The 72,089-nt window shown below is 39.3% G+C and overlaps 2 protein-coding genes across 2 annotated transcripts; one reads left to right on the top strand and one right to left on the bottom strand.

The window, feature by feature from the left end:
- Positions 1-5,398: 5,398 nt before the first annotated feature.
- Positions 5,399-18,402, bottom strand: LOC137260467 (uncharacterized). Its single transcript, XM_067798132.1, has 4 exons — positions 17,063-18,402; positions 6,908-6,973; positions 6,454-6,540; positions 5,399-6,139 (listed from the first exon to the last, which is right to left on the bottom strand). Exons 1-4 carry the CDS (start codon positions 18,276-18,278, stop codon positions 5,538-5,540), a joined length of 1,971 nt encoding a protein of 656 aa, XP_067654233.1. The 5' UTR covers positions 18,279-18,402; the 3' UTR covers positions 5,399-5,537.
- A 33,383-nt stretch (positions 18,403-51,785) lies between these two features.
- Positions 51,786-58,162, top strand: LOC137259378 (A disintegrin and metalloproteinase with thrombospondin motifs 9-like). Its single transcript, XM_067797051.1, has 5 exons — positions 51,786-51,790; positions 52,369-52,610; positions 53,698-53,981; positions 55,713-55,877; positions 56,388-58,162. Exons 1-5 carry the CDS (start codon positions 51,786-51,788, stop codon positions 56,511-56,513), a joined length of 822 nt encoding a protein of 273 aa, XP_067653152.1. The 3' UTR covers positions 56,514-58,162.
- The last annotated feature ends 13,927 nt before the right edge of the window (positions 58,163-72,089 follow it).

Genomic DNA, 72,089 nt, shown 5'->3' with positions numbered 1-72,089 from the left:
TATTTAACGTAGGCAGCTTAACTGTCCTATATATCTAGGCCCACCGCCTTTATCCATTATCTAACTTATTGATGAGTCATCGAGGTCAAAACAGAAAGATCTCGCTGAGAAACACAAGATAAGCAAACAAAGTGTATCAGATATTCTGAAGCGAAAACACCATTACCGTGAGCTTTTCGAGAACCCAATTTTTAGTCTGTTTACAACTACTAGTTCGAACTATTCCACATTGATGATTTTTGTTATATTTATTATTAATGTATCGTTATTTCTGTAAATGTTTCAGGATAAATTAACGACCAATAAACACTACGCTGGCAATACCTCACAATTCAAACAATTTCAATTAAAAAAATAAAGATAATCAGAAAATCTCCATGTGTGCTCTTTACCCAATAGACTGGTTCTCAGAAAAAAATAGTTCAACATGTATCTTTTGAAAAAGTGTATTGCGATATACCCTATACCAGTAGTGCCGGGCAGTGATTGTGTAGTCCTTGTGAACACAAGGTCCAAAGTCCACAGCCTAGATTTTCGAAGCCCTCTTAGCGCTAAGATATAAAGTCCCCAGCACTAAGATATATAGTTGTGAGAGCCACACATGAACTTTAAATTACGACTATCCCAGGACTAAGATATATAGTCGTAAGAGCCACACATGACCTTTAAATTACGACTATCCCAGCACTAAGATATATAGTCGTGAGAGTCACACATGAACTTTAAATTATGACTATCCCATCGCTAAGATATAAAGTCGTAAGAGCCACACATGAACTTTAAATTACGACTATCCCATCACTAAGATATATAGTCGTGAGAGCCACACATGAACTTTAAATTACGACTATCCCAGCACTAAGATATATAGTCGTAAGAGCCACACATGAACTTTAAATCACGACTATCCCAGCACTAAGATATATAGTCGTAAGAGCCACACATGAACTTTAAATTACGACTATCCCATCGCTAAGATATATAGTCGTGAGAGTCACACATGAACTTTAAATTACGACTATCCCATCGCTAAGATATATAATCGTAAGAGCCACACACGACCTTTAAATTACGACTATCCCAGCACTAAGACAAAGTCGTGAGAGCCACACATGAACTTTAAATTACGACTATCCCAGCGCTAGGAGAGCTTCGAAGATCTAGGCCCTGGTATTGGCGTCAACGCCTGTGTAGTTCGCTTGAAGGCTATGATGGTATGTCTAAGTTCTGAAGAATCAAGAGACGAGAATAGTGGTGACAAACCTGATCAAATTGTACAGGAACTATGCTTGTTGTGGAATGAATATTGCTCTATAGACGAAAACATCTGAAGACAGCTGAGATGAGGTGAAAAGGGATTTGACTTAACTTTATATGTAAGAACATTTCGCTCATATGACAGTGAGGGAAACAGTTTCTAAATGTGCTAGCCACTCGGTCTAGCCATGCCTACCCGTTACTAGCCCCAAATTATTCACTAGCCGAAAATTTGAATACAGAAACTAAATTAAACTAAACATTACAAAAAGAGATGTGAATAAGATATTGCCGGCATGACACGGGCTTCATCATTAAGCTACTAGTGTGATGAACATATATGATAGACTATAATCCTAGAAAGTGATGTAACAGTGTGTAACACCTTATCAAGTCGGAGAGAGTGATGTAGTAAAAATGACCCCATGAAAATTCACCAGCCATTTGGGACAAAGACTGTGAAGCTGTACTGGTCCGACTGGATTTCTAATTGCCACGGGCTAGCTGGCAAGTAGCTAGCTGCATGAGTGCATATGTGGCTGCTTGTACTCGCCCAGACTTAAGTGCAAGCCAACTGAGATACCATGCCACAGTGAATACACCACTCAGACACGTTATACTGACTCCGAGCTGACCAGTCCTTGTTGTACCCATCAATGCCGAACGCCAGGCAGGGACCAACAAGTACCATACATTAAACGTGTTTTGGTAGGACGTGGGCGTGGATCGTACCATCGACCTTCCGCTCTCCGACCGGCGCTCTATCCACTAAACCGTGGAGGCGATCTATATTTAAAGGGTGATACCAACAAATAGACGCAAGTCTGTCACAACAGTTAATCAATTTATGTCGTTGTATTTTTAAAATATGAGGAAATGAAATTCTTGTTTGTTTTGTGTTTAACGCCAAATTCAGCCACACTTTAGTTGTATGCCCGAGTTCAGTAAATAAACGAGCCTGGCACAGACAATTCTGTGTTCAACAGCATGAGCATCGATCTACGTAACTGGGATACCATCTCTCAACCAAGCCAGCAGGCCTGATCACCCGATCCTGCTAGTCGCTAAGACTTCCATATTTCAACTTAAGACTGACGGTCAGTGGTGGAGCAACGATCGCTTTGAGGAGTGGGACCCTGGAAGCTATTTTAACTTCACTTCGTAAATTCGTGATGTGTGAAAAATGCTTGCCATCAGATTTTCCAAGAACCCCCTGACAAATCAGTTTTGTACGTAAAAGTTGCTTTTCAGCTTTAACAAGCCCAATCTTACTATTGTCGATACGATATCAAAGACAACAGAACCGTTTTGTTATTCTATGTTTGTCAAACATGATAGATTGACTTCAGTTTCACATAAAAGTGGAATTTCTGCCACGACTATTTTCCAAGATGTTATTACTGCCGCTATGTAAATACGATACAAATGTATATAAAACTATTTAATTTTCTTCAGTCAGATAGCAGTGATTTAGAATAATTTGGATATGCAAACTTCGTACAGCAGTTCCAGTTCATTTTGATACTCTGAAATTACTACTTCATGACGTGATTTCCAAAAAGTAATATCCGTAGCATCGAACTCAGAACAAAATACACTAATCACTGAGTCAGATTTGCTTGTTTGGTTATTAAAGCCACACTCGTCTATATTCCAGCTATGGCAGCGGTCTGTGGCCTGGAACAGACAATCCAGTGATCAATAACATCAGAACTGATTTACGTTACTGGGACACGATGACATGTGTCAAGCAAGTCGGCGGACATGATCACTCGATCCCGTTAGTCGCCTTTTACACAAGCATGGGTTGCTGAAGACAGATTCTAAACCGGATCTTCACGGGTTCACGTACTGTATAAGAGCCACAACTGTCACCTGTTTCAAGTCTGCAAGGTACCTGCAGATATCGACGACGGCGGACAATAGAGAAGTACAAACGCCGATGTGAACTTTCGACAGATTGGATAGTGTTTACAAAGGCCTGTCATGAAACCGCCATAAAGTCATTCATGTGTTTTAGAATGCAATACCAAATGGTCCTTGTCAGCAATACCAAGTGTAGAGATGCTACCAAAGGAAATATACTTGATGTGAAAACGAACAATGTGCTGGTAAGGCTGCGCTTGTTTTGATATGCAAACACAGAAAAATCACGTTTTTACGTTTTCACACTGTGTAACATTTTCTCAAATTGTCAGACATTCACCGACTTACGAAATTGACAATGTTTCTGTCCACCGTCACGATGCAATGACAGCGGAATCACCGGCCTTTCTAATTTCTCTATGCTGCAATAAACACACAGTCTCTGATTACTTTACGTTACGTCTTTATGTACAAACTACCCCTGAATCAAAGCATGATTCCTCAATAAATCCTGGGTGCCGGTGGCAGAGTGTTTGTCATTTTATATAAGTCTGTCATGGGTAGCGATGTTGTATGTCAACATTGTTGTATATATAGTGGTAAAATTTGAGGCAACATCTGATTGAACGTGATGTAAATGAAACCATTCAAATGAATAACAATTTTCAGTGGCCTACATATTCGTCTCACCGGTTCAGAAAATATTAAGCACGTGCATGTTTTGCTCGTGCTTGCAGGTGAAATGGATGCATGTACATATTTACCAATACATTGTTTCAAGAGTAGTGCTGTGTGAGTTGACTATTCAGTAAAATGGCCCACAAAATGGCAGAATGAGAGGTGACATGTCTTTGCGACTGATTACAAGACAGCGTCAGCGAAACACCGCAGGACAGGTGAAGTCAAGGTTGTTGCTGGTCAAGGTGGATTCAAAGAGACCGATTTGATGGATGATAGACGGCTGCTACGATCCGGCTTTGATTCCCCACGTGGGTACAATGTGTGAAACCCATTTCTGGTGTCCCCCGCCAGGGTGTTGCTGGAATATTGCTAAAAGCGGCGTAAATCTAAACTTACTCACTCACTCACACTATCAAATGCACATGTATAACGTAAAGTACACTTCGACGTCTCTGTTTGATTGCCACCGAGACGATTTAAAGGCTTATCACATGTTTATGGGTGGGATTTCAGCATAATCATTGGCATGACACTGATCACTATTTGGCTGTTTTCAAAACAAAGTTTTTCAAAGTTCGACCCGTGAAGGTCCCGGGGTAGAATAGGCATTTAGCAACCCATGCTTGCCATAAAAGGTGACTATGCCTGTCGTAAGAGGCGAGTAACGGGGTCGGGTGGTCAGGCTCCATGACTTTGCTGACACATGTCATCGGTTCCCAATTGTGCAGATCGATGGTCATGTTGTTGATCACTGGATTGTCTGGTCCAGTCTCGATTATTTACAGACTGCCATCATATAGCTGAAATATTGCTGAGTGCAAAACGAAACTCACTCATTCTCTCAAAATTGAGTTCAATGGATAAATACCCAATGAATATTTACATTTACATGCATACATACAGTAAACGATGGATGTCAAATTCGTCACATGTCAAAAGGGCGAGATTTAAGACGTACATAATTAATGCCAGTCATTTCAGCAATGATTGTATTTCACCTGAAACCAGTACGTTAGATTGAGAAGCAGAGATATATATGTCCTTCTGGCATCGAGGAATAAATAAATAAAACTGAGATGTTTCGGGTGGTGATTGTTTTCAGTTTAATTTTGTATATTGTGAGTTTAGTCACTGCAGAATGGGTGCATGTATCACCGAACTGGTTAAATCCTGCAGTAATCATCTACAGATTTCCAGTCTCCCTTTGTTAAGTAACAATATTTGAGTAACACTGCTTGTGTTGTGTGGCAGTGCGAGGCTATTGCTGGCTGAGAAGACTGCCGAGCACCTCTGTATGTCTGTGACGTCACCAGCAGTGTGACGTCACTGTCAATGTACAAATGGCGCCAAGTCAGTTGGGTGAACCTCGGCTCAGTCTGAGGTCACAGAGTGCAGCGACATGTAAACAAACGGTTTTTTGTTGTCTGTTTTATGATTCGCGATATTCTAAGAACAGAATTATTAAAATTAACACAGAATTACGTTAAGACGGGCGACATTTATGTACAATCACTCACCGATTATGTTTACACTCACTTTACAATTTTCCTACCTGATCATGCGAGGTTCCAAACACAAAACATGACAAAATGTCTGACAATTCATTCAACAACTTTTATTTACATTCACAAAGAAAAAGGGGAAATCACCTGAATCGTGACCTACGACTACGTGAACGGCACACACCACACCGCGTCAGTAACGACATGTGCTCCGTCCACACCGACACTGACTCAGTGTGCACCACGTGACACCAGGAGATCCAACATTCGCTGATGTCCCAAGTCTCTCGCCCAGTCGGCCGCTGTCTTCCCGTCGTTGTTCCTGGCGTTGATGTCCACCACGTTCATGGACAGTATCAGCTTCACCGTCTCCAGGTCGCCACCTCTACAGGCCAAGTGAAGGACGTTGTCACCGTCCCTGTCCACCAGTGACACATCAGCCCCTCTACCCACCAGGAACTCCACCACGTCCCTGCGTCTATGCCATGCTGCCGCCATCACCGGTGTCTTGCTGTACCATCCTCTACTGTTGATGTCCACCACGTTCATGGACAGTATCAGCTTCACCGTCTCCAGGTCGCCACCTCTACAGGCCAAGTGAAGGACGTTGTCACCGTCCCTGTCCACCAGTGACACATCAGCCCCTCTACCCACCAGGAACTCCACCACGTCCCTGTGTCCCCTCCATGCTGCCCACATCACCGGTGTCCTGCTGTACCATCCTCTATAGTTGATGTCCACGTCACCCTCGGCCAGGATCCGCTTCACTGTCTCCAGGTCACCGCGCCAGCTGGCGTAGTAGAGGTGGCGGCTTGCTGCTGGTGATGGAGTCGCTGTAACACAAAGTAAACTATGTACACCAGACATCTTTGTCACACGTCTACAATGTTTACATCATGATGATACGTGACTCGTACATTGCTACGTCATTTAAACAATTCCATCATGGCTGACAACAATGCAACATGACGGGAATGTCAACATGTGGTTTCTGGAATTAACGACGGTGTGTTTAAAACATAATAATAAGTTTCTGTTAGAGTCAGATGTTGTAGCTTTATTTTGTGACTTGAAAGTGTTGATGTTTGTTGAACTTTACAAGGTGATAGTGCCAGTACAACTGTTGCTGCTGGGTTTTCCAACCTACCGTGTGTGTCAGAGTCTTGTGTCGTCACTGGCGGCGGTGGAACCGTCTTGCTGGGTGTCAGATCCTCACTCGCGTCAGTCGTGGAGACTGAAACAGGGAACATGATGTTCAGAACACTATACATCGCACATAAGCATTTCTACTGCTGGCCTGTTTTCGCCTTTCCTGATATGGTTTGCCTTTCACTATTATGTATGATTAAATTCTAAATACATATCTTATGGGAAAAAGTATTAATCAAATATCGTTCTAACTGACTGAGATAATTCTTACTAGCAAGAAAAACTTATACTTCCCAATATTATTTTTGACAGTTCTGTGATTGACAACGTCGATCGGTACCGTGGTGAGATCCATCCCTCAAGTCAATATCACCACGGGCATATACATCAGTGTGGTAAATGCAGGGAGAAATAACAACTGCACTTCCTGCCTGCTGGGTTTTCCCACCTACCCTGTAGGTCTTGTGTCGTTACTGGCGCTGGTGGAAACGTGCTGTTTGGGCTCGGGTCAGCCGCAGCTGAAACAGGGAATATTTTCATCAGAAAACTATACATGTACAAAAAATAGTTATATGACAACTGGCCTCAGGTTCTGCTTTCCATAAATGTTTTGCCTTTCAGTATTATGTATGGATAAAGTCCAAATATATCTGTTATAACAGATGGTTTAGTTTGAAGGATATTTCATTTCCTCAATATGTTTTCGCAGCTTGATTTAGTAAATTTAATAAGCTGTCCATTTCGCATTGACTGTTTGATAACAGTTGAGATCCTCTTTGTTGAAACGTTTGAATTGTCTTTTTTTTTTTTTAAAAAAAAAATATATATATAAACATGAACGGTGTAAACAAAACAGTCAGTTCACCCTCATGGCTATGGTAGGTTAGGGATGCACATTCTACAGGGACTTCATATATAAGCATATGTTATTTTCACATTGTTGTTGATAGATAAACACACAATTGCATCAGTACTTTTAATTCCTCTTTATGGAATGACTACCGTTTTAGTTTGAATTCAGTAACCATGGCTGGAATATTAAAAAGAAACGCCTTTCCTTGATGTCCTAACCCTACCCTCTCTGTTTAGTTACCTGGTATTTTAGGCAACTCCGTAAATTCTAAAGTGAAGCACATTAACACTAGTGTTTATCAAACAGTGTGAAGGACAATAGGGCAACTTGGCTCGGTGATTGTGCAACACAGTTGTAATTTGTGGCAGGCAAACTCCGTGAAACTCTCACAAAATATCAGAATATCGAGTTACAGTGGCAGACAGAGCAATTCTCAAACAACTGCTAACCCAGGCGGACACTGCAGCTGACACAACCATACTTGTCGATGGAAGCAATGTTGACAAGGGTGCAAACACATGGCAGTGTGTGGTGGTAAAGATCGAAATTTTGGTTGTCCGACATTCTTCGTTTGTTTCAATACTAGAAATATCGAAAATACAGCATGATTCCCCTTCCATAATCTACCTTCCATTGAAGTTTTGATAAAATGTTGCAGACATGCACAAGGATATGTTTGGCCGTGTGCTACAGCGGGGATGTATTTCAATGCAATGCAGCAGTCCCGAGTAAAAAACACAATGCATTTGAAATGAAATATTGGACTGGACAGCTTTAGGATACTCTCATGAAATCTCCTATGTGGATGTAAATGCCATCAGGTCAAGGATAACGGTAAAAGAGAGTACATAATTTGATTAAATATAACAATTAGGTGAAACGCTGCGTTGTTATGCTTCCCCAGACCTTCCATCGTCCCCAATCGGTGACAGGCTAAACATAGGTCTGGGTGTAAACATTGTGTGAAGCAAACACTTGGTTCCTACAACATTCATGCTGATTACAGCAGTCATACTATATACATTTCATCTAATTCTATAAATCAATTTAAAATCATAAACTGAGAACTTACCCACCAATAACACGAGAGATACATCTCACTGCTACTGGAGAAATGCTTTGACTGGCGACGCCACGAAGCACAGCTGCCAGCTATGACGTCATTGTGACGTGTTAGGTTAGGAGCACGACAACGTTTGGCGCTCGCCTGCTTGGACTAAACACCATCTCTATAGGGAAATATTTCCAATCGCCCCATGTTTGCTCTCTAGTTTTGTTTTCGTTTTATGATACAGTTTGCATTACCTGTGGCATGACGTGGACAATTGTATATTAGCATATCGGCTACTTCCCTAAATAGTTGTAATTCACCGACTGTTTGTATTGCTTCATTCTTAATTTATTTGTTTAAAAAATATAAAGGTTCACTTTCAAAATAGGTCATATGTGGATATTAGTAGACCTGAAAGACTTCGGTGTAAATAGCTGTGATCACTCTGTCAAACGAGGACATTGAGGTACTTGAATTGAGCTTATACTCCTAAGTATAACCTTGAAAGACTAACTGTGGTTTTCTGAACCTGATGCGCTCAGTATAGACGCTTTTCCACAACCCAGTCTAGGTGTGAAACAGAGATACCTAGATATAGTGCATGCTGGTTATAATGTGTGTTGTGCTACGTGTAGACAGACATTCCCCAGCTCAGTCTAGCCCCCTGGATGTCACAGGGACATATATGTCCTTCCACTTCAATCCTCACTTTGAATTTCAATAAAATTCTAAATATATCAAGCGCACAAATATAACCAACAGTTGTGAATTCTGTGGGTAATTTCCTGTTTTGTGATACCATTCAATATTATCTCAGACAAAGCTAAAGTAAGATTACCTTTCAAAGTAGGCTTCATTGTAAATATGGTCCTTTTACACAGTACAAAATCGCGATTCGCAGCTTTATTTGCTCTGTTGTGAAATATCAAAACACGTTAACTACCGTTAATAGCATAATAATGATCACTGACATCAGGTTTTCATGAAATCACTACTGCCGTTGTCGACGAACCCAGATATTTACAGAAATACGCTATCTTGGATTTGGCGAAGGCCGATATTGAGATACATGATGTATATTTCATTGTCAGCTGCTACAAATGCATCAATGAATGGGCGACCTTTTTGTAGCAAGGGTTATATAAGAAAAATTACAAGGAAAATCAAACAAACGAAATCGGGTGATTGTGGCGGGTGAATGTAATTATCGAACTGTCAAGAAACGAATACGGGTTAGGCTTCTTATCTGCTTGAAATTCGAAAGTCACATAATTACTTTCTGACAACAACTCTCCTTTTGAAATGAAATAAGCGACGGTCCAATTTCTCGCTTCTGGTCTGGTTACCGACTCAATGTGCGCTGCGACAACCTGCTACATGTACAGACAGAACCACGTTTACGCGTTGCCTTGGCCACCTTCACTGAACAAAAAACCCTACCGTTTTCGACGAAAATCCAGTAACTGACACATGTTTTGCTTTGACTTTTACTTGAGAAAAGCATCGTTTGCTTAATTCCAAGTGCAGTGCGAATTGACACGATATAAATAAAGACTGAAAACGCCATGAAAAATCGGTTATATTGTCTCGGTATTTCCTACGACAGAACCCGAGGGAGTGCTAGTTCAACTTACTGCAAGTCCAAGCAGCTATGAAAATTCTTTGTATATGTTATCAATCCTTCAGTTATTTGCAACGGTAATTCTTTAAACATTGCCGCATTAAAATCTTGAAAATAGTTCCCATCCTAATACCGATCTCAATGTAAGCAAAAATCGGAGATACAACTCCAACCAACTAGAACTGAATCGATCCCTGGAAGGTCTTCATCGTCAATTTGTGATTGTTACACATCCCTGACAATTGGTGAAATTCCGTATAGAATGTAACAGTTAGATATAAATCTATAAATTACTTTTTGAGCAGCAGTTCCTCATTTGCTTTAAATTCTGACACTACTGTATATTTTCATATATGAATTACTTAAGCAAATGCCATACAGCTATTATCCAAGCAATGAGCCAGTTGCATCCGAAACACCACTCATCATAGTTTAACACCACTTAAAGCTATTGATATAAAAAGTCATTTACAGAGAATTGTCTCTATGAACAACATATAACTTCGACCATCCAAGCAGATCTGTATGATATAATTACATTACACATGTGTTTCTTCTTTTGAAACATTAAGTTGACAAATATTTCCCATGACAGAGCACATATTATCTAAATTTGTATACTTTGCATTCTGATTTATATTCAACAGTTCTTAAAAAATCTTTAGGTTCTGAGTTTAATATCAGAAAAGGGGTTTAATGTCAAATATACGTTTTAGATGACATAGATTCGAATTTAACCCCACAATTATTCTATGAAGATATGTTTATGCATTTAATTATTTTATTAGAAAGTTAAAAGATAATATGTACAATGATTGAATAAAGTCATGCATGTGTGATGTAATATTAAAGTACAAATACACCAGCATACAATAACTCAGAATTACAACATTTTGCAGTGCAGATATCATGTAAAATTCGAAAGGATATTGACTTTATTAATATATTTGTGTTAGAACATCAAAACCTCAATGTATTGCAACAAGACATGAAGAGCTAGATTTACAAAAATAAAATGAGCTTTGTCAAGACTATTATAATAATCTGCTCATTGTGAAGGCAAGATGTATGTAGAAACTGCAGTAAAATGTAAAGTATTCGATGCTGACAACACGTAACAGTACCATTTATATTGTAAATTGAAATTCATTACCAATATGAATATATGCATTGTTTAGTTGTGTAATGAAAAACTTTTTTTCAGAAAGTGCCCTTGAATGGGTACTTAACCTACCGGTGGTTTTACTTCTTCTGAGTCTGAAATAGTATGTTAAATAAACTAATATTTTAATGCTATTTTCTCCTATTGAAACTTAGTAAACTCAATATATTATAATTTATAACAGTAATTCAGGAATAATAATTTTAATAATTAAAACGCGGTCATTTGAGAATTTTGCTGTGTTTATATGCATTATTTATCCATACAGTGATTATATATTTCATGCATCACAAACCGTTACAGGCGTAAAAGGTTGATTTTAGTTATGCCCATGTTTATCGCATTTGAAAATTGGCTACATATAGGTGATGATTGACATAATTCGTCTGTTACTGTTATTTTACAACTACTTGACCATAGTTTCTCACTTCTCTCTGTACCTGTTAAATATTTGTGTTGTCAAAAATCTCTATCCCATCTTGTACAACCCATGAAATTTACATAACAAGACTTTCAGCGTTCCACATTTCAGGCACATCAGCTCCCCGCCGCAGTGATTTACATGAATGCAGCCATATCGACCGTAGTACTAAAGCGATTTGAGTACATATACAATGAAAATACACTGTACTTTTAGATGTGATACTGAGATGTCTAGTGCCAGACTTAAATTACCGATTGCAAAACGTCAACAAAACGACAAACATAACTTGAAAATGATGAGCTGATTCCACCGCCTCGCCCCGAACTACTATTTCGCCATTCATTCTTGCAATGTAAGCAGGCATGACTGTCCCAGGTGTATCACAGAATCATGGAATACACTTGATATATCATCGTGAGAGGGAAAAGATATACGCTCAATGCACAAGCGTGAACGTTACCAGTGAAGGTGAAAGCTGCAATGGTCAACTTTCTCTAAATGTAATAACAGGGAGATTTTATAGTTGCAGATTATCCCTGGTAATAGTAACACGTACGGTACACATCGCGCATACGACATGCGCTGTCAGTTTAAGGTTGGACCGTCCGGAACAGCGCACCTAGCAGATTAGTGAAGGGAAGATAAATTCTAAAAGATCCCCCATTCCCCTTACGGTTTAGAATTAAACTACAGCTGGTCTTTGTCACCAATACCAACTCTCTCGATAAAATGAAACGAAAGCTAACTGATTTGAAAACGAACGCTGTGCTCGAAAGACTGCGCTTGTTTCAAATGTAAACAATGAAAAATTCCAATTTTACACTGCATGGCATGTTCTGAAGTTTTACGACATCCAGACGTCTATTCATTGCTTGCCATGGCTCAGACCCTTTAGAATATGTATGGACAGAGCATAGTAGCAAGACATAGGAAATTAAAAATGCAATGATTTGATAACTCAAACGAATTGCACAATGCCATTTAGAAAGTGGTCAAATGTAACGTATGTCATATTTGGAATTACATTTTCTTAGTAAAGTACAAATTCTAGTACGACATCCACGTCGCGGTAGCTGAGAGGGCTAGGCGGCTGACTTTGTGTGCTGGCGATTTGGTGCTCGACTCTAAGGGTGCGGGTTCGAATCCCGGGCGGGGCTCAACAAAAAAAAGTACTAGAATCTGATTTCTTTTAGGTGAAGATCTCGGCATCTCGGGTCTAGGTGTGAAATACATACCAAGAAAAAGTGTATGTTGTATGTATGTGCGTGTGTGCGTGCGCTATGCGCATGCATCTGCCACGTATAAAACGATCAAAAAAGTAATGACTTGTTTTCTTTATATTTCCAAAGGGTCTCTAAATGTCTTATGTGGTTATACTGAGTCCAGGATTAAATTTCTCCTCTACGAACGGTGGCAATATAACCAATATATAGTACATTGATGTTCAGATACAGTTGCCATACGCCACCCGCCTATTCAAAATACCATGGTGTTAGTCAGTGGCCTGTTAATTTCATGTCATGACTATTGTGTACTGAAAATAAATGAAAGTGAACCATGGGTTTCTATCTGTGCACAGCGTTTGTCATGGCATCACCCATTAGTAATAACCTGGTGATTTATTTCATCAGATTCCCGATAATTATACCTTTACAATCAGGATCTTTATTAGTGAAGTAATTTAAAGACCTAATTTGCAGTCTTGCACTGCCTGACTCCCCAGGGTAACATCCCACTCTTGCAGAAGGTGTGGTGTCAATCATTTAAGGGTAATCCTGAACCAAGTTCTGCCAGGGCAAGTGTTAGCATTCACGGACAAGAAAAGGCATAATCTGGTGTAGGGTTTCATTCAGCATGAAGTTAAGATTTCTGCCATACTGAGATTGCTTTTAGTTGTCAGGTCATAATATCTCAAACATAAACGTGCTGTGTTTAACTGCATGGGGGCTGTGCTGGACAGGTTTGACCTGAAGGTTCTGACCTGACAACACAGGTCTTCTTGTCAAGTGGGGATTGGGCGACTGTATTCGAGGCAAGTTAAGATATTCAGAATAGGGGTAAAACTTTGGTCGTCTAATTTGATGTCCAGTTCCTAATTGAATCAGTAATTTCACCCAAATATGTAGAGATACAGAGATAAATCAGTGCGACCACGGCGAGTGAAAATTGAAACTCAAATTTTACAGGCAGTACACTTCAGCGTTAAATACGAGGGAATTACTAATAGAGATAATGCCAGGCATAAAACTAGTAAGACTGGAGCCACAGCTGTGAAGCTGGGTGGAGGTAAGAAAAACAGGGTGGTCAATGATCTTGACACACTGGTTGATCTTGATGTTTGGTGTTACTTTGCGAGCAGCAGCAGTCGTCGATCGCAGCGGGAGAAACGGAACATTCCACGATCTGGTCAGGTACAGTGTTATTTTCTTGAAATAAGCACTAGCACATGTTATTCGTAATGTTTAACGTAAATAAGTAACTACTGCAATACATATGAAATTTTAGACTTGATGGACCTCGGTACACAAATGCGTGTCGAATTCGTAGCAAGAGAGATGGCTTCCTTCACTCAGCACTCGGTTAGTTCAAGAACTCAATATTACTGTGATTTGGATCAGCTCACACGCGATTAAAATGGTTCATTGTGTTAATGAATGAGGATAGTTTGGGATAGTGTGTCATTTTGCATTTATAGGTTAGGGATTCTCTGACCAGATTTGGTGCATTGTTTGAGTGAAATTTCAAAATTGATATTCCATAATCTTTTCAAACTAATACTGAATACTTTTATATTATTGATTTATGAGATAACTTAAGTTTGCCATCTGATGTAAATAGCGCTATCCTTATCATATCAAGATTGAACGAACTCTGAATGAAGAAATGTGGATTGTGTTAGGCCCACAGAAAAGGTTGCTAAGAGTTTTTGATATAAAGAATATATGGGTATACAATGGTGGATTGCCAACCCAAAATAGTGTATGAATTTGTTGACCTGGATTCTTTTCCTCTAGCATATTCTACACTTTGCAAATTGATATTTATTCTTTTTATTCGACACTTTATTGTTATCAAGAGTGCAATATGACAAGTTCCTGACTTTTTTAATCAATGCATTTCTACGTTTCCAGCATAAAGGAGGGCAGTGTTGAAAAAACTGAAGAAGGCAGCCAGGACCAACTCATTTTGACATACAAAAGGTATGTATAACCTGAACCGTCCAGTACATAATGTACATACAACATAACCAAATAATGTAAATCCTAGGAATCAGTAAAAATGCATGACACAGTCACTATTCCTGTAACCTCCAACTGGAAACATGTTTCACTTATAGTTATGCATCATGCACATGTCTCCTTTCAGAAGCATTTTGATGGGTTTGGATGAACAGGATGGATCGCGTAAGAAGGTGTAGGGAAAGCAGAGACCCACGGCTTGCACGCAAAGAAAGTTCAGAGTAAGTAAACGTATTCTAGTCATTTTACATCTTGCAGAGATTAAAAATTTAAAGGAAACCTTTAAAATATCAAGTTAATTTGGATTCTTTCTATGTACATTCAAGGAATTTCAAAATGAACACTGTTTAAAAAGTGCAATTTATCCTTTGAAATATACAGCTTAAAAAGTTTTAAATAGCACATATTATGCTGCAGTGTATGCTTGTGACCCCATATTCATAGCTTGTCTGCCTGAATGACTCCACATTATTGGTTAAGAAAACATGTCTTTTCACAATAACGGATAAATCGTAGTTCTATACACATAATGTGTATTGTAAGTAACATTCAGAAAAATAAATTATGGCTTTCAAACGAGAATTTCTTCATGCCTCTGCACTCTATCATACACCATTAAGCTGTTCTGCGATTGCAACTTTGGTCACTTTTGATGTCAAATGATCAGTTTATACTTTTTGAGCTCTTCGCTTATTGGACATGGGGTTCAGTGTATTCACCTCAAGCAATGTTTGACAGTTTCTTCTTTTCTCTAGCCATTGAGATCGCTGACGAATGCTTGTTTGTACTGATAGTTTGTTTTCTTAATTTCAGAAGCTGGAAAGCCGGAAGGCTGTGAAACGATTGACTGGCCGGAGGAGAAAAAGCACACAGTTCTTCCTTTCTTGGGGAAAGAGCTAACATTTTTCAAACTAGGAAGCCAAGTGATATGGGCTGATCTACATTGATGTGTTTAAGAAAAATATTCTATACTCACTGCTAATTATTCCCTTGCTTTTGTTTCATTTACTAATTTGAATATTCCGAATATTATTTGTTTACAAACAGATTGTTGAATATAAATAAACTTTTAATGAATTTGTTTTATATTCTGTTATTTGTCATCCTGAAGCCTTTTACCATTATGCAATTGTATAAAATACCTGATTTGCTACATGTTAGACATGAAACAACATCTTTTCAGGAGGACCGGGTACAGGGCCGACACGAGCAAGTTTCAGTTCATGGAAACTGGGTATTAAACCAACTGGATCCCACTTGGAGAAGTGGGTAATGAAACGAACTGGAAACCACCCTGAAATGGTGCAGTTTCAGTTGCATGGAAACCACAATGAAACTATAGGAAACTCCCTGGAAACCAACTGGAAATGGTGGTTTCCATGACGTTTCTTCTCGGTTTCAGTGTTCGGGAAACCAGCTTATTTTTGCTGTGACTGTCTTCAGCTGTCTGTCGATTGATCGTGTGCTCAAAGACATCTGTCGTTGGTCACGTGACCACCAGCAGTTAGGTCTGAGATGAAGGTAAAAGTACCGTTCTTTGTAGGGCTTATATACACTGGGTCTTGACTACTAACTCACATAAATATGTCTTGCAAGCTCTTGGTTGGCTTTACCTGCTATCCAAATAGCCTTTTAAACTCTCATGTACATTGGGTCATGCCTGCTATCACAAAGTTAATATGCCTTGTAAGCTCTCATGTACACTGGGTCATGCCTGCGAACTCCACGTTAATGTGCCTTGTAAGCACTCATGTACACTGGGTCATGCCTGCGAACTCCACGTTAATATGCCTTGTAAGCTCTCATGTACATCATGCCTGCGAACTCCACGTTAATGTTTTGTAAACCCTATGTACACTTGGTCATGCCTGCTAACTCAACGTAAGCCTTGTAAGCCTTTATATAAACTGGATCATAAATGCTAACTGCACGTTAATATGCCTTGTAAGCCCTAGATTGTCTTTACCTGCCAAATAAACACTTAAATGCCTTGTAAGCCCTAGTTTGGCTAACGTTTACATGTCTTGGAAACCCTAGGTTGCATGCTAATCCAACGTTTATATGCATTGTAAGCCCTAGGTTATCAAATGAAACTCATTTATTCATGTCCAAACTCCTCGCTGACGTGTAAATTAAACATTTTGCTGCCATGCCAACCTAATCCTACGTTGCCCCGTCATGTGAACCCTAGGCAGCCAAACAAATTAATGTTATTCTTATATATTCCTGATATATAAATCTCTGCTAAAAGTCTCACCTTCTGTCGTTCCAGGATACGTTATGGTTGAAAGCTCCTTGATCTCTTTCCACATCGCCAAAAAACTGGTATTCAGCGTCCTGAAGCCCTGTGTGAGGCCAGCGAGTGTCTGGTTCGTGTCAAACTGGTCACTAATGCTCTGATTCAGTTGAATATTTAAACTCTGAATATCTGTGGATACGTTTCTCCGCATTTCCTGCAAGCCATCCCGGTATGATTTTATTTCTCTCTCCGTCACCACACAACTGGTATTCAGCGTAATGAAGTCCTGTGTGAGGCCAGCGAGTGTCTGGTTCGTGTCAACCTGATCACTAATGCTCTGATTCAGTTGAATATTTAAACTCTGAATATCTGTGGATACGTTTCTCCGCAATTCCTGCAAGCCCTCTCGGTATGATTTTATTTCTCTCTCCGTCACCACACAACTGGTATTCAGCGTAATGAAGTCCTGTGTGAGGCCAGAGAGTGTCTGGTTCGTATGAAATTGGTCACTAATGCTCTGATTCAGTTGAATGTTTAAACTCCGAATGTCTGTGGATACGTTTCTCCGCATTTCCTGCAAGCCCTCTCGGTATGATTTTATTTCTCTCTCCGTCACCACACAACTGGTATTCAGCGTCATGAAGTACTGTGTGAGGCCAGCGAGTGTCTGGTTTGTCTCAAGCACGTCATCAATGGTCTGATTGAGTTCTGACCTTAGCATCCTTGCATATGAGGTTGCACGAACTACTGTCTCATTCACCTGCATATGTAGAGCCCGGATGTCTTCGGTCAACTCGCTACGTTCTTTTTTATCACTTTTTCTGTAGGTGTCTCTTTCCCGCTCAACATGCCTTAAGTCTCGTGTTATTGCTCGAAGTCGTGTCTTTATGTATTGCACGTTGTCCTTTACGCTGTGAACTTCCTCGAGAACTTTTCCGTTGGTCTGATGCCCAATATCATCTTCAGTTAGGATGTTTGTAATCGCTTGTTTGACGAGAGGTTCTATCAGTGAAGGAAGGAATGTTGAAATCAGTTCTTCTTTCAGTGACTCCTTCCAAACATCAAACTTGTTCATCAGTTTAGTCTCAGTTTTCGTACTTGAAAATTTCCAAATGCTAAGGTCTTGTTCAACCACCCCCACACGTGTAGTCAGAATTTCCAAACTCTCACCAGCATGTACGTCTCCCATACCGCACAATACAAAACTCAGGAATAAAACTGTTGATAGCTCCATTGTGCCAACAGAGCAACACGCAGCTAGGAAGGCAACTGCCTCGCTGCTGGCTAAACGGCTTTTATATAGCTCGACTGATGTGTCTGGAACAACGCCAGCTCAGGGAACCACACGCTACACCAGTAGTGTGTGTAGACCTTGCACCCAACCAGATGGAAATGCTGAGCTGCACATCCAAACTTGATTGTCACCGTCATGAAGCGGAAGAAAACCTCAAATATGGCGACTCTAACTTTTATGATAAGTCACAAGACACTTGCCTCGTGCTATTTTACATCTCATAATACTTGTGATTTTACAGGATATATGGTGTATCTCTGGTTCCAGGATACATGTTGCGTGTCATATTACAGTGTCTCGTCACAGTATGGCGGAAATATTGCCGATGTGACGTTAAATACTAACTCACTCACTCACTCACTCACTATTACAGTCTCTCTGTTGTGTATCATGTTATAGAACACACATTAAGTGAAAACGCCACGCCTGAAATACCGTGATTTGAAACTTGGTTTTGTGTGTCTTAGGGATTTACTGCATAGTTACAGCACTATATATTTATGCAACATATGTTTATAACGGTGGCACAGATTGCTGACAAACGACTTTCTGGAATGCCATGAGCATGCTTACTGGAATGGCGAACAGCGAGTTTGATCATTGATATGCAACAACATCTCTGAAGACGTGAGCAAGGAAATACACGCAGCAGGACGAGTGTCGACGTGTGAATACATCAAGATAGCCACGCGGAGAGAAGTGTGCACCAGTGGTTGACGGAACACAACATCTGGCACCTACATCCGGTGATACGTCCAATGTTGTGTCCACGTTACCTCCAGACATGTCTGACTAAGAGAAAACAGTACCTCACGTTCAGTAGACGAGACTGGGCCGGTACACTCTTCACAGTCTGTTCCACATTAACAGTTCAGGTCACTGTACCAGGACCAGTTCTTGGGCCTCTCGTACTTAAGATTCATTCTGGGTTGGTACACTATTCACAGACTATCTGAACAGCTCAGGCCATTGTCGAGGGGTCCTAAAACACAGACGAGTTCTTGGGCCATTGACACTTCAGATTCATATAAATCTCCTCAGACAGATCCTGCCCCTCATTAGTTATTTATGAGGAATGTTTGCTTGCAGATAAATTGGACAATGACATATCATAACTGGATATTAAGCTTATTGACAGCACCATGAATATGGATCCACTCAAAGAACAAAACTGGGAAACCACACAGGGTTTGTAGAATTTGATTTAAGCCAAAACGTAAACATTTGGGGACACCAGGTGATGAATCACAGTGGGGACACCAGGTGATGAAACATGGTGGAGACACCAGGTGATGACTCACAGTGGGGACACCAGATGATGACTCACAGTGGGGACACCAGATGATGACTCACGGTGGAGACACCAGGTGATGAAACACGGTGGAGACACCAGGTGATGACTCACAGTGGGGACACCAGGTGATGACTCACACTGGGGACACAAGGTGATGACTCACAGTGGGGACACAAGGTGATGACTCACAGTTAATACAGCAGACCATGAATCACAGTTATGACACCAGGTCATGAATCACAGTGACGACAGCAGGTGATGAATCACAGTGAAGACAACAGGCCATCAATCTCAGTTATGTAAGCAGGTGATGAATCACAATTATGACAGGAGGTCTTACGTACTTTGTAACACTAACATACTATAAACAGATACTATCACTCATTTCTTTATCACTGCATTGCTTACGTGCTTTTTAACACTAACGTACTGTCAACAGATACAATCACTCATTTCCTTATCGATGCATTACTAATCTACTTTGTAAAAGTAACATACTGTAAACAGATACAATCACTCATTTCTTATCACTGCATTACTAACTTTGTAACACTAACATACTGTAAACAGATACAATCACTCACTTCTTTATCACTGCATTACTAACTTACTTTGTAACAGTAACACACTGTAAACAAATACAATCACTCATTTCTTTATCATTGCATTACTAACTTACTTTGGGACACTAACATACTGTAAACAGATACAATCACTCACTTCTTTATCACTGCATTACTAACGTACTGATTTGCTTAAACACATGAAATTACTCACTTCTTTAAAGCTGCATTACGGATTTACTTCAAACAGAATTACTTATTTACTTACAACAAAGTATTACTTACTCTTTTTTTCGCGCTGCACAATTCAGTTGAAATACAACATAACTCACTCACCCAGTGTTCACTTACTAATGTCCATGCAATACTGAACAAAGATAGTTATCCAAGTTAAAACAGTACCACACTCTTACTTCCCCAACGCTGCACTTCTCTCTTCATAAAAACTCTTTCACTTCTTCAGTGCTTCATTGCTCACTTACTTAAAAGACTGCGTTATACCTGAACCGATATTTTACACTTAATGCTGCTTTACTCAATTGTGCTCATCTAAACATACATTACACTTTTAGACCACAATATCACCCCATCCCTTCACTCAGTAACATGACGTAACAGCAGTCCACATTGCTAAACACGCCATTACTCATTTCTTTAACGCTTGATTACAATGTTACTTAGATACTTGTCACTCACTTACGTAAATCACAATATTACTTCAACCCTTTGCCATTCACACATTAAAAGCACAATATTTATTTCTTGATACCACATCACCCACTCACAATGCTCAACAATCCTCACTGACTTCGGAATTTACGTTTTCTCCACAGAATTCAGGTAGGAAAGGAAAACACCACAAAGCCTCAAAGCCTGTACTGTAGTCTTTAGATTAGCAGCAGAAACTACACCGTGCCAAGGTACATGTTGTAAGAACATGTTATTTTGCATTCGCGCTGTTTTTACAATCTGTTTTAACAATCAGATGCGCCAAGCTGCACGTTCTAACATATTTGTGTTGGCAAATTGCGGTTTTCTCTCACTTTGAGCTTCGACCTTGACAGACCGACCTGTATCAGGCGTCTTTATGCGTTGTAGAATTTTCTCACTTAGCCATGATTTTTATTTCGTGGGATCGAATTCGAAATTGACACTTATTTAGATGCACGGCTGTAGCATGAGTTATGTGATTAGAGTTTAGCGCTACCTGTGACTGACATGTCGTCCTGACTCACAATACTTGAAGGTGACATGTCAGTGTTCAGCTTGACATGTAAACTGTTTAAGAGCAGTAGAAGTTACAGTGTCAGTCTTGAGATTGAAAAGATGTGTTTAGCACTAAGACTGACATGCAGGTCTTGACATAGAAACGAAGACTTACTAACATGTCAGTCTTGATGTTGAAACTTAACTAATATTGACTGACATGTCTAAACTGTCTAAGTGGATAATAAAAACAGTTCAGAGATAAACTGTCTATTGATACCAGTTCTGAGACGTCAGGTAAATTAAATAACTGTCTAATAAGAGTTCTGAGACGTCAGGTACACTATCTAACTTTATAAAATTCATAGTTCTTGGATGTAAGGTAAACTGTGCGAATGTCTAATAAAAACTGTTTTGAGACGTCAAGTAAACTGTCTAACTGTCTAATGATAACAGTTCTGCGATGTCAAGTAAACTGTCTGTCTAATGATAACAGTTCTGAGACGTCAGGTAAACTGTCTAACTGTCTAATGATAACAGTTCTGAGACGTCAGGTAAACTGTCTAATTCTGGTCAATAATTATCTGGCGTCAGGTCACGGGGAGCCCTTCAACTATTTCATCAGTACGTCAAGAACATGTCATGACTTGCACATGGATTACGTGTCAGTGGTTCGCTGGTTACCCTAGCAACGGTTTATTGTGTTTCATATGTTGCAGGCGAGCTATATACATAAAACTAACAAATCAAACAAAGATGTCATATTTCTTCACCGAACGGTTTAGCCGATCTTCCATGTGACTAAATGTCTACGAAGACGATACCTCAGCCTTCACCTTTAATGGTTGTCAAGACGACCAGTGAGTTCCAAAACTGGTCGGCTTGGAGTCAGTATGCTGTGTCTGAGTGGGGTATTCATGTTTAACTGAATGTAGGCAATGTTCAGCTGGTATCAAATAAACTGAATGTATGCACTATGTAGATGGTATCAAGTTAAATGAGTGGATGCAGTTAGCTGGTTCACTGAGTTTATAATCCACGTGGTTAAACGTATCGGTAGTTGCATACTAATCTTGTACGTCACATGAGTGTGCTATCGCACTGACCTGTGTCGTATGCAACGTTTCCACCAGTGATGTTAAATGACTGCTGAAACTGCATACAAAGAAAAGGGGTGCTACGGAGTAGTTTACTGTAGGAAGCGATGACAACTGACACGCATCGTGACGTCGTTTACCAAGGCAGCAGACGTAGTGAACTGAACAACATTCTTCCGCAACTTTTTTCTGAAACCGGTTTCGATTTGAACCATAATAAAAAAAAAATACGCCATTTTAAAATCATAGTGTGGGTAATAGATGAAATACAACATTCGTCTCATTACATACGAATTATACGAAACTCGTGACCTTCGTATGTAATGAGACCTCATGCAGTATTCCATGTGTATGCAATGTGTAGCTGGTATCAACTTAAATGAATGCATGCAACATGTATGTAGTATCAGCAACAAAAAGTAACTGAATGTATGCAATGTGTAGCTGGTATAAGCTGAATGAAGGCAATGTGTAGCTGGTACCAGCTTACCTGAACACAGGCAGCGTGTAGCTGGTATCAGCTCTACTAAAATTATGCATTATGTACTGGGTGTCAAAGTAACTGAATGTGTGCAATATGTATGAAGTATCAGTAATACCATTTACCTGAATGTATTCAATATAGAGCTTGCAACGGTTTAACTGAATGTATGAAATATGTGGCTGATATCAATGAATGAATGGATGAATGGAATCTGTAGTTGGTTTCAGCTTACATAAAGATATGTAATACATAGTGCTATTAACTTCATTGATATCAGCGTAAATGAATGCATTAAATGTGTAGCTCGTATCAACTTCAATACATGTATGCGATATGTAGCTCATATCAACTTCAATACATGTGTGCGATATGCAGCTCATATCAACTTCAATACATGTGTGCGATATGCAGCTCATAACTACTTCAATACATGTATGCGATATGCAGCTCATATCTACTTCAATACATGTATGCGTTATGCAGGTCTTATCAACTTCAATACATGTATGTGATATGCAGCTCATATCAACTTCAATACATGTATGCGATATGCAGCTCGTATCAACTTCAATACATGTATGCGATATGCAGCTCATATCAACTTCAATACATGTATGTGACATGCAGCTCATATCAACTTCAATACATGTATGCGATATGTAGTTCGTATCAACTTCAATACATGTATGCGATATGTAGCTCATATCAACTTCAATACATGTATGTGATATGCAGCTCATATCAACTTCAATACATGTATGCGATATGCAGCTCATATCAACTTCAATACATGTATGCGATATGCAGCTCATATCAACTTCAATACATGTATGCGATATGTAGCTCATATCAACTTCAATACATGTATGCGATATGCAGCTCATATCAACTTCAATACATGTATGCGATATGTAGCTCATATCAACTTCAATACATGTATGTGATATGCAGCTCATATCAACTTCAATACATGTATGTGATATGCAGCTCATATCAACTTCAATACATGTATGTGACATGCAGCTCATATCAACTTCAATACATGTATGCGATATGTAGTTCGTATCAACTTCAATACATGTATGCGATATGTAGCTCATATCAACTTCAATACATGTATGCGATATGCAGCTCATATCAACTTCAATACATGTATGCGATATGCAGCTCATAACTACTTCAATACATGTATGCGTTATGCAGCTCATATCTACTTCAATACATGTATGCGTTATGCAGCTCTTATCAACTTCAATACATGTATGTGATATGCAGCTCATATCAACTTCAATACATGTATGCGATATGCTGCTCGTATCAACTTCAATACATGTATGCGATATTCAGTTCGTAACAACTTAACTGAAAGTATGGAATATGTAGCTGGTAACAACGTATATGAATCTAACAGATATGTAGCTTGAATGAACTAATTGAATGTATGCAATAAGTCGCTTGAATCAAGAAACTGAATGTATGGAAAATGTAGCTAGTTGTGCATTAACTGAATGCTGACAGCATGCAGCTAGTATCAGCTCACCTGAATGTATGCATTGTGTAGCTGGTATCAAGTAAAGTGAATATGTCCAAAATGTAGCCCGTTTGAAGTAAACTGAATGTGTACAATATGCAGCTGGTATAAAAATTGAATGTATGCAATATGTAGCTGGTATCAAGTAAACTGAATGTCTCCGGAATATAACTGTTGTCAAATAAACTGAATGCAGGCAATATGTAGCCGCAATTACGTAGACCAAATATGTAGATATGTAGGTGGTGTCAAATAAACTGAATGTATGCATTTGTGTAGCTTGTACCAACATAACTGAATTTATGCAATATGCAGCTTGTGTCAGCTTAATTAAATGCATGCAGTATGGATATCCATTACCTTAACTGAATGTTTGCAATCTGTAGCAACATGCAGCTGGTACTAACTTAGCTGAATCTGTGCAATTCATTCATTCATTCATTCATTATAGTTTTATTAACTTTACTGTATTGCTGCTGAAGAAGTAATGTTTGTGTTTGAAACTGAGCAAATAGTGACGCCTCATCCTGTTTCAGTGGACGTGAAGAAACCGGAGGAGGTTGAGCAGATTCCTTTTAATGACATGTTCTACAACAACGTGATCGGCCTACAGTGTTTATTTAATATGTTTTATATTGAAGTTCATAATAAACTTACACCAATGCTTCAAGGTGGCACGGCTAGTCGGGTCCGTTTGGTCAGTTTTGGTGCGGAGCATGTTCGATCACAGCTCATCTCTACTAAAGGGTGTAGTTGGAATGTTGTACACCACGGCGTAAAGAAACTAGTGAGTGAGTTTAGTTTTACACCAGCTTTAGCGACATTGGAGCAATATCATGGTGGACCTCAAACATGGTACCCCTTGTGGGGAATCAAACTGGGTCCCTCGGTGTGATGAGCAATCGCTTTAACCACTGGGCTACCCAACAGTAACTGACTCACTGGTCGCCGTATCATCAGTCTTAACCCCCTGGGTAACAGATGCATCCTTGTCCTACCTCTATCAGCCCTCACTTCTAGTGTCCAATATGCTGCAACCAAAACCTATGATAACACCTTAAATATTCGGTGAGGTTGAGTGAAATGAAACATTCGGTGAGGTTGAGTGAAAAGAAACATTTGTTGAGGTTGAGTGAAATGAAGCATTCAGTGAGGTTGAGTGAAATGAAACATTCAGTGAGGTTAAGACAAATGAAGCATTCAGTGAAGTTGAGTAAAATGAAACAGTGTCAAAAACAACGAAAACCAAGGGTGTTGAAAGACAAAAGCATCATTTTTAAACTTCCAAACATAACAAACCAGTGACCGAATTTCCTTGCAGAGTGACGCCTTAACCGACATGAAAACGACTAAAACATATAACTATACACAGACTTACAACATGGGCAACGATAAGAGATAAAATACCCGAATTCCAAGCCGACTTTAGAAAGCAGTATTCTACAACTGATCACATTTTCAACATAAACGCAATAATTCAGAAATGCTTATCAAGAAAAAGGAAAAAAAGTATATGTTGCTTTCGTAGATTTTAAGAAAGCGTTCGATTCTGTCTCGCGATATAAACTTTGGTACTGTCTTCAAAACTCTGGATTAAATGGTACAATGTTAAAGGCGATGAAAAGTATATATGCATCTGTTAAAGCATGTGTAAGATGCAACGATAACGTTCACACAGACTATTTTGACTGCCCGGTCGGTCTAAGACAAGGGTGTATTTTAAGTCCACTTCTTTTTGCCTTCTTTATTGGTGAATTGTGCACGGATATTGTAGAGAATGGTAAATTTGGTGTACAGCTGTTTCCTGACTTTTTAGAGATATTGCTATTACTTTTTGCAGATGATGTCATTCTCATATCCGACGTTGTCTCAGGACTACAGAAACAACTGAATATTTTAGAATCATATTCTGATAAATGGGGACTTGAAGTTGTTTTTTAGAAGAGGTGGGCGATTGTCAGCTAAAGAAAAATGGTATTATAAGGACTCCGTTATTGATGTTGTGAATTCATATAGATATCTTGGTATTGTATTTTCATCCACATTTAAAATGAATAAATGTACAAACGATCTAGCACTGAGATTGATGTGGTTGATCCGACCAATATTACTTTATGGAGCGGAGATATGGGGGGTTAGCCGCATTGAAAACGTAGAAAAAATTCACGTCCTCGCATGTAAGAGATATTTAAATGTAGGATTACAAACGCCTAACGTTATAATATATGGTGAATGCGGACGATATCCTTTATACATAAATGCCTTATGTCGAGTTATTAAATATTGGTTAAAACTTACAGAAATGCACCCTGGTAGAACACCCAAAAAGTCATATGACATGTTATTGTATTTAGATAACACTGGGCAAAATAATTATGCTTCTCATATTCGTAATATACTTTTTTTCACATGGATCTGGCTTTGTATGGTTGGCACAAGGTGTAGGTAATAAAGTCGATTTCCTTAGATGTTTTAAAGATGTATGTATAAATATGTTTTACCAATCCTGGCATTTACTCTTCACAGCAGTTCACGCTACGATTTGTATAGAGAGTGTAAAGTCTGCTGGTTACTGAGAAATATCTAAGTGTTATACATGAATTTAAATATCGTAATGTTCTTATTAAATTCCGAGCAGGCTTATTACGATTGAAACAAAATGAAGGAAGATGGCTAAATATTGATGTATCTTTACGCACATGTCCTCTTTGTAAACTCGGTATAGAGGATGAAATCCATTTCCTTTTAGTATGCAAGTATTATTCTGAAGAAAGACTACGTTATTTTCCACATGTCTATAACCGAATTCCAAATATATTTATATTCAAAAGCTTGTTATCTTCAGCGTCCAGGGTATCATTGTTAAATGTATGCATTTATATGTATGTATGTATGTATGTATGTATGTATGTATGTATGTATGTATGTATGTATGTATGTATGTATGTATGTATGTATGTATGTATGTATGTATGTATGTATGTATGTATGTATGTATGTATGTATGTATGTATGTATGTATGTATGTATATATATATATATATATATATACTGCTTATATATATATACTGCTTATAAAAAGAGACAGACTTTGTTAAACGCCTAATTGTTCTACGTCATGTTCCAATATATTCTGTTTGTATATGTGTTATATGTATATGGGCCGGTGGCCTTCATGCATAATAAAGATCTATCTATCTGTCTAAAAAGATAGTGAGGGGCATTTTCATAAGTTACATCTCATAATTTTGCAGCAAATTATGCAGCAAAATCCTGTTTACCCTTGTCAGCGACGCCGCGATCTTGTAATAAAAAGCAAAACGGTGTTCTGAAGTGATGTCATACGTCAACATTATTGCACATAGCCAGGCGCCTCCTTCCCCGCCCCCTACCGTACAGCAAAGTTACGTGCGGTGCCCAGCTTGATAACAGTGTTTCATTTAGTGTGTATACCCCCTTGTGATTATTAAGTTGACTAAAATTCTGAGGTTTAAATGGTCAGCTGGAACGAAAAATTATGAGGATTTACCACCTTATTTTCACTTTATTCGATTTACACTTTTGTTAACGTGAAATCCATCGGTACGTTTTTACTGTAAACATAAAAGAGTTTGAAAGAACAAAGTTTGTGGTCCATGACAGTATTTCACTGTCGGCCTTTAGTCCAGGTCTGCTTGTCTCACACAATACAAACACTTAAATACAGTATTAAGTGGAATGATATGTATTTGTACACCATATATGTCATTTGTTCAATGTTTCAATCTACTTTATTGACATGCTGACACTCCATTGACAAACCCATCAGTTGCTATAACTCAAACTCTGTGCTTTATATATTGATACACATTCAGTGATAAACTACAAGACAAGCTGAGTATGTATAGGTGACAGTGACCCAGGGTATAAATAGCATAGAGACTGGCATTGCTCACATGGAATCTGCAATACTACACAAGAGATAACGCGTGATCGGCCTGGAAAACGTCCAAGAAGTGCACCAAAAGAGCCAAGATGTAAACAAAGTTGTAGATTTTCCGTTTTTATCAGCGCACTAGATAAATCATACAGTCAGCTCTCGTCCATCCGACTCTCAATAATCCAAGAATCACGTTAATCCAACCAGAAATAAGGGATCCGTTTACAACAGTGATAATCACTCTCGTTAATCCGACATTCTCTCATTAAAACTCCGACATACCAATCTAGATATATTTCAAAATACATTGTGAAAACATAAGGTAATATGACAATCAACACAGCCAGTGAGATAAACAGACTGTGGTAATTAACGTGTCCCTTATTGGTTGCTTGACACTGACGTCGGTGATGCATACTTTAGTACGAATGTGATCTCGTTAGCTATTACTTTGTTAAAACTCCCCCTGTGCCACGAATACAGCTACAACACTTGGCACTTTCATACGACTTTATTTCCACAGATATGAATGAGTTATGATCTGCAGCCGTGGTAATAAGTAGTGATGATGATATGCAGTCATGGTTGTAAGTAGTGGTGATAATGATCTGCAGTCATGGAGTAAGAAGGGATGATGATCTGCAGTCATGGTAGAAAGTAGTGATGATGATGATCTGAAGTCATGGTAGAAAGTAGTGATGATGGTGATCTGCAGTCATGGTAGTAAGTAGTGATGATGGTGATCTGCAGTCATGGTAGGGTAGTAAGTAGTGATGATGATGATCTGCAGTCATGGTAGAAAGTAGCGATGATGGTGATCTGCAGTCATGGTAGAAAGTAGTGATGATGGTGATCTGCAGTCATGGTAGTAAGTAGTGATGATGATCTGCAGTCATGGAGTAAGTATTGATGACGATCTGCAGTCATGGTAGTAAGTAGTGGTGATGATCTGCAGTCATGGTAGTAAGTAGTGGTGATGATGATCTGCAGTCATGGTAGTAAGTAGTGGTGATGATGATCTGCAGTCATGGTAGTAAGTAGTGGTGATGATGATTTGCAGTCATGGAGTAAGTATGGATGATGATCTGCAGTCATATAGAAGATAGTGATGATGATGATCTGCAGTCATGGTTGTAAGTAGGGATGATGATCTGCAGTCATGGTAGAAAGTAGTGATGATGATGATCTGCAGTCATGGTTGTAAGTAGTGATGATGATGATCTGCAGTCATGGAGTAAGTCGGGATGGTCTACAGTCATGGTAGTAAGTAATGGTGATAATGATCGGCAGTCATGGAGTAAGTAGGGATGATGATCTGCAGTCATGGTAGTAAGTAGTGGTGATGATGATCTGCAGTCATGGTAGTAAGTAGTGGTGATGATGATTTGCAGTCATGGAGTAAGTATGGATGATGATCTGCAGTCATGGTAGAAGGTAGTGTTGATGATATCTGCAGTCATGGTTGTAAGTAGTGGTGATGATGATCTGCAGTCATGGTGGAAAATAGTGATGTTGATGATCTGCTGCCATGGAGTGAGTAAGGATGATGGTCTGCAGTCATGGTAGATAGTAGTCATGATGTTGATGAGGAGTCATGGTAGAAAGTAGTGGTGTTGATGATCTGCTGTCATGGAGGAAGTAGGGATGATGATTTGCAATAATGGTAGAAAGTAGCTATGATGATGATTTGCAGTAATGGTAGAAAGTAGGGATGATCTGCAGTCATGGTAGAAAGTAGGGATGATGATGATCTGCAGTCATGGAGTAAGTAGGGATGATCTACAATCATGGTAGAAAGTAGTGATGATGATGATCTGCAGTCATGGTAGAAGGTAGTGATGATGATCTGCAGTCATGGCAGAAAGTAGTGATGATGATGATCTGCAGTCATGGTAGAAAGTAGTGATGATGATGATCTTCAGTAATGGTAGAAAGTAGGGATGATCTGCAGTCATGGTAGAAAGTAGGGATGATGATGATCTGCAGTAATGGTAGAAAGTAGGGATGATCTGCAGTCATGGTAGAAAGTAGTGATGATGATGATCTGCAGTCATGGTAGAAAGTAGGGATGATCTGCAGTCATGGTAGAAATTAGGGATGATGATGATCTGCAGTAATGGTAGAAAGTAATGATGATCTGCAGTAATGGTAGAAAGTAAGGATGATCTGCAGTCATGGTAGAAAGTAGTGATGATGATGATCTGCAGTCATGGAGTAAGTAGGGATGATCTACAATCATGGTAGAAAGTAGTGATGATGATGATCTGCAGTCATGGTAGAAGGTAGTGATGATGATGATCTGCAGTCATGGTAGAAAGTAGGGATGATGATGATCTGCAGTCATGGTTGTAAGTAGTGATGATGATGATCTGCAGTCATGGTAGAAAGTAGGGATGATCTGCAGTCATGGTAGAAATTAGGGATGATGATGATCTGCAGTCATGGTAGAAAGTAGGGATGATCTGCAGTCATGGTAGAAAGTAGGGATGATCTGCAGTCATGGTAGAAAGTAGTGATGATGATGATCTGCAGTCATGGAGTAAGTAGGGATGATCTACAATCATGGTAGAAAGTAGTGATGATGACGATCTGCAGTCATGGTAGAAAGTAGTGATGATGATTTGCAGTCATGGTAGAAAGTAGGGATGATGATGATCTGCAGTCATGGTAGAAAGTAGTGATGATGATCCACGGTCATGGAGTAAGTAGGAATGATGATCTGCAGTCATGGTAGAAGGTAGTGATGGTGGTCTGCAGTCATGGTAGAAAGTAGTGATGATGATGATCTGCAGTAATGGTTGTAAGCAGTGATGATGATGTACAGTGATGGTGGTAAGTAGTGATGATGGAATGTGGATGTGAATGAGTGAGTGAGTGAGTGAGTGAGTGAGTTGGCCTTTACACCGTGTTTAGCAATATTCAAACAAAGTCAGGCCAGGGGACACCACAGATCGACTTGACGTCGACGTGACGAGGAAACGTTTGAAACCAAGGCTACAATATCACCCCTTGAGATATGTAATAATGATTATTAGTGGTGACAGTATAATGTGGCTGTCATAAAACCTAGTGATGATAACATGCATCATTCTGTGTGCCGTTGATGGTGTGATATAGTAACGTAGGTATGTGAGAATGATATGAAATGATGATGGCATTTTATGATGAAGGCGTGCAGTGCTGACTGCAAGTAGTGATTATATGCAATGGTTACGGTATGTTCTGTGATAAAGGTTTGAAGTGATAATGGTATGTAGTGAGGACGGTATGTAGTTATGACGCTGTTTAGTGATGACTATATTTTAGTAATGGTGGTATTTAGTGGTGACTGCAAGTAGTGACTATATGCAGTGATTACGGTAGGTGGTGATAATAATATCTAGTGATGATTGTATGCAATACTGGTGGTCTATAGTGATAATGGTGTGTAATGATGATGGTATGTACTGATGTGGGAATGTAGTGATGATTCTATGAAATTATGATGGTATTTAGTGATGTTGGTATGCAGTGATGATGGTAAGTAGTAATGACAGTATGTGATAATTATATGATGGTATGTAGTGTTGCTAATATCTAGTGATGATGGTATACAGTGATGATAGAATGTATGGATGATAGTAAGTAGTGATGATGGTATATAGACAACATTATATGTAGTGATGATTTTTTTCAGAGACGATGGTATGTAATCATCATAGTATGCTCATAATAATATGTAGACATGATAGTATGTTCTGTGCTGATCGTATGTAATGATGTTGGAATGCAGTAATGAAAATATGTACTGTCATGATCGTATGTAGTGATGATGGTTTGTAGCGATTTTGGTGTATGGTGATGGTGGTATGTTGTGATAATAGCATACTCTGTGATGATGGTATGTAGTGGTCATGGTATTTAGTGATGGCTTTATGTAGAGTTGATGATATGTAGTGATTATACCCATATCACTTGTTGACTGTACATCGGAGGCTGAGAATATCAGGTCCACGAGTCAGACGCACAAGCGGGCAAAGTAAAGGCAAAACAGGTTTTAGTTCTTCCTCAATTTCGCTCATCTCGACATCCAGATTAATACCGTAGATAGCCTCGGGACCTCATGATTGATTCAGGCTAGTAAGTGGTAGCATAATGGTCACCAAGTTCTGTAATTTGCATATTTGTTTTTGCAGCCTCAACGTTTTTAGTTGTAACACTAACACTAACTCTCTCCACTGACCATCCTCTTAACACTGACTATTTCAGTAGTAACCTTAGTCAATACTCACACCAAGGCCCACTGGGTCATCAGTTGACAAAGAGTTGTAGAAACGTCATCATCAACATCTGCCTTAATGACGACAGTGGTTGACTTTACCTGAACTGGCTCATCATAAATAAGGGTATGATCAGACCATGCAGGAATAGCAGCAGGTGGTTGCTTCACAACAGAAACTTTCTTAGAAGTACCAACTAGAATGCGGCCGATTCGCTGCCTCCCAGAGACACCACTTTGAAGTCACCTTCACAGTCCAGCCATTGCCGAGGAAAACCCCACGAAAATGAATACAAGTAAAGTTTCAATACACAGGAGTGGAGAGACGCGTGTAAACAACAAAAATTGAAAACCATAAACAACAAAGTATGGTAGGATACTGTTCAGTTTGCGCACAAGCAAAACATGTCCGCACTTGAAGACAATCCTCCCTCGTGATTTGTTGTTAGGAACCACACACTTTGGAATGGTTACCAAACCCTTTAAGATGACCATGGCTTTTACCACTCGCCCATCCACGCACATGCACAACACAACTGTACATCGGTTCTTCTCGTTCCCTGTATGTGCTGCAGCGCCTTGAGCATGCACTAGTGCGTGGATATGTGCGCTATATAAATATCCAATCTATCTAAGGACGTTTTTGCCAGTCATGTCCATAAAGCATGGCGTTTCGTCCATGCTGAAGATGACATTCCTGAACAATCCAAGAGAGAGTTGCTCACAACTGCGCGTTGGTCTTTTAGCCAATAACCAGGGTTTCTGGAAGTGCAAATAATTTGGGTATACACTCATCAGCTATGTTATTGAGTTCATCAGAGAAATCCTTTGTTGCATCCAGAACCTCTACACAGAGTTGAGGTTTATGTCTGTTACAACATAAGAGCTGACTTTTTTTGCCAAGAAGATAAGGTAATATCAATTGGCTTCACAGGCTCAATACTGATGGAAAATAACCGAGTGCACAGAGGTCAAAGTGGACTAACCAATCCAATTAATCGAATTGGTGTGAGTCTGTAATTGATAAATCAAGTGCTCAAGAACTTCCTATGGCAGGATGTAAATACGTCGTGGAACCGTCATTATATATTCATAAATCATTATCTAAACAGAACTCATCCAATAGTTTACCTATATGATTAGTAGTTCCACCACCCCATAGTGGGTTGTAGCCATTTACGCCACTTTTACGAAAAGTGCACTATGGCACTTTTAGAAATTGTGGTGAAAAGAGTGTATTCGATTGTACCTGTGAAATATAAATAAGGAAAATGCTGGAGCTATTAAAGTATCAGTTAAATGGATCACACTTGACAGGAATACAGGTAGGTTTTATCAGTCTGGCACCAGAATGCATGGATGACGTTGTTGTTCTTGTCAGAATGCCAAGACACTGGAATGGGGCGACAAGAATAGTAACGCTGCATGTAAAGATACATAAAGCAATGGGCCGACTATTACATTCAGCACTTTATCATTTCTGATTCATACATCCTTAAGACTTTCAAAGCTATATTCGACTGTTAAAATAAATATTACCACTAGTAGTGATCGCATATGTAGGTGATCTAGACAGCTTGCATTTCATTGTACATTGTACTATTGCCTTGTACACTATATACACTTTGTATTTCCGGAATGACAAGCTACAGTTAAAGTGTAGCATTCGGGAAAATGGAGCATGATAGTGTTAGATGAAGGATTTCAATGGCTCATTGTTGACCTTTCATTTCGGACAAGAAGATTCACAGAATTTTCGTATTTTGTCCAAATGTTGTAGATTTATCTGTCAAATTCAAATTATTCATTTCTTGGAGCTGCTGACGCGATCACTTCTTTATCACAGTCCTACGCACCGTACACAACAGTATTGAAAGCCTTATTGTTTCATTACCCACATACATGAAACACAGGGGTAACGCTCACTCTATGAAGGCCACATCAATGACTTATTCCAAACTCTGCATCACTTACTAACACTACTCAATCATTTCACTTCTTTATCGATGCATAACTTACCTGCTTTGTAACACTAACATACTGTAAACAGGTACAGTCACTCATTTCTTTATCGATGCATAACTTACCTGCTTTGTAACACTAACATACTGTAAACAGATACAGTCACTCATTTCTTTATCGGTGCATAACTTACCTGCTTTGTAACACTAACATACTGTAAACAGGTACACTCACTCATTTCTTTATCGATGCATTACTTACGTACTTTTCAACACTAAGATACTGATTTGCTTAAACAGGTTAAATCACTCGCGTCTTTAACGCTGCATTACAGATTTACTTAAAACAGCATTACTTAATTACTTGCAACAAAGTATTACGTCCTCTCTTCTTTCGCGTTGCACTATTCAGTTGAAATACAACATTACACCCTTACCAAGTGTTCACTTACTAATGGCCATGCAATACTGAACAAAGATAGCTAACTTAGTTAAAACAGTACCACTCTTTGACTTCCTCACTCACTTACAACCCAACATAATTCTATTACCTGAAACTGTATTTTACACTTAATGCTGCTTTACTCAATTACTCTCACTTAAACATACATTACACTTTTCAACCACAATACCACCCTATCACTTCACTCAGTAACATTCCTTAGCAACAGTCCACATTCCTAAACACCCCACTACTCAATTTTTAATGGTTGATTACTATGTTACTGAGATACTTGTTACTCACTTACGTAAATCACAATGTTACGTCAACACAATAGTGAGTTGTTTGAAATATAAACCACGTCAAACTTAATGTCATTAATGTTTTCGCCTGGTTCTGATCAAGAATTGCCTGGCGTCACGTCACGGGGGTGGCCTTCAGCTATTTCGCCACTACGTCAAGAACATGTCATGACTTCTCCATGCATCACGTGTCAGTGGTTCGGTTGTTACCCTAGCAACGGTTTATTGTGTTTCACATGATCCAGACGGACCACAAAAAGCTGCTATAGCAAATGAAGATGTCACATTTCTTCCCCGAACGGTTTAGCCGATCTTCCATGTGACTAAATGTGTAAGAAGATGATCCGTCGGCCTTCACCTTGGTTGTCAAGACGACCAGTGAGTTCTACAAGTGGTCGGCTTGGAGTCAGTATGCTGTGTCTGAGTGGGGTATTCATGCTTAACTGAATGTATGCAATGTTCAGTTGGTATCAAATAAACTGAAAGTATGCACTATGTAGATGGTATCAAGTTAAATGAGTGTATGCAGTTAGCTGGTTAACTGAGTTCATAAGCCACTTGGTTAAACGTATCGGTAGTTGTATACTAATCTGGCATGTCGGACGAATGTCGTATCGCCTTGACCTGTGTCGTATCCAAAGTTTCCACCAGTGATGTTAAATGAGTGAACAAACTGCAAACCCAGAAACGGAGTACAACGGAGTAGTTTACTGTAGGAAGCTGATCGAGGCGATGACAACTGACACGCATCGTGACGTCGGTTACCAAGGCAGCAGACGTAGTGACGTCATGCAAAAGTGTAGAACTGTACAACATTCTTCCGCAACGTTTTTTTTCTGAAACCGGTTTCGGTTTGAAACATAAAGATAAAAAATATGCTATTTTGTCACTTTGATCCACGTAAAACGTGGATAATAAATAAAACACCACATTCGTCTTATACGAATTACACGTAAAACGTGGGTAATAAATAAAACACCACATTCGTCTTATACGAATTATATAGCTGCTCACCTTCGTATGTAATATGACCTCGTGTAGTATTCCCTATGTATGCAATGTGTAGCTGGAATCGACTGAATGAAGGCAATGTGTAGCTGGAATCGACTGAATGAAGGCAATGTGTAGCTGGAATCGACTGAATGAAGGCAATGTGCAGCTGGAATCGACTGAATGAAGGCAATGTGTAGCTGGTATTAACTGAATGAAGGCAATGTGTAGCTGGTATTAACTGAATGAAGGCAATGTGTAGCTGGAATCAACTGAATGAAGGCAATGTGTAGCTGGAATCAACTGAATGAAGGCAATGTGTAGCTGGAATCAACTGAATGAAGGCAATGTGTAGCTGGAAACAACTGAATGAAGGCAATGTGTAGCTGGCATCGACTGAATGAAGGCAATGTGTAGCTGGAATCAACTGAATGAAGGCAATGTGTAGCTGGAATCAACTGAATGAAGGCAATGTGTAGCTGGTATCAACTGAATGAAGGCAATGTGTAGCTGGAATCAACTGAATGAAGGCAATGTGTAGCTGGAATCAACTGAATGAAGGCAATGTGTAGCTGGAATCAACTGAATGAAGGCAATGTGTAGCTGGCATCGACTGAATGAGGGCAATGTGTAGCTGGAATCAACTGAATGAAGGCAATGTGTAGCTGGAATCAACTGAATGAAGGCAATGTGTAGCTGGTATCAACTGAATGAAGGCAATGTGTAGCTGGAATCAACTGAATGAAGGCAATGTGTAGCTGGAATCAACTGAATGAAGGCAATGTGTAGCTGGAATCAACTGAATGAAGGCAATGTGTAGCTGGCATCGACTGAATGAGGGCAATGTGTAGCTGGAATCGACTGAATGAAGGCAATGTGTAGCTGGAATCAACTGAATGAAGGCAATGTGTAGCTGGAATCAACTGAATGAAGGCAATGTGTAGCTGGAAACAACTGAATGAAGGCAATGTGTAGCTGGCATCGACTGAATGAAGGCCATGTTTCTAGCTGGAATCAACTGAATGAAGGCAATGTGTAGCTGGAATCAACTGAATGAAGGCAATGTGTAGCTAGTATCAACTGAATGAAGGCAATGTGTAGCTGGTATCAACTGAATGAAGGCAATGTGTAGCTGGTATCAACTGAATGAAGGCAATGTGTAGCTGGAATCAACTGAATGAAGGCAATGTGTAGCTGGTATCGACTGAATGAGGGCAATGTGTAGCTGGAATCGACTGAATGAAGGCAATGTGTAGCTGGAATCAACTGAATGAAGGCAATGTGTAACTGGAAACAACTGAATGAAGGCAATGTGTAGCTGGAAACAACTGAATGAAGGCAATGTGTAGCTGGCATCGACTGAATGAAGGCCATGTTTGTAGCTGGAATCAACTGAATGAAGGCAATGTGTAGCTGCAATCAACTGAATGAAGGCAATGTGTAGCTGGAATCAACTGAATGAAGGCAATGTGTAGCTGGAATCAACTGAATGAAGGCAATGTGTAGCTGGAAACAACTGAATGAAGGCAATGTGTAGCTGGCATCGACTGAATGAAGGCCATGTTTGTAGCTGGAATCAACTGAATGAAGGCAATGTGTAGCTGGAATCAACTGAATGAAGGCAATGTGTAGCTGGAATCGACTGAATGAAGGCAATGTGTAGCTGGCATCGACTGAATGAGGGCAATGTGTAGCTGGAATCGACTGAATGAAGGCAATGTGTGGCTGGAATCAACTGAATGAAGGCAATGTGTAGCTGGAATCAACTGAATGAAGGCAATGTGTAGCTGGAATCAACTGAATGAAGGCAATGTGTAGCTGGAATCAACTGAATGAAGGCAATGTGTAGCTGGCATCGACTGAATGAGGGCAATGTGTAGCTGGAATCGACTGAATGAAGGCAATGTGTAGCTGGAATCAACTGAATGAAGGCAATGTGTAGCTGGAATCAACTGAATGAAGGCAATGTGTAGCTGGAATCAACTGAATGAAGGCAATGTGTAGCTGGAATCAACTGAATGAAGGCAATGTGTAGCTGGTATCAACTGAATGAAGGCAATGTGTAGCTGGCATCGACTGAATGAGGGCAATGTGTAGCTGGAATCGACTGAATGAAGGCAATGTGTAGCTGGTATCAACTGAATGAAGGCAATGTGTAGCTGGAATCAACTGAATGAAGGCAATGTGTAGCTGGAATCAACTGAATGAAGGCAATGTGTAGCTGGCATCGACTGAATGAGGGCAATGTGTAGCTGGAATCGACTGAATGAAGGCAATGTGTAGCTGGAAACAACTGAATGAAGGCAATGTGTAGCTGGTATCGACTGAATGAAGGCAATGTGTAGCTGGTATCAACTGAATGAAGGCAATGTGTAGCTGGAATCAACTGAATGAAGGCAATGTGTAGCTGGAATCAACTGAATGAAGGCAATGTGTAGCTGGCATCGACTGAATGAGGGCAATGTGTGGCTGGAATCGACTGAATGAAGGCAATGTGTAGCTGGAATCAACTGAATGAAGGCAATGTGTTGCTGGAATCAACTGAATGAAGGCAATGTGTAGCTGGAAACAACTGAATGAAGGCAATGTGTAGCTGGCATCGACTGAATGAAGGCCATGTTTGTAGCTAGAATCAACTGAATGAAGGCAATGTGTAGCTGGAATCAACTGAATGAAGGCAATGTGTAGCTGGTATCAACTGAATGAAGGCAATGTGTAGCTGGTATCAACTGAATGAAGGCAATGTGTAGCTGGTATCAACTGAATGAAGGCAATGTGTAGCTGGAATCAACTGAATGAAGGCAATGTGTAGCTGGTATCGACTGAATGAGGGCAATGTATAGCTGGAATCGACTGAATGAAGGCAATGTGTAGCTGGAATCAACTGAATGAAGGCAATGTGTAGCTGGTATCGACTGAATGAAGGCAATGTGTAGCTGGTATCAACTGAATGAAGGCAATGTGTAGCTGGAATCAACTGAATGAAGGCAATGTGTAGCTGGTATCGACTGAATGAAGGCAATGTGTAGCTGGTATCAACTGAATGAAGGCAATGTGTAGCTGGTATCGACTGAATGAAGGCAATGTGTAGCTGGTATCAACTGAATGAAGGCAATGTGTAGCTGGAATCAACTGAATGAAGGCAATGTGTAGCTGGTATCAACTGAATGAAGGCAATGTGTAGCTGGAATCAACTGAATGAAGGCAATGTGTAGCTGGAATCGACTGAATGAAGGCAATGTGTAGCAGGTATCAACTGAATGAAGGCAATGTGTAGCTGGAAACAACTGAATGAAGGCAATGTGTAGCTGGTATCGACTGAATGAAGGCAATGTGTAGCTGGTATCAACTGAATGAAGGCAATGTGTAGCTGGAATCAACTGAATGAAGGCAATGTGTAGCTGGTATCAACTGAATGAAGGCAATGTGTAGCTGGAATCAACTGAATGAAGGCAATGTGTAGCTGGTATCAACTGAATGAAGGCAATGTGTAGCTGGAATCAACTGAATGAAGGCAATGTGTAGCTGGAATCAACTGAATGAAGGCAATGTGTAGCTGGTATCGACTAAATGAAGGCAATGTGTAGCTGGAATCAACTGAATGAAGGCAACATGTATGTAGTATCAGTAACAAAACTTAACTGAATGAAGGCAATGTGCAGCTGGTATCGACTGAATGAAGGCAATATGTATGTAGTATCAGTAACAAAACTTAACTGAATGTATGCAATGTGTAGCTGGTATCAACTGAATGAAGGCAACATGTATGTAGTATCAGTAACAAAACTTAACTGAATGTATGCAATGTGTAGCTGGTATCAACTGAATGAAGGCAACATGTATGTAGTATCAGTAACAAAACTTAACTGAATGAAGGCAATGTGTAGCTGGTATCGACTGAATGAAGGCAACATGTATGTAGTATCAGTAACAAAACTTAACTGAATGTATGCAATGTGTACCTGGTATCGACTGAATGAAGGCAACATGTATGTAGTATCAGTAACAAAACTTAACTGAATGTATGCAATGTGTAGCTTGTATCGACTGAATGAAGGCAACATGTATGTAGTATCAGTAACAAAACTTAACTGAATGTATGCAATGTGTAGCTGGTATCAACTGAATGAAGGCAACATGTATGTAGTATCAGTAACAAAAACCTAACTGAATGTATTCAATGTGCAGCTGGTATCGACTGAATGAAGGCAACATGTATGTAGTATCAGTAACAAAACTTAACTGAATGAAGGCAATGTGTAGCTGGTATCGACTGAATGAAGGCAATGTGTAGCTGGAATGAACTGAATGAAGGCAATGTGTAGCTGGTATCGACTGAATGAAGGCAATGTGTAGCTGGTATCAACTGAATGCATGCAACATGTATGTAGTATCAGTAACAAAACTTAACGGAATGTATGCAATGTGTAGCTGGAATCAACTGAATGCATGCAACATGTATGTAGTATCAGTAACAAAACTTAACTGAATGTATGCAATGTGTAGCTGGTATCGACTGAATGCATGCAACATGTATGTAGTATCAGTAACAAAACTTAACTGAATGTATGCAATGTGTAGCTGGTATCAACTGAATGAAGGCAATGTGTAGCTGGTATCAACTGAATGAAGGCAATGTGTAGCTGGAATCAACTGAATGAAGGCAATGTGTAGCTGGTATCAACTGAATGAAGGCAATGTGTAGCTGGAATCAACTGAATGAAGGCAATGTGTAGCTGGTATCAACTGAATGAAGGCAATGTGTAGCTGGAATCAACTGAATGAAGGCAATGTGTAGCTGGAATCAACTGAATGAAGGCAATGTGTAGCTGGAATCAACTGAATGAAGGCAATGTGTAGCTGGAATCAACTGAATGAAGGCAATGTGTAGCTGGAAACAACTGAATGAAGGCAATGTGTAGCTGGTACCAGCTTACCTGAACATAGTCAGCGTGTAGCTGGCACCAACTCTACTGAAATTAGCCATTATGTACTAGGTGTGAACGTAACTGAATGCAATATGTATTAGGTATCAATAACAACACTTAACTGAATATATGCAACATATAGCTTGTAACAGCTTAACTGAATGTATACAACATATAGCTTGTAACAGCTTAACAGAATGTATACAACATATAGCTTGTAACAGCTTAACTGAATGTATACAACATATAGCTTGTAACAGCTTAACTGAATGTATACAACATATAGCTTGTAACAGCTTAACTGAATGTATGCAACATATAGCTTGTAACAGCTTAACTGAATGTATGCAACATATAGCTTGTAACAGTTTAACTGAATGTATGCAACATATAGCTTGTAACAGCTTATTGAATGCATGCAACATGTAGCTTGTAACAGCTTAACTGAATGTATGTAATATGTAGCTTGTAACAGCTTAACTGAATGTATGAAATACTAGTATGTAGCTGATATCAATGAATGGATGAATGGAATCTGTAGCTGGTTTCAGCTTCCATGAATACGTGCAATATATAGCTGCTATTAACTGCACTGGTTGCATTAAATGTGTAGCTCGTATCAACTTCTATACATGTATGCTATATGCAGCTCGTATCAACCTAACTGAATGTATGGAATATGCAGCTGGTAACAACTTAACGGAATGTATGAAATGTGTGGCTGTAACAACTTATATGAATCTAACCAATATGTAGCTTGAATCAACTTACTGAATGTATGCAATAAGTCGCTTGAATCAAGAAACTGAATGTATGGAATATGTGGCTAGTTGAATAAACTGAATGCCGACAGCATGCAGCTAGTATCAGCTCAACTGAATGTATGCACTATGTAGCTGGTACCAAGTAAACAGAATGTGTACAATATATAGCTGATATAAAAAATGAATGTATGCAATATGTAGCTCGTATCTCATAAACTGAATGTATGCAATATGCAGCGTGTATCAACTTGACTGAATGCATACAATATGTAGGTGGTATCAACTTAAATGAATGGATACAATATGTAGATGGTATCAACATGACAGTATGTATGCAACATGCAGCTGGTACTAACTTAGCTGAATCTATGCAATATATAGTTTTATTAACTTTACTGTATTGCTGCTGAAGAAGTAATGTTTGTGTTTGAAATTGAGCAAATAGTGACGCCTCATCCTGTTTCAGTGGACGTGAAGAAACCGGAGGAGGTTGAGCAGATTCCTTTTAATGACATATTCTACAACAACGTGATCGGCCTACAGTGTCTATTTATTATATTTATATTGAGGTTCATAATAAACTTACACCAATGGTTCTAGGTGAGACGGCTAGTCGGGTCGGTGTGGTGAGTTTTGGTGCGGAGTATGCTCCATCATAGCTCATCTCTACTAAAGGGTGTAGTTGGCATGTTGTACACCACGGCGTAAAGGAACCAGTGAGTGAGTGCAATTAATTTTACACCAATCTTAGCATGATCGCAGCACTATCATAGAATATTTGCTTCAAACATTGTACCCATGTGGGGAATCAAACAGGGGCCTTCGGTGTGATGAGGGAATACTTTAACCACTGGGCTACCCAACCATCCCTGACCCACTGTTTGGCGTATTACGAGTCCTAGCGCCATGGGTGCCAGATGGACAGATACATGTTTGTCCCACCACTTCAACCCTCACTTCGAAGTCAGTAAAATGTTACATATGCCACAACCAAAATGTATGATAACAAGCTAATTTTTTATAGTCATACATACAACGTGAACGTGGAGAGGTCATTTATGCTACAAGATAAATGCAACGTTTTGTGTGCTTAATGGAGACTTTAAACGCCATGTTAGAACATACAGAGAAGCAACCGATTCAATATTCGTTGAGGTTGAGTGAAATGAAACATTCGTGAGCTTGAGTGAATTGAAACATTCGTTGATGTTGAGTGAAATGAAACATTCAGTGAGGTTGAGTCAAATGAAACATTCAGTGAGGTTGAGTCAAATGAAACAGTGCCAAAACAACGAAAACCAAGGGCGCTGAAAGACAGGAGCACCATTTTTGCTTAAACTTCCAAAGACAACTAACCGGTGGCCGAATTTCCGTGCAGAGTGACGCCTTAACTGACACAAACACGCTGAACGACGATATTAATTATTGCTGGCTTCCTCTCTTACTTAAATGAAAACGACTAAAACATATAACTATACACAGACAGTGAGGGTCATTCTGATAAGCTACATCTCATAATTCCGTAGAAACAGTCTCTGAATTGTGGGGAGAGTCCTTGCAAAATTCTGTTTACTCTTGTCAGCGATGCCGCCATTATGTAAGAAAACGGAGATCTGAAGTGATGTTATACGTCAACATTGTTGTACATTAAAGGCAATTTTCCCCCGCAACTGCATTACGTGGAATGATATGCATTTGTATCCCATATATGTCATGTGTTAAACTGTTTCCAGTGTACTTTATGGACATTCAGTTTCACTGATCTGTTAACTATGACACCTGAGACATCAGTAAAACAGATCAATTATGGGAGGCACATATCTCGTTTGAAATTGTCGTGTTTAAATTGTCCAGATCTTGATTTGTTAAACTTTCAAGCCTGTTCAAAGCAAAACAGCTTCGAAGTGAAGAGTATCGCACAGGCTACTGACACCTCTGACAAACCTGTCAGTTGCTATAACTCAAAATCTGTGCTTCATATATTGATGCACATTCAGTGAAATCTACAAGACAAGCTGTTAGCTGAGTGTGTATAGGTGAGAGTGACCCAGAGTATAAATAGCATAGAGACTGGCATTGGTCACGTGGAACCTGCACGAGAGAGAACGCGTGATCGGCCTGGAAAATGTCCAAGGACAAAACTAAAAGAGCCAAGACGTAAACAAAGTCGTAAATCATCCGTTTTTGTCAGCGCCCTGGGAAACGGATTTGCTATTACCGTCTTAAAACTCCCCCGATGCCCCCCACCCCCGCGCTCCCCACCGTCCAATCTAGTATTCAACACTTTAGTAAAATTACCTGTAGATGTGAAGCAACTGCAACGCATTATGGTAGTAGTGAGTGTGTGAGTGTTTACGCCGCACATAGCAATATTCCAGCTATATGGCGGCGGTCTGTAAATAATCGAGTCTGGACCAGACAGTCCAGTGACCAACAACATGAGCATCAATCTGCACTATTGGGAACCGATGACATGTGTCAACCAAGCCACCCAGCCTGAGCACCCGATCCCGTTAGTCGCCTCTTACGACATGCATAGTCACCTTTTATGGCAGGCATGGGTTGCTGAAGGCATATTCTACCCCGTGGTAGTAAGTAGTGATGATAAAATATGGATGTGAGTGAGTGAGTGAGTGAGTTGTGAATTACGCCGAGGCGAGGGACACCACAGATCGAGTTCACACATCGAGGTGACGAGGAAACGTTTGAATCAAGGCTACAACATGGCTCCTTGACATATGTAATAACGATTATAAGTGTGACAGTGAACTATGGCTGTGATAACACGAAGTGATGATAGCATGCAGTGATAATGATGTGTGCCTTTGATGGTGTGATATTGTAAGGTAGGTATGTGATAATGATATTAAAAGATGATGGTATTCAGTGATGATGGTGTGTAGAGATGACGGTAACTGCTGATGATGGTATGTAGTGATGACGGTAACTGCTGATGATGGTATGTAGTGATGACGGTATCTACTGATGATGGTATGTAGTGATGATGGTAACAACTGGTGATGGTATGTAGCAATGACGGTAACTACTGATGATGGTATGTAGTGGTGACGGTAACTACTGATGATGGTATGTAGCAATGACTGTAACTACTGATGATGGTATGTAGTGATGATGGTAACAACTGGTGATGGTATGTAGCAATGACTGTAACTACTGATGATGGTATGTAGTGATGATGGTAACAACTGGTGATGGTATGTAGCAATGACGGTAACTACTGATGATGGTATGTAGTGGTGACGGTAACTACTGATGATGGTATGTAGCAATGACGGTAACTACTGATGATGGTATGTAGTGATGATGATAACTACTGATGATGGTATGTAGCAATGACGGTAACTACTGATGATGGTATGTAGCAATGACGGTAACTACTGATGATGGTATGCAGTGATGATGGTATGTAGCAATGACTGTAACTACTGATGATGGTATGCAGTGATGACGGTAACTACTGATGATGGTATGTAGTGATGACGGTAACAACTGATGATGGTATGTAGTGATGACGGTAACTACTGATGATGGTATGTAGTGGTGACGGTAACAACTGATGATGGTGTGTAGTGATGACGGTAACTACTGATGATGGTATGTAGTGATGACGGTAACTACTGATGATGGTATGTAGTGGTGACGGTAACTACTGATGATGGTGTGTAGTGGTGACGGTAACTACTGATGATGGTGTGTAGTGGTGACGGTAACTACTGATGATGGTATGTAGTGATGACGGTAACTACTGATGATGGTGTGTAGTGACGGAATGTAGTGATCTTTGTCTGTAGTAATGATTTTTTAAAGTGATGATGGCAGTTTATAGTGTTGATGGTATGTAGTAATAACGGCATGTAGTGATGATGGTATGTAGTGATGATAGTATCCTCTGTGATGATGGCATATGGTGATTACGTTATGTATTGATGATGGTGTGCTGTGATTATGGTATGTAATGTATTGACGTTATCTATTGATATTGGCATTTATTGATGATGGTATGTTCTGTGATGATTGCATGTGGTGACGATTATATTGTAGTGATGACGGTATGTTGTCATTATGGTATGTATTCAAGACAGTATGTTGTGATGACAGTATGCTCTGTGTATGTAGTGATAACGGCATAATAGTGATGATGGTATGTAGTGATGGCGGTACTTGTGTTAGTAGTCGGTGATAATATGGCATTTATATTATATGTGATTGTGATATGTTATTCTATATAGTGTGTTGACCTTTGAAGAGCAACCTCTTTTTGGTATGTTCTGGGTATGTATGTTGAATGTGCATCGGATACACAGACTGAGATACCACTGAAACCCGCAAAAAAGTGACTTGTTGAATGTTCATCAGATACATAGACTGAGATACCACTGAAGCCAGCACCAGAGTCACTTGTTGAATGTACATCGGATGCACAGACTGAGATACCACTGAAGCCCGTACCATATTTACTTGTTGAATGTACATCGGATGCACAGACTGAGATACCACTGAAGCCCGTACCAGAGTCACTTGTTGAATGTACATCGGATACATAGACTGAGATACCACTGAAGCCAGCACCAGAGTCACTTGTTGAATGTACATCGGATGCACAGACTGAGATACCACTGAAGCCCGTACCAGAGTCACTTGTTGAATGTTCATCGGATACATAGACTGAGATACCACTGAAGCCCGTACCAGAGTCACTTGTTGAATGTACAACGGATGCACAGACTGAGATACCACTGAAGCCCGTACCAGAGTCACTTGTTGAATGTACATCGGATACAGAGACTGAGATACCACTGAAGCTCGCAAAAAAGTGACTTGTTGAATGTACATCAGATACATAGGCAGAGATACCACTGAAACCCATACCAGAGTCACTTGTTGAATGTTCATCAGATACATAGACTGAGATACTGCTGAAGTCAGTACCAGAGTCCCTTGTTGAATGTACATCAGATACATAGACTGAGATACCACTGAAGCCCGTACCAGAGTCATTTGTTGAATGTCAATCAGATACATAAACTGAGATACTACTGAAACCAGTAGCAGAGTTACTTGTTGAATGTACATCAGATACCGCTGAGATACCACTGAGACCCATACCAGATTTACTTGTTGAATGTACATCGGAGACATAGACTGAAATACCACTGAAGCCAGTACCAGAGTCACTTGTTGATTGTACATCAGATATATAGACTGAGATACCGCTGAAACCCATACCAGAGTCACTTGTTGAATATACATCAGATACATAGACTGAGATACCACTGAAACCCATACCAGTGTCACTTGTTAAATGTACATCGGAATGAATGTTGAATGTTAGAACCATGACCACCCCGCGAAAACAATAAAACTGTGCAAGATTTAACGAGAAAAGAAAGAAAGTCATTGAAAAACAAGGGATCAAAATCTTCGAAATTTTCTCAGGTGCAACCACCATTACCAATCGGCGTGGAGCTTTATTATCCATCTGAACCTTTTCCCAGTGGAAGACATTCCGCAAATTAGTGGGTCGAGTATAAACTCTCCCAGACTTTCTGTCCATCCTTCATTAGTTCTTCTAATATAATTCAATGGAATTGCAGAGGGTTGAAAAATACTTTTAATGAGGTTTAAGTACTTAAACAGGATTTTCGATAATCAGCATTGTGTCTTCATGGGGCATACGGAAAAGATAAAGCAAGTGCAGGTGTTTCTATTTTGGTACGGTAGGGTATTACAGACAGCCATGTTCCCCTTCATACCAGTCTCCAGGCTGCAGCTGTTCGTCTGCCCTTGCGCATTGCGTCAACACTGTGCAATTCAACCTCGACAAACGGTATAACACGAAAAAGGCAGACACGTTCATTCCGTGAAATTCTGTAATATCTGCGTTTCTATTAGAGGACGGTGATTAGATCCAAGAAACTTTTAAATATTAATTCGAAATAATTTTACGTCGATAAATCGGACACAATTTTAATATTGAGAATGATCTTTTACAGCAAAGAACGGTTCAGGTTTAGAGCAAGATTGAACATTTTCATGACAGATTTGAATGTCAGTGTCTACACATTTTTGCCTAAATTTGTGTAAGAATAGATCAGACATTCCAACGCTCTGTTGAATGAAAACGTAAACGTAACGTTGTGAACCTGTAAGATAACAACAATGATTTAACCTTGAGTGCCCGTTGTCTGTCCTTTTGTATTGAAAAGTATAGGTCTTCTTCAGTATCAAGTTGAATTCTTGAGTTAATAATCTCTGGCAAAATTTTACAATTTCTAAATAATCAGACACTTTGACAGAATTTATAGCCAAGACAGTTTTTTTTACAAAACTGTTTATAGTATTTCTACTCAAACTACAAGTTAATTTACAGAAGTTAGTGTATATATTTTTGATATGCGTCGATGAATAGAATCCCAATACTTCTGATCTATGAGTCAAGATTGGCAATACTTTAACATTAAAAACTTTACAAACATCTGGAGGCAGAGATGTAAATGATGATATCCTACCTAGACTGGAGTATTTGAATAACTTCCCAAGCTTGTTGGGCTAATGCGTTTTGTCTTAAATACCAAAAACCAGTGGAAGAGAACTGGACACCAAAATATACATTGTATATAAATGGATCCTGTTGCAACATCATCATTACCAATTTTAAACTTTTCCTGCTGTCTCAGCGTATCGTCATTTCAAAACTTTTCTCCATATTAATAGTAAGTTTCCATTTATCACAACATACAGACAATGTCGCAAGTCGCTTTAGTAGACCAACAACAGACACGCCAACTACGATGGTACCATCAGCAAACAAGATAAACAATTCTGAAGCATGTAATGTAACACCACGCGCTTCACACTCCAACTCCTGCACAATGTCATCAATAAGAATTGAAAAGAGAAATGGTGACAACTGACACCCCTGTCTTACGCTTGAGAGACACTCGAAGTAATCTGTAAGACCACAATCTAGCGAGACACAAGAGTTGACAGATCTGTCCATGTTAGTCCCTTGACACCACCTTTCCATAGTCTAAGAAATACATTATTTCTGTACACAGTCAAGGACCTCTTTTTAAATTGATGAAAGTACAGTATAACCGACTTCTCCTATAGGAAACATATTACTGTCCACAAACATGTTATCCGTAGTTTGAAAGCCCTTCCTAAAGCCAGATTGTTCACCAGTTATACAACTTCCTTGAGCCGCCCACTTATTTAACCTGTTGCAGACAATTTCGCAAAGATGTTACCTGCTACATTCAAAGCGTGATATTCAAGGTTAACTATCGATGATAGAGACTACTTAATTGCTCAAGACGATGATACAAAGCTTTTTTGGATGGGACCCGTGAAGGTCCCGGAGTAGCATAGGCCTTCAGCAACCCATGCTTACCATAAAAAGCGACTCAGCTTGTCGTAAGAGGCGACTAACGGGATCGGGTGGTCAGGCTCGCTGACTTGGTTGACACATGTCATCGGTTCCCAGTTGCGCAGATCGATGCTCATGTTGTTGATCACTGGATTGTCTGGTCCAGACTCGATTATTTACAGACCACCGCCATATAGCTGGAATATTGCTGAGTGCGGCGTAAAATTAAACTAAAAAATAATGTGTTCCGGTACAGTTCGAAGCTCGAGAGATAAAAGTTATTGTAAAGACAAATATCTGCATTTCAGTCGATTTGGATGGATATTAGCAATACTGGAACTGTAATATATTACAGAGGTTGAACTAACGGAATAATTGCCATTATCTAATACGTACAGAAGTCTTAAAACTCCCATATTTGCCTCATTTTGCAAGTATATGTAGACAAAGCATTGACTGTTTGTACAGGCGTATCGGTGCTAAGGTCAAATGCAACCGAATAATTACATATTTGACACCATTAGATATTTTATGTTTTTGCCAATAATGTGACAATGTCGTTTGTAAATACAGTCATCACATGCAGTGTGATGTGACAGGTACATACATGCATGTTGTGGCCTGTGACCAGATAAGCTCATTGATCATGGACGATGCATTAAAAACAAGTGAGTGAGTGAGTTTAGTTTTACGCCACACTCAGCAATATTCCTACAGTATGGTGGCGGTCTGTAAGTAATCGAGTCTGCACCAGACAATCCAGTGATCAACAACATGAGCATAGATCTGCGTAACTGGGAACCAATGACATGTGTCAACCAAGTCAGCAAGGCTGACCACCCGATCCCGTCAGTCAACCATAGTAGGACAACCATGGGTTGCTAAAGGCCTATTCTACCCCGGGTAGACCTTCACGGGTCCATCCAAAACAAGAACGTGTGTACCAACCATCCGACGTTGGTACACACGATTTCATTTGATAAATGTCAGATGTATGTTTTCTGACATATTATGCGGATCTGATTTGTTTTATGTTTGGCAGTGTAACAGAGAAATCGTTAGGTAATAATCTTCGTGTTTTTGCGTTATATGGTTCGACAGAACATAATGACAACATCTGTTGAATATTTGTGAATCAAACTATACTCAGATGTAAAGTGTTTTTCTGATAATTGTTCTCCATCGATTTGTGGTGTGTGTGTGTGTGTGTTTGTCCGTGTTTGCATGTGTGTGTGTGTGTGTGTGTGTGTGTGTGTGTGTCTGTCCGTGTTTGCATGTGTGTGTGTGCGTGTGTGCGCGCGCGTGTGTGTAGACTTTGTGGGGGAATTATGATAGATATGTCACATTCATTTCATCCCAGATGTCTTCACTGGGTGACAAATCAGAGCGTCTTGTGAGTGAGTGAATAAGTTCGGATTTTAAGCCATATGGCACTAAATTTAAGCTCAATACAAACAAATTAGAAAGCTGTGTATTTCTGTTTTAAACTTCGCACGGCTTCTTTCTTGTAAACAAAGAGTGAGTGAGTTACTATTTAGCGAGACATCGGCAATATTACAGCCACATCGTAACGAGAACAATTTAAGTTTAGAATAAATAAATTGAAATTAAAATCCCACCATCGAAAGACAGTAAAAGTACTAGATTATCATGGATATGAACTTAAAACTAGCATGTGAAACTAAAACCGTGTACTCAAAGAAGACAATACAATATAAAACACGGGCCATACATCACCAACAACTGAAGGTAGATCGCCACACTAGGGACCATGGGGACTTACAGTACATTAGCTTCCTGCATGGCCTCCCTATGTGGATTTACATCATCCCCTCAGCTGTTAGCAATTAGGACATTTAGCCAGAAATTAACAATTCACATATGCTATGGTTAAAAACAGTGGAAAGTTTAAATTTCCTGTGAATGTTTTGGGACTTACGTACCCTCCCAGAGGGACAATAATTTTACTGTACTCTAACCCCCCTTGAGGATATAGCCACTAACAATCTGAGTTACTAATTCAAACTTCCCATCACACACTTCCACAATCGCCTAGCCCACTCAGACACAATCTCTGAGTGTACGGGTTCGAATCCCGGATGGGACTCAACCTAAAAAAGGTAGGTAGGTAGGTAGGTGGGTAGGTGGGTAGGTGGGTAGTGGCCTTGAAGTTTTCATTGAGGCGGTTGCGACTAGACTGGACTAAAGTTGTTAGGTAGGTAATCAAAGTGTGATCTTGTACTCTCTATATGCTATTGAAGGTGGGCCCTTTGCCTGCGTAGATGCTGAATGTGATGTTTCACTATTCGACAACTAGCATGGTGTAGGTTGCTATCGATGTCGAGGGAACACTGGACAGTTGAGGACAATTTCCTAGTACTTGGTATACTTAATGACGTATTTTAATAACAATGTTTGCATACCAAATTAAATGTAAGACCGGTTTGGTCAATGACAAGTAATTGGATTCAGATCTAGATTCAGTTTCAGTGAGGAGCTAAACTATACAGAAACTTCCCAGAAAACAGCTTGGTGTAAACATTATTATAGCGCAGACAAATCAATCTGCAACCAAACCAGGGCCTTTCAGCCAAGCAATTCCTCCAGTATCGTCATGAAATATGCACCCAATGCAATCCAAAATATCATCAGTCAATGATATATCAATGCTATGACAAAAGAAATCATTCAAAGTTCAAGACAACAGCAGTACCTTAACTCACATCAGTGATTCTTATCTGCCGTCTTTACTCACATCAACTTCGTTCTGTTCTGTCATAACTGTGTAGGACAGGATTCACTTTACGTGACTGGATTCACTGGATCGTCTTAGAAAATGTTGGTTGATAAAACGTACTTCATGTCCTTTATCTTGATTACTAGCATTTCAACAACTTTCAGTTTACAAGAATTTCATTTTAAAAAGACAAGAAGTAGAGCTCCCGCTGTTTTAGATGGCACTCAACATCTTCAGATCCAGAGAGTCTTTGGACTAACAACATGTGCCTTTCTGTGCTTACGCCTGTCATGCCAGTATTCAGAGACAAGTCGCTTGTGCATCACACGAAACCCAGAGGCAATATCTGTCAGCGTCATTAACCCAGGCAGTGGTTTGTTTGACACTTACAACGTCACTCAACAAGGTGAATGAGTGATTGAGTGAAACTTTATAGTTATATAGGCAATATTTCAGCCATATGGTGGCTGAAAACGTTATGAATTGATGATAAAAGTTATGAACTGATGATTAGTCAACAAGGTAGGTTATAACATCACGTGCGAGAAAACATTAAATTTTCTTTTCTTATTTGTTAATGAAATAGTAAAACCTAAAATTAATCGTTTACATAAATCAAAGGAATATAACATTTGATTGGCAAAAGGCTTGGCATTATCTCTAGTGACATTGTGTCAAAAGATATATGACATACATCATTGTATTTTAGTCTTCATTCCCTGCTACTAACCTGCACAACAGCACATTTACAGCTACTGGCTATAGTACAGGCACCTCGAGGTGTCCAGGGTTCGTGAGGTATATTCTCCTACGAACTTCATTTGATATTCACATTTTAAGCCAAATTCATAAAATGTCACCAGTTTCTGACGGCAGGTAGCACAAGTACCACCTACAAGTCCTTATCATCCCCAGTATGGTGATTTACCTTTGATAAATAATGTAATATTGCTATGAACTAGGTTTAAATATGGACATAATTAGTTGTAATAATGTTAATGGTTCACAGGATTTGTTGATTTAAAATAGGACATGAAACTATGTAACACAAGCAGTACAAGCTATACATTCCTGACAAACTAAACACTGTGAGAGCTAAATATTTTCATCTGGAACTGAATTTCATGATAAGCAATATGATTCAATAAACTTTACAATGTCATTTATAGTTAAAATTTATGGCTTTGTGGTTCATAAGCTCTTCTTACTGGTATTGCTGAAATTGTACCACATACTTTATAGCGCACAAAGGGCTTTAGTAGAGATAACCTGTTATTAATATAATAACAGATAACCTATAATTATGAAAAGGATTTTGGTTGTTTTATTTTTCATTTTTAGTTTCGTAGGTCTTTGGACGTTTGAATCAAATTGAAGAGGTGAAACCCATGCTGTTTCCTTTGGGTCGTTGGGAATCTGTTTGCAAAGGGTTATTTTATAAGTGTCCTGAAGTACCTTGCTTATGTATGGCTTTCTTTACGCTATCGTAACAGATCCCACGACATGTGCTGACATCAGGAAGGACAACCCAGACCCTCATAGTGGAGAGTACACCATCATGCCTTCAGCTCCACAGTTCAGGGGAATACGAGTGAAGGTGTTCTGCTTAATGAATGACACACACCAGCTGGAGTATGTCACACTGCCAAATGAGAACGTTGGAAACTATCCTAAAAGGTCGAATGAGAACTGTGGACATGAAGTGCTATATTTACCAGCAGATAGGGTTGGCACAGATGGAGTAACAGTGTATCGGAAGATCAGGATTTTGCCGTCGGTAGGTGACTATAGTAAGTCTCAATGAGTCAAGTATGTGTTAAATTTGCCGTGACAAAAGGTGTAAGAAATCCCCTCAGAACCAGCAAAATGCAACACTGACAAGTCTAAGATTTTCAGTATTATGTATTAAGCAGTCAAATAGCAGATTCACAATAGAGATTCATGTGCAATGCAAATGAGTCAAATTTATTGTAATGGGTCACAAATATAATATTAGCTCACCAAAGTCTTGGTTTGAGATTGAGAGTGAGAAACAGTTATACTGAATGTAACAGGGCGAAAGGTCAGGCAGCGGTTATGTTGGTCAAGCACTGACGGAGAGGCAGGCGGGTTGATATACTCCAGTTAATCTGTGTGCTCATGTCGTCAACACAATAACCAGCCTTTATATACACAGTCACCGAATATTCGAGCACACGTGTCACCATTTACGTAGAATTTTCTCATAGTCTCCCCGAAGTACGCACAGCTAATCAGAAAACACAGTCAAAGGGAAGTAACATAAATAATGTCATGCGATGTCTGTCACAATCCTGATGACGTCCTTATCATATTATTTTTCTTATTTTGTGTCGCGCTTTTTATTTATTTTTGTGCAAATGTTTTGTACACCATACAACATATGTAACGCTTTGTATGTGTACAATTTATCCTTTCCAATTTGTACAAAAAGGTCTCTGTGCAGTAGGTAATCATTCCTGGAATTTGACTAGTTCCTTTGTGACAAACCTGCTATCCTGACTGACCCAGGGATTATAGCAGGAACATGTGGGGCATCCGCTCAGCGTGACACGAGTACTTTGCCCTGCTTTTGCCTCTTGGTTCGTCAGTACAATACCCATTTCACCAAACTTACAAACATGCATAACTTTGAATTTCCCTCCAGTTTTCTTGGCATGGTCTTCTAAAAGAGTTAAGAAACGGTGACCTAAGAAGTACTTGTGTTGGTTGTGTCGCTTGGTGACAATCACACGACTACCTCCTCCGGACATGATTTGTTTACAAACAAAATCCTTTAGCTGTACGTAATACTGATGAAAATAGCATATCCTCATGATATGGTCACAATTGTGCATGTGAATCAGCTATTGGTTTCCTCTGCGTTTGTTGCATATATTTATGATTACTTTTATCTTCGACTCTCCACAGTTAACAAGAAACCTGAAAAACAAATAGTTGTTACTACCTTTAGACATTTGGCATTAATGCTGCATAGTAACTATTATGGTATTACTAAGGGGGGCGGGTACATTTTTTTACATGGGAAAGGGATGGGTGCACACTATTAAGAAAAGGTGTTGGTGGAGTGAGATGAGGGGTGGGGTGTTTCAACCTGACTTTCAATGGTCAATGGAATTTCAGGACAAAAGGGTAACCTCACTTCAATAATAAGTATATAAATAAATAAATGAATAAATGAATGAATGAATGAATGAATGAATATTGACACATGTATGTCACCACTATCGGTAATTTCGCTTGTTTGATTTGGGGTTCTGTTTTGTTTATTTTTAGCATGTTTATTTCCACAGTGTTATATATGTAGAATGCAATTCATAAATATACTAAATTAGTTAACTGTGATGCCTGTATTGGTTTAGGTTATGCAAATACATTTTCTCTTGTAAAAGTGCAAGACTAAAAGATTCCTATGTAATTTTCTCCACCACTTCAAAATGTACAGTTTGTTAGTGAAGTTTCTGAAGAAATGGTACAATTTTCATTTTAGACAATGTCTGTTGTAAGAACTGACACCAGCTTCACCAGCGGGACCAAGAGGAAGCCACATCAGTTTGGTACAGCAGGAGATTGTTACTCATATGGTAGAAACTGCAAACGAATAGGAACCTTTCACATCAACACACTGGGCACAGGGATGAAGTTCGCCTCTGATGTATGTTATTCACGCTGGCAAGCAATTAATCTTATGTGCCTGTGTGTCTGCGTGTGTGCCTACCTGCCTATCTGTACGCATGGCTGATATGTCTGTCAAGTTTCATTAACGATTCAAGTTTTTGCCTTTGGTATACTTCTGTGGAAAGCCCGGTAATATGATAATGAACCACACACACACGCGCGCGCACGCACGCGCGCGCACACACACACACAACGTCGATACTCTAACTTGAACCTTTGATATTATTCTGTAGAGTACAGAAATGTGTTATATCGAGGGGCGTCACAAGACAATCATTCTACGGCAACGAGATTGACTGTACATTTGACAACAATCATAAGAACCATTTTGTATCAGATGTTTCAGTGTTACATACATATTCCAAGGTAGGACAAAATCATTATCAAAATCATGAATGTTGTATTCATAACGTTTAGCATGATCGTGAGATATTTATGTTTACCCGATTACAGCAATCTTAAGAAATGTTATGTTATGCCGTTTCAGCTCAAATGGACTGGAGTTGGGTACGCGGCCAAAGTGCACAGTATTACCCGGACAAAAGATGGCGCCGTGATTGATCTGGTGTGTGGAGGCTGGTGTGGAGGATGTGGAATATACACAATCACCTAGACAACGGACGATGAACTACCTTCCAACATCACATGCATGCCTGCAATGGACTGTTCGTAAAGTTCGTAAAAGGTATAGCGAGGGGAAAACACTCACTCATTCTGTTGAAGACAGAACTGAAGCTTCTGTTACAGAGCACTACCAATAACATGGCTGGACAGGTTGACAATAACACTCACTCACTCGGCCTTGGATTATTTGTGCACGTTTCTGTTACAGAAAGCTAGCTGTTTAAACACTACGCAGTCCTCTCGCCGTGAGACCTCATGGAAGAATGAAAACACGTGGGCTTTTTTTAACAGCATGCATCGCCCCACTGCAGGCATGTGTGTGATCTGTGGACATCCAAAAGGTATGTCGACAGTTGGCTTTCTGACACAGGTGACCCTCAAAACGAAACACACCTTTCTGGCATGTCTTTTACATTAAAAAATGAGGACTATGATTTATGGATATACAACTTCTTTTATTCAGTGAATGCGACGTTTCGACATAGATACTAATGTCGTTGTCAAGCAAATGGTTACGTAACTCTGTCGCCATAGCCCTGCAGTGACGTCATAGAAGGAACGATTTTCAGTTAAATGTATAGAAAATGTGTAGGAAGCTCGTCATTTTATTGCTTTCTCGACGTCACCAAACACATGCCGAATTGTTGTGTTGCCGTCAATTGTTCATTGGGGTCGGGTGACGGTGTCACTATGCACAGATTTCCACCAGACCCCATAGTTTCTGGTTAAATTGGTTGTTCGTGTGTGTGAAGTGAGCGTTGTGGAAGCCTCTGGTATATACTAAATCGGATGGTTCGCCCCTACCACGCTTCCAGGATAGAAAATAGAGTTCAAGTTTCATCGAGTTTATAAAATAAAGACTGCTTACCACACATTGCTGACCAAAAGGATTCTGTATGGATATAACGCTTTCTTCCTCGAAAACGAGGTTGTGGTCGAAATGACAATATTATCGTAAGTAATAATATATTGACCCCTTATATTGACCGCTTCTAAGAGTGAAATTGTTATAAGCAGTGTCATGCAAAATCCTATTGTCCATCAATAAAATACATATTTTGCTACCAGTAAAAAGTAATTCTACTTTTGTAAGTCAGTGAAAACAAACTTAAATAGCATTCATCCCAAGATAGGGCGCCGCCATTCTGTAAAATCGTGAAGTCAAATCCATTTGAATTAATGAGATTATGGTTTGTTTTCATCAAGTTAGAAAATCAAAACTACATAAATATGTATTTGAATCATTACCAAAAGGAGTTTGCATGACACAACCTGTAACATAATCTAAGCGAGGTCTGGGTCGATGTGAAAATACTGGGCGATAAATTTCTTCACTTGCTAAATTTACTTGGTTTGTAACGTTCACTCACCAGTATGTAGACACTTGTCAATATACGTCTTTATACTTGGTCTCATAATCCCAATTACTTTATAATCATACTTGTATGCATTTAGAAACTTAACAAAAAGAAGCGATCTCCGAATGTATAACAGGAATGTAACATGTAGCCATTCATAGTTTGCCTGTATGAATCATAATTCGCACGCACGCCCTAGTGTATGTTGTCTGCATAATTACACTTCACGACGAAAACAATTATTCTGTTGAAAGCTACAACGACGTAATAAAAACAAAAATGCAAATATCAAAATTAAATTATAGAAGCAATGTCAGACTTTTACCTTCTTCGAGGAATATATCCATCAATATCCACAAAAAAACGAGTGATATATAATTCATCTGCAGATTTCCCAAGTGATGTGTCTTTTAACAGTCTAATATACGAAAACGTGATGTATCGTTTCAGAATTTTCACATTGCTGTGTAGTCTCATTGGTCACCCAAGATAGCACACCTGGCAACTAATTGCATAATGTGGGTCATTCTTTTTAAAAAGTTATTTGGTTAGCCAATAATTAGCAATCAATCAATATATTGGCGCTTAATCCTTTGAAAGAAGGGTGTTGTTCTTAGATAGACACAGACACGACAGAGTGTCAGTATAGATTAGTAAATGTACATACATAAACAGTACCTTTCGACAAATCCCCCATTTAAATCCGCATAAAACTAATTAATCAATCAGCGTGTTATCGGTTAATCCTTTGATCGATCCAGAGACAAGAAATGCCAAATGGGGCCTTTGTCGGGTAATCTAAGTGGCTTTACCACTAATTATACTTGTTATAAATTCTTTAACTGAGCATCAAGTGAATGATGACAAATAACGTGTAGGTTTATACCACCTAACACGGATTACAACCTAGCGACACCAAGTGATTTTGACAGAATCGTCTATGAAAACAAGGGTTGTAACTCGAATACTAGGCAAAGCAGGCGACAAAGCTAAATGATAGTAGATTGTGAGAACATATAGCTTTCATTTTTCTCAACAGCTTTCGCGATTTCAGGTTTGTACAAACCTGTAAACGAAATAGTTTAACCCTGAAATGTAGATGAATACTGCACAGACCCTCATTTCTATACCTACAGTTACGTCACGGAGACGTGCCGCTCTGATTGGTTGAAATTTCGTTTGCGGCTGAGAATGTGCACTGTTGACAAAAAGGTCGATTTAAGTTAATTACAGGTCGACATGAGTAGTTTTAATGGTGGGGTTTCATTTATAACGATGTTTGTACCCTACTAGAGTATATGTGATCTTTAACAATGTTAAAAATGTGATGACTGGAATCAGAACATCCCACATCTTCATAAGCAGACGTGTGGGAATGGGATCCTACTGACAGGTCGTCTGCGTGGATTTCTTGCTTAGGGTTAGCACTTCATTTTCCATCACAGGTTCAAACTGAGAAGTATGATTGTAGGCAAGGATATCCTTGGGTGTTGAAACCTGCAAAGTTCTTTAATCTGCTCTGATCTTGTCAGTTTTGGTTATGAAGTAGGAATTGAACTTTTCCGAATAAACCTGTTCACTTTCATCAGTTGGAAGTGGCTTTTGATCTCTGTTCCCTAGCAGTTTTGACAGCTGATTCCAGAGAACTTATTTCAGTTTGAGAGAATCATCTCACGGCAGTATGTTCTCTTAGCATTCCGGATGAGCTTCTTTACATAGGTTCTTGCTTGCTTATAGATTTGCCTGTCAATTTCTAAACCAGATTTGCCCCACTTCCATTCTGCTCTATGCCTGTGTATTTTTGCCGTCACAGTTGCACCACGGTGCATTTGTTCGTGTAACAAGGGTGCGTGCTTGCCTAGCAGTTCACCCAGTGTGGAGTTATACAGACCCACTATTACATCATTATCGGATCCAGAACAAGCCTGGAACTCAATAAATCCTCTCTGAAAACATCCAGACCTGAAGACATCAAGAGGAATACCTTTTATGTTCCTACAGGCAACACCCTTTTTGACTGGAGGGGTTTTCTGAAGATCGAGTTCAAATGACATCAGGAAGTGGTCTGACATTTGACGATACTGCACTTTTATCGCACTTAGTGGTGAATCGGAATCCCTAGTGATAAGGCAGTCAATGGTATGTCCCCTTTTATGAATAGCATGCTTAACATGCAGAATAACACCATTTGCATGGCGGGCCTCTCTGCAAGCTTCAACATCAGGCTTTGTCAGGTCTTCAAAGTGGGTATTAAAGTCACCTAGTATTAGCAATTGACCTTTCTTTGTAATGAAACATTCAAGCAACAGAACAAAATCACTTACGAATTTGGATACAGTCAGGCCATTTGCTTTAGAAGATGGTGGTCTGTATACAAGTACAACTCGTACAGACGTATTTCCGCCAGTGAGAACACATTCCAGCAGCTCGGAAGACGGCAGATTGACAGACACAGAACACAAATCCACAATGAGGTTTCCCCTATGCACAACAGTAATCCCCCCTACCGATCAAGTTTGTGTAACATGTAACCATTGGGGGGCATTTCTGTCATCAAACTGTCATTACCAGCTGCTCGGACCCACCATTCTGTGAAAAACTTCAAACTATACAAAATGTCAAATAATTTAGTGAAACTCAATTCTAACCCGGATCTAAGATAGCTGAGACCATTTGCATGCATTTCTGAAGGGTATATAGTTTGTTTGTTTGTTTGTTTGTTTGTTGTTTAACACCACAATCAGCAATAGTCCAGCTAAATGGCGGCAAAGAAACTACGGACAGACCAAGGTCCAGGAACTATGTATCTGGTTTACCCGCTAAAGTAGCTGAAAAATGTTGTTGGGTCATATTTTCAACTTTCACCTGACAGTTTTGCCTCATATGACATAGTTTAATCAAGGTATCTAGGAGTACTAGTAGAGAAGGCATCGCATATCCTTACAGTCGGAGTTAAATCTATATTAAATGTACTGTTGAAATATGATCTGTTCATGATATTCATATAGATGGCTTCATATAGATAAATTTATAACTCTGAAAGCTACCTGACTGCTTTATTGGCCTTCATAAAATTCATATAACTTTCCCATATAACTTCCCATATAACTGGCAGGGGTCTGCATGTTGACTTTTAAATCACTTACTCATGGCGTGGAATGTTGGCATTGCTGACTTCCTCGTCCTTCTCCTCAGTCCAGTCTCCTCAGTCCTTTCTCCTCAGTCCAGTCTCCTCAGTCCTTTCTCCTCAGTCCAGTCTCCTCAGTCCAGGCTCCTCAGTCCGGTCTCCTCAGGTTTCTGTCCCTTCTGTCGATCGCTGTAGTCTTTGGTACGAGGGAGTGGATACTCTCCATCACTGTTTCATCCAGTGTTGGCAGGATTCGAATTTACCGCTTTGAAGTAGCAAACTTCCTATTTAGAATCCTAGTTTGCTACCTGAAAGGAAAACACAGTATTAACAACTTGCTACCCGGTATTTTTAGTAAAAGCGCTCACGTTCATCAATTAGCCGTCATTTTCAAAGGACAGATCTCCTCTCGACTGGAGATGTAGACTGCGGACAGATACCCTTGAAGGTTTAATGAAAATAAAACTTGCAGACACAGAGACTTTTATAGGTTTTGATCCTATAAACCACTAGTGAACAGGTGGTGGGTGAGTGGAGAGAGGGTCAGGAGACCTAATACAGTTCTTTATGGCCAAAGACAGTAATGGGACAGGGAGGGAGGGATTAATTATGAATGCTGATATCAGCGATTTCGCTACCTGTAAAACCAGGTAGCAAGTATTTCCTGCAAACTGAAAAGTTAAGTTCGACCACTGGTGTTTGGAAAAGTTCTTGGTAATGGATAGTCATGGAAATGACCAATGGCACCAGGTTGAGTGAGTGAATGAATAAGAATTTGACGTCGCACCGGCTTCCTTTCAGCCACATAGCAACAAGGCAAAGACTGCATATGTACACGAAACATCACATGTGTGAGTGACTTTTTAGCAATATTAAAAAAAATGTCACTGCAGGTGACACCAGAAATGGGCTCCATTCATTGTACCCATGTTGAGAACCGAAACAATTGGGCACGACCAGCAAACGCTTTAGTCACTAGGCTACACACCACACCGTCATACAAGTACATAGTTCGACATATTATCCACAGATACATAACATTTAGCATCAATGTGAAATGTTAAATTAATCTCAACATCTCTTCGTTGGATAAGCATCTAATGTTATATATGAGGATAAGTATCAATTATTGATGCAAGTCATGATACTCCACTTGACTTTATATCAACACCAATACGATCGTTGTTACGATAAATGCAAAGCTTGGAACTGATGCTGTCTGCTGTTGAGAGAGCATAGCAGGTTTACCTGTGTGCGGAGGTAAGATGTTGTTCTTTTCTAAATTAAGCTTTATTCATAAAGTTTAAAAGTAAAAGTGAGAAAAACCATCATCGACCTTGAACTGTTCCCCTGGTAACAGTAAAAGTGATTACACATTTTGTCAGACAAGTCCTTGACATTCAGCTTTTCTCTTTATGAAGTGTGCTGCTAAAATCAAAGTTGATAACACTTTTTTGTCAGACAGGTCATTGGTGTTCAGCTTTTCTCATTGTGAGGTGTACTTTAGAAAGCAAAAGTGATAACACTCTTTGTCAGACCAGTCATTGGCGTTCAGCTTTTCTCTTTGTGCTTCTGACCCGTGAAGTGCCCGTGGTAGGATAGGCCTTCAGCAACCCATGCTTGCCATAAAAAGCGACTATGCTTGTCGTAAGAGGCGACTAACAAGATCGGATGGTCAGGCTCGCTGACTTGGTTGACACATGTCATCGGTTCTCATTTGTGCAGATTGATGTTCATGTTGTTGATCACTGCATTGTCTGATTCAGACTCGATTATTTACAGACCGTCGCCATATAGCTGGAATATTGCTGGGTGTGGCGTAAAACTAAACTCACTCACTCACTCTTTGTGCTTCTAAAACCAAAAGTGATAACACTTTTTTGACAAGAGTAGTCATTGACGTTCAACCTTTCTGCCAGTATTGTTCTTCTTAGAGTAAAAGTGATAACACGTTTTGTCAGAGGCGTACCTTCATCAACCTTCAACCGTTCTCTATTGTTCTTTCCAGATGTAAGTCCCTTTGTACGACAAACATGGGTTTCTTAAGATCAACCCCAACTTGGATCTTTATGGGTGGTGAACACATGCGTGGCCAAAGTAAATGTGTTGGAAAGTTATGCTAAATGTTGGAAAGTACAACGTCCAAAGCTTGAGAAAGTCTACATATAAACAGTATGATTTGCCCTAGGATGTTTTAAAGAATGTTTTGGTATCAGGTGTAAATGTCGATCTTAGTCAACATGTTAATTTCACAGACACGATAAGACTGATTTTATGCTTGAACTCATTAAGTCACCATTCTTACCAAATATGGAATACTTAACAACCCAAACAAAATAGCTTTACACAGTCAGTATGTGAATATGCAAGCTTCAAGATAACGATTCACGTGTTCAAGTAAGGGCGACGTAAGTACAAATGAAACATTTTCAAATGTTCGATAAAACTGTCCATAGCTTTAGTTTTCGGAAGCATTTCAGAAGAATAACATGTTAAGAACACTTAAGAGGATTGCACTACATCTCAAAATTTATCTGAGCCATATTTGTATACGACCGTGACTCAACAAATAGCCACAACATAAAAATAATTCAATACTAATTATGACTAATTCCAAACAACCAGTGTTGTTTATAAATATCGGCAATGAAAGTTAAAACAGTGATAGCATCCTAGAAAACTTACACTTTTGGTTGCAATGACAGGACGGTACAATCTCCATTGTTTGCCCAGCGGAAATTTACGAGGAGTTGAACTTAAGATGATTATTACACATTGGCCACTGTGCCTTCGATAGCTATGTAGAGTGAAGCCAGACTTGGACACACATACAGCACAGGACAGGTAGGTGGGAAAGTACCCTTGCATGATGGTAACATGAAAGTGCTTCAGCTCTTTTGAAGAAATAATACGGTATCTTTCAGTCTGGACACAGTTGGTCATCATGAGAGCAGCACAAATAGAGACATAATGCAGATACTGTTTTTCTTGGAAACCATTTCTATAGTCTGTGTTCAATGACGTACATGAGATTCATGATATGACTTCATTGATATTGCAATGTTCCAAGAATACTGCGCTCTTGAAGAATACATGTGGTTTTATCTTAACACTGAAAAGTTCAGCAGCAATATAGATATCTGAAATATAACCATTAGGGGTCTTTCAAAGTGATTTGATCTTTCGTAGATAATACGTGCATGCCAGTGATTTAGAAGTTAAAGGATCGTCAGCGATGTTTCAGACATATTGTGCCCGGATAACAGATTTACCACTATCATAATTAAGAAAATGAAGGACAGTGAGTGAGTGAGTGAGTGAGTGAGTGAGTGAGTTTACACTGTATTTAGCAATATTCTATCAATATGGCGACAGGATATGTCCGCTTTTATGATACTGCTGGAATATTGCTTAAAGTGACAAAATACAATTCACTCTTGTAAACAAAGTGTGTGAGTGAGTTAATATATAACGTCACATTGGCAATATTTCGGTCATATCCTGACGAAAACAATTTCTACAATACAAAAAATGTAAACATTTTAACGAGTAAAATCTGTCTACATGGACAGAAAAAATACTTAGATCTCACAGATTTAAATATAAAAGTAGCATGGAAAACGAAAACGTTATGATTAAAGTGAGTTTAGTTTTACGCCACACACTAGCAATATTCCAGCTATATGGTGGTGGTCTGTAAATAATCGAGTCGGGTTCAGACAATGCAGTGATCAACAACATGAGCATCGATCTGCACAATTGAGAACCGATGACATGTGTCAACCAAGTCTGCGAGCCTGACCATCCGATCTTGTGAGTCGCCTCTTACGACAAGCGTAGTCGCTTCTTATTTTATTTTTAACATTATTCTATTCTACTCCGGTGTCACAGTGGATATTGGCGCTTAAGTCACTTAGGACAGTCACTTAGGACCCCCCCCCAAAAAAAAAAAAAAAGAAAAAAAAAAAAAAGAAAAACAAATGTTGAATCCCAGCATACGGGGGAGTGGTTGCCCGTGACGGCAAAAACGTTCGAAAAAATCTACATCTTCCTACTTCCTACATCTGTAGTGAATCGCTAAAACTCACCCTAAATGAATACGCACGCATCATGCAATTCTGTCCGAATCTGACTAGACAGTGCACAACCTGACAGTGAGAAGCCAGCCTTTTCTCCAGAGTACCAGTTGTTCCCGTCATCAACGTCAACGGTTGATATATGGAGTATCAAAACTCACGTTGCAGGTGTTTGACAGGACGTCTTCCAGCAAAACCATATTCAGGTGTTACTATGGCCTTCTCGATCACCCGATATGTCCCCCATTGAACATCTATGGGATATCTTGATCGAAGCATGCAACCTTTAATATATATTCATGGAATTGTCCATTCCCCCTGTGTAGCCAACCGCTCTTCAGCATTCTCGGGAACGGCGAATCACGAATCAGTTTTGCACAATGCCAGTGAATGCACATGGATTAAAAGATAATCCAAATGAAAAACACCATGATTAATGTGTATTCCTTGTTCCTTTCTTGATTAATGCTTTTCAAGCCACTGATATAAATATATATTTTTCAGTAATCTATATTCTCTTTATTTTGTTGTTGATTTATATGACATAATCTACTGTATTGTCATATGTTTCTTTGAAAATAAGGCCTCCTTTCAGAATGCATTGGGGTCGCCATTTAGGGGAATTTTGGTGAGTAATTTAGCCTGTCTGTCTGTTTTAGTTTTTTATTATTTTTGTTTTTAATCATATGCCTTTTTTCTGTTTTCAAGCCCCACTCGGAAGCCAAATTTTCCATTACTTCAAAAGTCAAAAGAACAATCCGTTCATCTGTTTAAGGGCATCTACAAGTGGTCCAAATGGAGATTGCAGTAAATTTTGCTATGGTTATATTTTGAATATCTTGAATGTCATCACTCTTGAAAGTACATAATTGGTGGGGTGAGATGTTTGTGGTGTATCGTTTTCCAAGGAGAATTTTGCACAGTTTGATTTTACAGACACAATATTTCAGTCTGACGTGAGTGACTGAATGGAATTTAGAATTATTCCATTAATAATATTTTGGAGGTATATCTGGAGGCCATTGTGCCACACCAAATCAAAAGCTTTACTAAAATATATAAAGATAGCCATTTTGTAAAGTTTCGATGTGATAAGTAGTTTGAGGAAGATGATGAGCTGTTGGATGGTAGGTTTCTCAGGAGTCCAAAATTTGGGACTCGAGGGTTCAGACCCGACTCGGACCCGAATACCCGGCAACCTGAATGCTTATATAAAACCAACATTCAAGCATTCACCTGGCTGTTCCACCTTCCAATCTACAAATAATGCAACCTGAATATGTGAATCTAAACGTTATTTGAATAAACAATTAATATTTAATGTCACTTAAAGTATCTATCACCTCCTCACTGTTGCGTAAATGTCACTGTGACATTAAAATGTCAGAATTTTATTCAGCTTAGTATAAAAGTTGTTTAACAAACGATCATAGACTCAAATCGCTGTTATTGATTTGTATTACAAGGGGGAAGCGCATTAGTTAGAACAGTGAAACAAATGCACGTACAGTACGTGATGAGCGTTGTTATTGAGCTACCCGTTTTCTGTTTTTGATTTAATATTCATACCACTTTGTAATATAGACCAATAATAACGATTTGAAACTATGCTCTTTCGTAAACCACTTTTGAAATTCTGAAATATAATGTACAACTACCAAGGTAAAATTATGAGAATTCGAAATCTTAATTTCAATTAGTTTGATTTAACCTTTTTGTTTAAAGTCAAATTCATCGGTACGTTTTTACTTCAAACGGACTGTAGACGATAGTCAAAGAGTCACTGAACTTTGCTCATGGTTAAAATATATAAATCAGGATTGCTGTTTTAGACTTATTACAGTGAATACGTCTTGGTTTTAAAAAGAGGACAAAGCACATATTGAGTAACACTACATTGTATTTCTTCTTTCGAAACTCCACTGAAGGGAGATCACGTCAATAGTATGAATTGTAATTAAAACTTAGCTACTTCACGGTTTAGGTCTCCGAGTGTGAATGTTATTTGAAATGCATGTGTATGTTGAAAATGTAACACTGACATGCGAAGGATAAAAACAACTGATTATCTGTGTAGAAAATCAGTGAAGACTGATTGTATCAAATTGTTTGTTTAATGAAATCAATGCAAGAGCTCATATTTGAAACGACATGTTTTATCAATTCCTTTCATTTTGCCTTTTAGAAATTGCCTTAAAAATAATCATAACTTTATCACGAAACAACGAGTCAATAACACAAGTTAGATATGTTAATGCAAACCCTTATGCACTCACATATAACCTACAGTGGGCAGTGACACTGATGTAGCTGTGAGTGGCTACGCTTATCCACATGTCCGGAAATAGGGCAACGGCAAGTTTTGAGTACTGATGTTATGTTCTTGCAATTTTCTTGTACATGTGAACAGCGACATGTCAGCGTTTTGAGCATTGCTTTGTTTGGTGGAAGTCAGCTCTGTGCATATACTCTTATTACTGTTATTTCATTCATAAATGTAACGTGGGAGAGATGTTTCTGCTTTGGGTAAGTCAGATTGTTTCAGATGTTTGTTTTAATGATGTGTATATTCAATATTACAGGTATTTTGTGTGCTCTTCCGTGCAGCAGGTAACACAGAATGGGGGCCTTGAGCACTTGTCTCCTGTGTGTGTGTGTGTGTGTGTGTGTGTGTGTGTGTGTGTGTGTGTGTGTGTGTTTTGTTTTTTTAGCCATATTTGGGTTTAACACCGCTCTCTGTAACATTCCACAAACATGACGGCGGTCTGTAAAATATCGAGTCTGGATCAGACAATTCAGTAATTAATAAACGTGGGCATCATTCTACGTACCAGTCATTCGGTGATTCTGATCCCGATCCTGATAGTCTTACGAATTTCTCCGCACTGGCACTGCCATACGTTGGTCACATCAGACTAATTCAGCTAATTTGTAAAAGTAGGATCATCTTTATATATAAACAGGGAACTTGTTTTGAAGCAGTTTCGCGAGCTCGACGTTGTGTGGTATATAAAAGTCTTGTAGGAGACGTATTGTCTCGTTCTTCACATGAAACTATTTTTCGTTTTTATATTTCTTGCTGTATTGGAGTATTCCGTCGAGTTCTGACCTCGACACTGGGCCTGAAGTAAAACAGTCACATTCATACAAAAACGAAACACAATACATTGCACATTAATTTGTGAATGGGAAAGAACCACAAACATTCCAGAATAACCTCATGTTTTTGTGTGTTTTTCTCCACTTGGCAAGCGTCCACAGATTTGTGGATACATGTAAAAGTAATTCACAGGAACACACATTAATGTCCACAATTGAGGTTTTTGTTTAAACAAGATTCAAGATGACGCCATGTATACCTGTCTATTGCCGATAGATTTTGTTCATGAATTTTAAGAGGAACATATATTTTTTATTTCATTGCGCTAGAATTTGGCAAGGGTCTTGATATCCATTTACTGTGTATTTGGTTTCATTATTTATGTCACCTAATGTATTGGTGTGCTGTCATATTTTGTTATGATGTGCTGAATAAAGGAACTGATCAACATTCAATTAATTTTTTTCTGCCCCCATACCTATGCCTCGAATACGTCGATAGATCGAATTAACTTGGTCCCCAGCAATTCGACTCATTGGGATTTGACTGTATGTTGAAGTACGGCACCCAAATTACTCCAGACCATCTCTAGTCTGCGAGATTTCATAAAGGTTAAATGTGGCCATGTTCTTCCACTTGTACAAATCAAAACTGCATCATTAAAGTAACGATTGTAGAACACTGGTGGGAAATGTGTCTGTGTCACCGCACAGTAGTACAAGAATGGCGTGCCGACAGTCACCTCTCACGGGAAGGTGATGGTGCTGAAACTCTTGTATGGGTCTTTTTATGTGTGTGTGTGTGTGTGTGTGTGTGTGTGTGTGTGTGTGTGTGTGTGTGTGTGTGTGTGTGTGTGTGTGTTCGTTTGTGTATGTGTGTGAGAAAGATATATATATATATATATATATATGGAGAGAGAGAGAGGCAGAGAGAGAGAGAGAGAGAGGCAGAGAGAGTCCTTAAGGCCTTTCAATTATATTTTCGCTTTGTATTTGATTTGGCTTTACCACGGCCATATTACAACATAATCAATGTCTATTACAAAGTCAAGAAACGTGAATATTTCTGTGAGATATTGGACAGGATCTTCATAATGATCTTCCAGTCTGGCGATGTACATCTGATCATGTGGTAACACTTTCATCCGGTCTTTGATGAAAACGTGGTACATGCCCATCGCCAACTGTCAGAGATGTGAAAACACAGTACGTCTTTCAGTGGTATGTTGCAAAAGGAAATATTGTTGGATATACAACTTCTATGATATTTACGTAGGCAATGTTTCGGTGTAGATACCACAATCAGGAAAACGATGTTTTTTTTAGAATCTGATCACTCATTCAACTGTAAATTGGGGCAACCAAAAGTTCACCAAATGTGTAGATTTTTACAAATGTCAGTGAAATTGTAAAACGCTAATAACGCTAATCCAGTAAATTGATAACCAAATGGAATTTTAGTTGTTAGCTACCAGGACAGCTGACAGAAACATGAAGTAGATACACTGCTTGCAATCGTGGGAATCATTTTTTATCGCGTTAACGCTACATTCAAATTATTCAAGCTATATCGAAACAGTATGTAAAAATAAACCAGACAGTCCAGTGACCAACAACATGAGATTCTATATACGGTGTAGTACGACACATGTCTGATATAACAGGTCCAGTTGGTCCTCTCACGACAAGCATGACTCACTGAAGACCAGTTCTAACCCAGTCTTTCGCGGTCACATTTATAAAAAAAACCTATGAAGCCAATGTGTGAGCTCTCGTAACAACAATTACTTTGGATTTGTATCACCAAACCCACCTGACGTGTTAAAATTAAGTACAACTTTCTGATACTATTATAAGTATTATCATGAATCACAATCGTGTGTAAACCTGTGAAAGACTGGGCTAGAACAGACCTTCAGCAACCCACGCTGTCCATAAAATGCGATTGTGCTTGTCGTAAGAGGCGACCCACGGGATCGGATGGTCAGACTCGCTGACATTGTTGACACTTGACATCAGTTCCCGATTGCGCAGATCAATGCTCATGCTTGTGATCACTGGATTGTCTGATCCAGACTCTAAACAGCGTCTATTGGCGTTTCCATAACCATGTATATGGAAGCCAGACCTAGACACAAACGCTGCACAAGACATGTAGGTCGGAAAGGAGCCATGGAGAATGGGAAGAGGCTCTTTCAGCTCGGGAAGAGTAATTCTGTGATATCTACATGTGGACACTTTGGCCTTCTTCTCACTGAAGAACGAAGCATAATTAAAGTTATGAGCAGGATGCTGTTTTCTGTGCACAGCACTGAAGTGATCCCTCTCCTACTTGGTATGACAGACAGTGGGTTCATGATGTCTTCTCAATTCCAGAAAGTTGCCCGATCCACTGAAAGTTTACAACGCCACAACATTTCTAAACCCATCACTGTATATCGATAGCGGCGTCTTGATTAAAGTAGAGATAGTTCAAAATCATCAGTGCAAGACGAGGGAGCTTTTAAAATACAATTATCTCCGGATTAGCAATACATAACTGAAAGATGATACATAGAGATGGTTCCATGTCCCTTGTCATGGTTGTTTAGACTCAAATCTGTGATTTTTTAATACTTTAACCATTTGAAAAGGTAAAATATGTAACACGTTTGCATATTTTATTAACGCCAAAATCTCATGGCAAACAGGTCTGTATTACCCACTGTCTATATACACATCACTAAAGCACTTTCTCACGGGACCATTTGAACCCGTACTGAAAGACGAAACCAATATCAGCGCCGATATCAGTAGAAAGGTTCATCTTCAGTATAGATCGCTGCATTATGACGACACGTGGGATTTCAAAGAAGTTTCTTTTAAAATCGTAACTCGAGGTTAGATAAGGCTAGTGTTTCAGAAAGCCTAGTTTCGACAACGATGATACATTTATAGATGTTCAGTTTGCCTGCGTATTCCTTTCTGATCCTGCTTGATCTTGTAACCTCCTTGAAACACGTCCACGTGACAATGGTCATATTGCCAAAGAAGGTTGTCATTGAATGCAAGTTGTGCTAGAATATCCAGACTCAGTCCCTTTTGCTATTAGGTAGTAAGACGGTACACTGCAGACAGCCACACTTTTATGTTCTTGTTTGGGCATTACACCTATCAGTGACTAACATCAAGCAGCAGGTAAAGCCCCCATTGTCTTCAGTGAGGCCGCCTAGCCTTAGATGCTGCAAGTGTCATTTCGTATTTCAATCACAGGATATTTTACATTGATTTATGTACTGAATAGTATGTTCATTATATTTTTTATGGAAATGGTTCGTTTTACCTAAACTGTGTATTTATTAATACTGTTCTTTGAGAATTTTAGAATTTTAGTCGTGATTAATCCGTTGGAATATATCCGATGGAACATAAAACGTGTACTAATCAAGTTCCTCGCCCATTCATAATCACTAAAAGCTGGATATTATCAATTAAGGGTAAATTCTAACATCCCCAATCTCATCAGCTGTTACAGATGTCAAACGTATGTCCTTTCCCAGATGAATGCTACAACCTGACTGCCTGTCATCGATGTGGCACACATGAAGCGAGCGCACTTCTGTATGTACAACCTGCTGCGGACATCACCCCTCGACTTACGGAGTATAATCTTATGAGGTATCCAGTCAAAATTCTCTGGAGTCAAACCTGACCATGTCATCACTTACCTTCTAAGCTCTGCCGCGTGGAAAAGCAAACCCATCTTTAGTGACTGTCGGATTTCATTCAAGTTAATGCATTGTGCATCTTTAACGACGGTTCACATACTTATCTACATAAATACTGGTACTGGTACCGTCATGTGTTCCTAGATCCTTTATACTGATTGTAAGTTTGTTATATTCAGGTAATATACTGATCACTGC

This window comes from Haliotis asinina, chromosome 13 (assembly GCF_037392515.1).
Source record: "Haliotis asinina isolate JCU_RB_2024 chromosome 13, JCU_Hal_asi_v2, whole genome shotgun sequence".
In the NCBI taxonomy this organism is placed as follows: Eukaryota; Metazoa; Mollusca; class Gastropoda; order Lepetellida; family Haliotidae; genus Haliotis; species Haliotis asinina.
This window is presented reverse-complemented; position numbering and strand designations above follow the sequence as displayed.

Bases quoted from the DNA above. Each gene is read 5' to 3' on its own strand.
- LOC137260467 (XM_067798132.1), bottom strand. From the start codon at position 18,278: ATGGAGCTATCAACAGTTTTATTCCTGAGTTTTGTATTGTGCGGTATG. The intron at 6,974-17,062 runs GTGAGACTTTTA...TCCCTGTTTCAG, and splicing joins GTATCCTGGAACGACAGAAG to CTGCGGCTGACCCGAGCCCA. The intron at 6,140-6,453 runs GTAGGTTGGAAA...TTTGTGTTACAG, and splicing joins ACAAGACTCTGACACACACG to CGACTCCATCACCAGCAGCA.
- LOC137259378 (XM_067797051.1), top strand. The intron at 52,611-53,697 runs GTGAATGAGTGA...CTATCGTAACAG, and splicing joins TTACAACGTCACTCAACAAG to ATCCCACGACATGTGCTGAC. The intron at 55,878-56,387 runs GTATGTTATTCA...ATGCCGTTTCAG, and splicing joins GGATGAAGTTCGCCTCTGAT to CTCAAATGGACTGGAGTTGG.